Source organism: Callorhinus ursinus, unplaced genomic scaffold, assembly GCF_003265705.2.
Source record: "Callorhinus ursinus isolate GAN/ISIS: 27379988/994484 unplaced genomic scaffold, GSC_fseal_2.0 scaffold29, whole genome shotgun sequence".
In the NCBI taxonomy this organism is placed as follows: domain Eukaryota; kingdom Metazoa; phylum Chordata; class Mammalia; order Carnivora; family Otariidae; genus Callorhinus; species Callorhinus ursinus.
The window spans coordinates 14,978,197-15,043,526 of record NW_027397091.1 but is presented as its reverse complement, the minus strand read 5'-3'; the positions used below and the strand labels follow the sequence as shown (position 1 = coordinate 15,043,526).

At 42.9% G+C, this 65,330-nt stretch overlaps 2 protein-coding genes and 1 non-coding gene across 4 annotated transcripts; 2 read left to right on the top strand and 1 right to left on the bottom strand.

Moving 5' to 3' along the window:
• Positions 1–6,090: 6,090 nt before the first annotated feature.
• On the bottom strand, positions 6,091–24,297 carry MGME1 (mitochondrial genome maintenance exonuclease 1). The gene is made up of 5 exons (XM_025876935.2): positions 24,161–24,297; positions 22,934–23,513; positions 19,053–19,269; positions 7,648–7,780; positions 6,091–7,260 (listed from the first exon to the last, which is right to left on the bottom strand). Exons 2-5 carry the CDS (start codon positions 23,445–23,447, stop codon positions 7,099–7,101), a joined length of 1,026 nt encoding a protein of 341 aa, XP_025732720.1. The 5' UTR covers positions 23,448–23,513; positions 24,161–24,297; the 3' UTR covers positions 6,091–7,098.
• Positions 24,298–24,417: 120 nt separating this feature from the next.
• Positions 24,418–51,139, top strand: SNX5 (sorting nexin 5). Of its 2 annotated transcripts, XM_073878432.1 has the most exons (15): positions 24,521–24,571; positions 24,811–24,893; positions 33,925–34,030; positions 35,306–35,410; positions 37,146–37,256; positions 38,075–38,196; positions 39,337–39,460; positions 41,069–41,164; positions 42,318–42,423; positions 42,509–42,584; positions 43,550–43,589; positions 43,678–43,764; positions 45,421–45,580; positions 49,148–49,233; positions 50,362–51,139. In XM_073878432.1, the coding sequence occupies exons 3-15, from the start codon at positions 34,019–34,021 to the stop codon at positions 50,410–50,412; spliced, it is 1,176 nt and encodes a 391-aa protein (XP_073734533.1). In that variant the 5' UTR covers positions 24,521–24,571; positions 24,811–24,893; positions 33,925–34,018; the 3' UTR covers positions 50,413–51,139. The 2 variants fall into 2 exon arrangements, with proteins under 2 accessions (XP_025732589.1, XP_073734533.1); XM_025876804.2 differs by lacking the exon at positions 33,925–34,030 and having other exon boundaries at positions 24,418–24,571.
• LOC112828103 (small nucleolar RNA SNORD17) lies at positions 30,586–30,822 on the top strand. Its single transcript, XR_003209409.1, has one exon. It is a non-coding gene; the product is annotated as a small nucleolar RNA SNORD17 (small nucleolar RNA).
• Positions 51,140–65,330: the final 14,191 nt, after the last annotated feature.

Genomic DNA, 65,330 nt, shown 5'->3' with positions numbered 1-65,330 from the left:
AGCAAGAGAACTGAGTTTGGGTTAATAGCACTGCTTTGTTTTTATTGTATTTATTTTATAGTTGCCTTCTATTTATGGCAAGCCGTGGCCTATTTTTATTGTGGTAGTGAGATAGTTTGCTTTTGAAATAAAATTCTTTTTTTTATTTTATTTATTTATTTATTTTTTAAAGATTTTATTTATTTATTTGAGAGAGAGAGAATGAGAGATAGCATGAGAGGGAAGAGGGTCAGAGGGAGGAGCAGACTCCCTGCCGAGCAGGGAGCCTGATGTGGGACTCGATCCCGGGACTCCGGGATCATGACCTGAGCCGAAGGCAGTCGCTTAACCAACTGAGCCACCCAGGCACCCTAAAATTCTTTTTTTTTAAACATTTTATTTATTTATTCGAGTGAGAGAGAATGAGCGGGGGCGGGGCGGGGAGAGGGAGAAGCAGACTCCCCGCTGAGCAGAGAGCCTTTTGGGACTCAATCCCAGGACCCTGAGATCATGACCTGAGCCAAAGGCAGATGCTTAACCCACTGCACCACCCAGGCGCCCCTAAAATTCTTTAAATAAAAAGAGTGAACCTGTTTAAAGAAAAATAGTGTGTAAATAAGAGTCTAAGTGGTCCTCAAAAATGGCAAAAATCCTGGTGGTGGCGGGGAGGGACTGACGTTTAGGAAATGCTAGTTAGTACCCGATAGAGATTAAACTTGATCATTGTTCATTATCACAATAAAACAGCTACTATTGGGTATCTGTTCTATGCCAGGGACTTTAAATCTGCTATTTCTAATCCCTATAAACATTCTACGAAGTTGTTGTGTTGCCCATTTACAGATGAGAAAACCGAAGCTCAAAAGACGTTGGGTAACTTGCCTGAGTCACGCCGTCAGCATGGTACATTGTAAAAATGCCCCCAGGTCTTCCCTTCCCTGGATCCACCCCCACCCTCCCTTGCAAGGTGTCTTTTTGGCTTCTCTCACCAAAAGGGGTAAATGGAAATTAACAGTTCCCCTGCCCACCCCCCCACCCCCTCCGAAATCTTGTGCTTTGGGCATTGGGGCATCAGCGAACATGCCCCGGACAGGCTTGAAAAACACAGTGCACTGGGACTTGTTCTTTTGCGGCCTGGGAACCCTTCCACCACTGCCTTCTGAGCGAGCCAGGCTAGCCTGCTGGAGGACAGCAGATGCAGGGCCAGGCCGCTCCGTGGCCCCAGCTGGTGCTGAGCTAACCATGGGCCATCCTAGATCGTCCTGCCCCAGCTGAGTCCCTACACCAGAGCCTGTCCTCAGGCTCATGAGAAATAAGTTTGAAGCCACTAACGTCGGGGTGATCCGTAACACAGCAGAGCTAGCTGATGGCACTGACAATGGGGGAAGCGCTAGGATTTCACCTGGTTTGTTCTCACTCTTGTCTTTCCCATTCCAGCAAGTAACACTCACCTGCTCAAGCCCCAAACCAAGGAGTCACCTCTTCTTCAACCTTACTCATCCAAACGGCCAGGCAAGCCTCCCAAAGTATATCTCAGATCTGGCTCTTGTCCAGCATCTCCTGCCACCTCTCTTGCCCATGTCACCATCAGCTCCCATCCAGACCAGGAGCCGGCCAACTTCTTCTCTACAGGTCCAGATAGCAAAAATTTTAGGCTTTGCGGGTCATACAGCCTTTGTTGGACATACTTAACTCTGTAGCCGTAGACAATAGACACTTGTTAAACAAGTGGGTGTCGCTGTGTTCCAAGAACACTTTATTTTTAGACACTGAAATTAGAATTTTTGTAATTTTCTTGTGTCACTAAATTGTCTTTTGATTTTTTTCAACTGTTTCAAAATGTGAAAACAATTGTTAGCTCACAGACAGTACAGAAACAGGCAGCAGGCCGGATTCAGTGTCTGCCCGATTCTGAGGCTCGTGCCTTCTACGCTACACCATGCCCTTCCCTGTTAGCGTTGGTAAGACTTGAGGGCGGATTGGGGTTTAGGCCCAAGCACTTGGAAAACGACGATCTGGCTGAACAGAGGAAGGGAAGTTATTTTAGGCAAAGGCATCCACACAAAAAACAGCTTAGATACGGGTAGGAGCCTGGTGCTGAGGGATGGTCTAGATCCGCCTGACTGGGTGTTTCTAACCACAGCTGACCTTTGCTTGTTGTTGTTGAGACTGTTTTGTTTAACTTTTAATATCCCATTATTTTAGTAACGGTACTTAATTCAATGCATGTTGTATAAGCTTTTCAGCAACACTGCTTTATTTATACCTTTATCTTTCATGGAACATTTTTGTACAGATCTTTACAAATGTACTTATGTGGGGCACCTGGGTGGCTCAGTCGGTTAAGCCGGCTCAGGTCATGGTCCCAGGGTCCTGGGATCAAGCACCGCGACGGGCTCCCTGCTCAGCAGGAAGCCTGCTTCTCCCTCTGCCTGCTGCCCCTCCCCCACTCGTGCTCACTCCATCTCTCTAATAAATAAAATCTCAAAAAAAATGTACCTATGTCTTTGATGATTAATATCTAACATTGTCAGGCACTTTTAAATCTTTGTAGACGATGATTTGAAAAGTCTTCACAACAGACAGTCCAAGTCCCGGATTTGGAAGCACGGTAATTGGGACCCTGCTCAGCCCTCTGTGGCGGTTTGAGGGAATGAAGCTGATGCAGGCACTTGACCACCTCTCCACTGGGGAGTTGGGATCGCTCAAGGAAAGCCTGCTCTGCTGGGAGCCACAGTCTCCTGCCAGTTTGTAAATAGCCTCGTTCCTAATTTATCTCACTCCTCTTTTCTGAGCCAGTGACCCAGATTCGTTGGGCTGTGAGGCTGCACGCACAGGGTGGTGCAGACGGGTCTCCATGTTGCCGTGCTGGGAAAAATGAGGAGAAAATCACGAGCTGCTTAAAAATGGGGGGAGAATAATAGAAGAACCCTCACACAGTGGAATTAAAGCAACCAGACCCGTGGTAGTGACTCGAATGCCCAAAGTACCCCAAGCTACATGTAGGTCCACCCAGATTTGGCTTGTGCCGTGGAAGTGCAGTCTACTTTTCCCACCACTAGATGGCAATCCCGTTTTAAAGCAAATTTTATTCAAGCAATAATGCTGCTAAAGATAAAAAGTAGCTGTTTTCACCCCATGATGTTGGCAAAAAAAAAAAAAAAGTCTTAAAACTCTTGTGTTAGTGAATATGTGGGAAAGCAGGGAATTTCAGAAAGCACTGGTGGAAGCGTAAGTGCATAGCACTATCTTAGAGGGATTTGAGAGTCACGTTCACGCGGCGCATACCATGTGACCCAGCCCCGACACGTCTGGATTTGATCATTTAAGAAGGATGATGACGGTTCACGATTATTTTGTCCCGACTCTGTGCCAGAACCTGCCCTAAGTGCTTACCTCATCCAGTCCTCCCAACTCCATGCAGGCAGGTAGGAGTAGTTCCCTCCCAATTTGCAAAGGAGGAATCCAGGCACACAAAGGTCAGGACTAGTAAGTGGCAGAGCTCCGATACTCACCCTGCTTCTAGTACACTGCACGTGCCTCGTGTACACCAGGAACACACACACACACACACACACACACACGAGGGTGTTCACTGCAGCAGTGCGTTAGCCTAACTGCGTCAGTGAGACAAGAAAGCCTGAGGGAATACTGCAGAGCGTTAAAGCCATGCAACTAGATCTAGAAGTGGTCAACCCGGCAAAAACTAATGTTCAGATAAAACGAGCAAATATCAAAAAGACAGGAAGCAAAACTGCCTATTATTCACGGAGACCAGCGTGGAGAGTAAAACTGTAAAAGGATACACTGCAAAGATACATACCAAATTTATGATGATGTGTCAGGGGTGAGGGAAATAGGACTCGGGAAACAAAAGACAAGGGCTTTTAAATTATCTGTAATGTGCTATTATTTTCTTTCTACCTACCTGTCTCTTGAGCCAAGAGGCAAAAGCTCAAACCCTACTCTAAACCAGAATATCATTTTATGATTGGATCCTCTCCAATAACTCCATTCCTCAAACCTGACAACTGTTATAGTCAAGCAACCATACAAACCTTTTGCTCCATCAGGGCCATCTCCCCAGAGAGCTTTTCTCAAGTTCCCTTCTATAGTGTAAATCACTTGAGGTTCCACACCTTAGACTTCCTGCAGCAGCACAAGCCTGTAGGCCTCTGAGGTTGGAAAGAAGGGAGGGCGAATGGGGACAGGGAGCCTTCTGCCTGTACTTAGCGACTCATTTAAGACAGTGGTTCTCTTTAGGGCCCCAGCTTCAAACTGAAGTGTTTCAAGTAAAGTTCCAACTATTCCTTGCTTCACTTTTGGGAGGGGGGAGGGGAAGGCAGGTTATAATCAAATGTTTAATTGCTCAGGTGGAAAGACACAGTGATTCAAACAAATTACCCCTTTCTAACTCCATTTAAAGCCGGTAGGCAAATTGGTTACCTAGAAACACAATGATTTACAACTAACCATCTTCCTTTATTTACCAGCGTCAACACATAGGAAACCACAGGTCATATAGTGACAGGTTTTCCTAGAACTATAATAGGTTTATAGAGGTCAATGCTCTCCGATTAATAGGGGATAATGGCTCTGAGCAAGAGGTCAGATCTGGGGGGTGAGGATGGGAAGGGGGGGAAGGCGTAACTTTTTTGTATAAAATTGAAAATTGGGTTTTAGTGCCAGCCAGCATGGAGCTTTTGTCAGCTGATGAATGCACTGAGAATGTGCAGAAATGCAGAGGAAAAGGATAGCATCGAACCTAATGGATTGTCTCAAAGCCCAAAAGCCTGTAACACTATGTCCTATACTATGAGGGAGACTCCTCATAAGAGCAATTTCTACCTCCTTTGAAAAAAATTTAGGGGCATCTGGGTGCCTCAGTCAGTTAAGCATCTACCTTGGGCTCAGGTCTCGATCCTGGAGTCCTGGGATCGAGCCCCACACTGGGCTCCCTCTCCCTCTGCCCCCCCCGTACTCTCTCTCTCAAATAAATGGTTTTAAATGTTTAAATAAAACATTTAAAAAATTTTAAAGGTTTTTATTTATTTGCCAGAGAGAGAGAGAGAGAGAGAGAGCACATAGTAGAGAGTGGCAAGCAGAAGCAGGCTCCCACTGAGCAAGGCGCCCGATGCAGGACTCAATCCCAGGACCCGGGGATCATGACCTGAGCCAAAGGCAGATGCTTAACTGACTGAGCCACCCAGTCATCCCTCAAATAAATAAAAATGTAAAAAAAATATTTTCATTATCCTCATTTAGAGAATCCCTCATCACAAATCTTGTTTCATTTCATTGGAGTTTAACATGCCATATCACTTAGAGGAACAGGTGGTACCCACAATTTAGTAACATACATGCTAATTCTTGAAAAGTTGTCTCATTTAAAAACTCAGACTTGGCTTTCTTCTTCTATGCCTTAGCAGGGAAAAAACTTTTCATTGACATTTCCCTCTCAAGACAATTGAGACTTCTTTAATTGGTGAGATCTGAGGAATATCAGGATTGTAGTGAGAAACCGGTGTGTTCTTGTCTTTCTGGGAAGCCTGCCCAGGCATTAACTTTGGTTGTTCTCATACAAGGTATGCCTGGTCAGACTCTGAGGGTCTTGCATGCCATTAGCTTGGGCAAGTCGGTGCAAGACAAGTCCAAGGTACATTTCTATGAACCCTAGAGAACTGTATTAAAATGCAGTCTTGCTGGGCCTAGTCTCCTAAATTCTGGAGGGAGGCTTATTAAAGCAGTGTGGAAAAATCTGCTGTTACAACTTTGAATGATCTCACTTGATTTTTGAGTTTGGAAATGACAGGCTACATGAATATCTGCTGCTTGAAGAGAACAGAGTGTTCTCTGTTCAGTATCAGTGAAAGGTCCCCTGCAATCCTGCTTCTTCCTACCTGAAGCTTACTTTCCTTGCCAGGTGACCATGGCAAAGGATGCCTCCTTCTTGTTCGCACTTACGTAGAACTCACACCAAAGCTACTGGGCCAGTGGCAATACTGTGAATTCTGAACTTCTAAATACAAAATCTAAACAATTTCCAGGTTTACGAAATTAACTCTATAAACACATAAATCTAAATAAAAAGAAACAGAACCAACAGTCTCATTACTTTACTCACATGTTATATTTTATTTCTTATAATTAATGGCTAAGTAAAGAAAAAAACTAATTGTAGCACCTTACTATTTTAAGACCACAACTGTAACTTAAATGCTATCCCATTCCATAAAACAAGGAGCCTTCCCCCAAAGCTATAGTGGGCATTTATTTAAGTTTCCCGATCCCAGTGACAACTAGTACTTTTTATTACTTATCAAACACACAAAAATTACTGTTCCCCCTAGCTTAAGAATCTCACACATGATACTTTTTCTTTATGTACATGGTTCATTGACTCAAACCAGAACAGAGCTACTAAAATATCCATGATTATGAATCTCAGACTGGGGTCTGGCTACTCCTGGGGATTATTTACTGGTATGCTAAGGGGGATTATGAACCATGTGAAAAAGCTCCATCTTTCCAGAGAGCAATGTTTACTTGAGGCTAAGGAATCACATTAAATATGAAAAAAATAAATTTTTTGAAATGTTAAATGGAAGTTTTTTTCCCCCAAGTGAAACATATAGAAAACCTCAACATATTAAAACCAGTTTTAGGAAACCATGTTGGCAGTAGGAGTTGGCCGATGCGATTTCTCCCACCACACACACCGTGGGGGCGTGTGACCCCTTCCCTCCTGGGGTACCCTGGGGAACTTCTTGCACACCAAGCCTCATGCCCTCCAATCTTAATTCAAGGACTGGGCGTCCTGCTTGGGATACAGAAAGTTCTACAGGGGAGTCCAAGAGCCACCAATGCTGTGTGAATCCTGCTTCCCTTTTCCAGGTAAATGATAGACCATCCTTACTTGTGCTTCTTTTATGTGCTCAAGTCCAACCCTTAAAATCTAAACTTTTGACTTTTTGATCTTTTTAGTTGTAATACATTTCAACAAATACTTCCACTTGGGTTATGTAGCTCTCAGATCCTGTGGCATCTCTACCGTAAACATCAATAGATCTTCCCAAACTGTGAGGAACTAGTGAATGTTCCCAGATATCATTCTGTCCCCTAATCTGGTTTCTGAATATTCTGGTTCTTTTCCTTCTTTGTATATTCTTCTAGTCGAAGAAGCCACTTGGCCCAGTACTGGGAACAGAGCTCAGTGTCCATGAAATGTGGGTGGGCAGGGGATCCATCTTTGTAGGCCACCACAATTAGGCCACACTGAACCTAGGAAGAAACACAGGGCAGTTCCGGTATTTGTACAATATAGGACCAGAGCTGAGGTTCATTTCCTTCTTGCTCTATGGCAAACTCAGAACAAAACAATCTATAGTAATAGCTCCTAACTGTTTCTAAGAGGGGTTGATAAAAGATTGCACCAGGATACATAAGAACACAAAGATGACAAGACATTGAAGAACAGACTGTAAACACTCGAGCACTATTAGCGATAATGGAAAGCTCAGAACAGCGGGAAGTGCTTTTTAAGGTGGTAGAAGGACAAGGAACAGAGTGAGCAGTGGGACACAAACAGAGTAAGAATCACAAGGAGTTGAGTAGCCATAAGTAAGCACGAAGCAAGGCGTTATGTAAGTTGAGGCTCAGTGTCCTGACCTGAAAGCTATAGTTGACATCATTATTTATGGCACCAACATAGGCCACAACCTGCAGCGGGTTGTCAAATGTATTTCGAATGTAAGGTTTCGGTCTCTCTGATGTCTTCCAATCAATCACACACAGCTTGCCCCTAAAGAGAAACCAAAGGAAGTCTTCGTAGGTAATGGTTCAAACTGAGAAACTGTAAGAGGTTAAACCTCTTCTTAGGTATGGTTTACTACTTATCACTCAATGACTGTTGCTTCTATTCTCCACTTTCCAAAAAGACAGCTCCTCTGAGCTTTACTTCTGGGAATCAGAGAAGTGTGATGTTCTCTTTCCTTTGAGTTCTACGTTCAGGTCAGTAATAGGCCTGTCAGGGGCATGATGGGAAATGCTTCCGGAAGCACACTGGCTAGAGTTACAGGTGTGGACCCATGCAGAAGTGCTGGGGAACTTTCCCACAGTTCCAGTTTCTAAACTTTCTCCAAAGTCCTTTGGACCTCCATGGCCTTATTTAACAGTTGACATGGGAATTGAAACTATGTCTATCATTATCTTAGTTGATCTTATTTCAAATATCTATCAGGATGAACCACAACAGACCAAAAGCAAAGTCCCCATCATAAACGACAAAAGCATCATGCTGCTCCGGAAATTCTCTTGCTCAGAAACCAAAGCTGGGGTTCAGATCTATCAGCATTTAATAGGCACCAATGCAAAATACAAATGCAAAAATACAAATAAGAAGACTTGGTCCCTACCCTGAAAGTCTACACACAGGGTTGGTGTCTTACTATTAGGGATATTGAAAAAAATAAAAAAATTCCTGCCACTTTAAAAAAGTCAAATAACCAGTACATTCCTTCCTATCACCCCTCTCCTGGTGGGATTTTATACTTGCCAAGTGCAGATATCAGAAGGATCACAGGGTGAGCAGACTGATAACTGGTGACCATCTGTTCATTCTGTCTTTCATGAACTTCAATTTCAAAACCAGCAGTTTAGAGGGAGATTCTGTACAAAGTATGCATGTTACCTACCTGTCGCCATAGCTCTAGAGTTACAACTTATGCAAGGTACTCATAAAGTCAACCTAGAGTAGCACTAAAAGAAATAAAATGCAAGCTATATATGTTATTTCAAATTTTCTAGTAACCACATCAAAAAAGAAAATATAGGTGAAATTTTAATATTTTATTTAACCCAAACATACCCAAAATATTATTTCATTATGTAATATAAAAATGTTATTAATGAGATACTTTACATTCTTTTTTGTACTAAGTCACTGAAACCTACTTTGTAGTATATTTACAGCATACCTCACTTTAGATTGGCCACACTCAAGTATTTAATGGTCGTATGTGGCTAGTGGGTACTCTCTTGGACAGTGCAGGTCAGAGGTAGTTTTACTATCTGTCAAACTTTGCAATATTACAAAACAATTATAATCTATGCAAATGAAGAGAGGGCCCCAGTATCACCAGGGGGCTTCACAGTTCTCAACCTGGAATAAATCAAAATACCCTAAAATAAAGATTTCCGACCTGGACCACTGTTTCTTGCAACATACTATAACTTGCAGAACTTAATAATGTGGAAAAGACATTTTTAGTAGCAGGTGACCGCCCAAGAGGGAACAGAAAGCTCAATGTGGTCCCTCTGGCTCCTTCTCTAAGTGTTACCCCATACCTCCAAAACGTGAATGAGTTTACTATCCACAGAAAAGTCTTTCTGGATTCAATATCATAGAGCCAGAAACAGAAAGCCCCGAGTTACCCCAGCATTCTGGAAGGAGTTCTAAACAAAGTCAGAAAAAGACATTAATGGGGCACCTAGGTGGCTCAGTCATTATGCATCTGCCTTCGGCTCAGGTCGTGATCCCAGGGTCCTGGGATCGAGCCCCACATCGGGCTCCTTGCTCTGCGGGGAGCCTGCTTCTCCCTCTCCCTCTGCCGCTCCCCCTGCCTGTTCTCTCCTGCTATCAAATAAATAAATAAAATCTTAAAAAAAAATTAAATTAAAACCGCACTAAGACAGTTCAGAACAAATGAAAAGATGCAGCCTAACTTAAGTGAAATGCAGACTGAAACCATGAGAGACAATGTTAATCAATTGTGTCTAATACTGTGTCATTAAAGGTGTGCACAAATAAGCACACTCACACCTGGGACAACTGAAAATGCCTGTACCCTTTAAGCCAGCAATTTCCCTTTTCGGTATGCACTGGAGAGCAATGGTTTGATACCCTGGGTGTGAATGAAAAGTGCCTGGAAAATCTACATATTCAGATCAGGCCTACTTCAGACCAACTGAATTTATCCAAACTATATATATGATCCACAAAAACAAACCAACAAGTGAACCTCACAGCCATATACAAGGAGACATGTACACTGCTGCAATCTGTAATTATGAAAAACTAGAAATAACCTGAATGTTCCCAAAAGGGAAATGGTTCATTAATACAAAGGAATACCAGGGGTGCCTGGGTGGCTCAGTCATTAAGCGTCTGCCTTTGGCTCAGGTCATGATTCCAGGGTCCTGGTATCGAGCCCTACATCGGGCTCCCTGCTCCGCGGGAAGCCTGCTTCTCCCTCTCCCACTCCCCCTGCTTGTTTTCCCTCTCTGGCTGTGTCTCTCTGTCAAATAAGTAAATAAAATCTTTAAAAAAAAATACAAAGGAATACTAAACAACAGTTAAAAAGAGAGAACAAGATCAAAATCATCATGCTAACATTTGAGTAGTTTGCATTTTAAGTACTATACAGAGAATGTCTCATTTAACTCTATAACAACTCTATAAGGTAAGTCCTTTTGTCTTATTTTACAGATGAACAAACAGAAGTACAGAGAGGCTAACTAGCCTAAGGTTAAGATGAAAAGCCAGAAACCAAACCCAGCCAGCCTGGCTCCAGAGCCTAATATCTTACCAGCTTTGTGATACTAGGTACATAGAAATTTCTATATATTGTGACTCTCACAGACATGGAGGTAACAATACATGGTATTCTGTGTATGTGTACTATACACAGTGTTGTGTATGTATGTAGAAAGCACACTGGCAATGTGTTGTATATGCACTATCCGGTATGGTGGGCGTGTTAAGTAGTATAGGAAGTAGCCTAGGACACAGCAGCAAACTTCTCACAGTGATTATCTTTGGCCAGGGGACTGAGAGGAGGGAAGATGTGGTTACAGGTGATGTGAGTTTAATTTATGGTATATTTAAAAAAAAATCAGAAGCAGATGTGACTAAGTTTTATAACTGTTAATTGAGTGGTGGAGAATTATTAAAAGAGGAAAGGATGTTGCAGATCTACATAAACTAATAAGGGAAGATCTCTAAAATATTTTCAGAATGAAAAAAACGCAGGGATTGGCACTTTGTGTTAGTAAGTGGGGGTGGAGACAAATGATTATAAATACAGTCATAAAATATCTCAGGACCACAAGAACTTTATCTTTAGAGAGGGAGGGAAAGAGAGAGGAAGGGAGGGAGGGAGGCAGGAATGGGGGGGTGAGGAGAGAGAGGGAGAGAGAGAGGAAATCTAAAACAGGCTCCATGCTGGAGCCCCATGCTTGATCTCACGACCCTGATATTGAGACCTGAGCCAAAATCAAGAGCCAGATGCTTAACCGACTGAGCTACCCAGGCACCCCAGGGTCACCAAGAACTTAAAACCAGAGTGGGGGTGGAGGATTCTGGGAAAATGGAAGAGTAGGAAGCACCAGAAATCTGTAGGCCCACCTAGACAACAACTGCAATGGCAGAATCTGTCTAATTATTGGAAATCTAGAGCCTGTTGAAAGCTTAGATGGTAAACTCTGGTTAATTTTGGTCAATTTCGGCTCTTAACAGCTACCCATTCCCCCGCTCCTTCTCATGGGGCAGGCAGCTGTACACATGATCTTGGAACAGCACGGTACACAGCTTGTGGGAATCAGTGGACAAAAAGGGCCCCATTCTCCAAATGTCAGGGATCTGTGCTCTCATCACTGATCACTGGTCACAGAGGTGAAGACAAGAGCAGGGTGGCCATTGTTACTGCACCTCCCCCTACTGCCATAAGCCCCTCACCCTCCAACTGAATGACTGCCAGAGGACTTAAAGGGCCGATGCCCATTTTTTCCAACTCTTCATTTTTCTCTTTTTCCCCTTTTGGGAATTAGATACTAAAGACTACAACATCCAAAAGCAACTGCATCTACAGGGAAAATTAGAAAGTGACTGTGCATGTCCAGGGAAGGACACAGGCTCAGAAAAGCCTTGAGAAGACCTTAAGTTTATACTTCAGGCTGATCCTTAGCATAGACGTAGCCTACAAGAACAATAACAAAACCCCAAACAAAAACAATGAACAGGGGCGCCTGGGTGGCTCAGTCAGTTAAGTGTCTGCCTTCCGCTCAGGTCATGATCTCAGGGTTCTGGGATCCAGCCCCACATTGGGCTTCCTGCTTTGCAGGGAGTCTGCTTCTTCCTCTGCCTGCCACTCCCCCTGCTTGTTCTCTCTGCACCCCCCTGTCAAATAAATAAATAAAATCTTAAAAAAAAAAAGAAAATTAAAAAAACCCCACAAAAAAACAAAACAAAACAAATCCCACAATAAACAAAGTCCAGCAAACCCTGTGGCAGAGGGAGAACCTGATTTCCAGAATTACATTAATATTAGATTCAAATATCCAGTTTTCAACAACAACAAAAATCACAAGGCATACAAAGAAACAGGAGAGTATGGCCCATTCAAAGGAAAAAAATAAATCAACAGAAACTGTCCCTGAAAAAGATGTGATGGCAGTTCTACTAGACAAAGACCTTTTTAGTCTTAAAGATGCCTAAAGACCTCAATAAAGGTAAATACATGGGCAATTATAAAAGCAAACATTCTTGTAACAATGATTTGTAACTCCACTTTTTGTCTTCTACAGTTTTTTTTTGTAAACTTGAAACAAACAGAAGAAATTATTGCTTTTAGGTTGGTTGATCATACAAATCTTGATCAATGTTTAATGAAACATCAGATAGCACTGGTTCATCATGTTCTTCCACTCTGCTCAAGTTAGCTGCCCCATACAGAGCACTAATTTCAACTAGTGTCTTGCCTGAGTCTGCTGCTATATCCTCTGAATGGGAAACATCTTTACTCTTATTTCTTATACTCATTCTCATCTCCCCCCCTTTTTTTTTTAAGATTTTATTTGAGACAGAGAGTGTTGTGAGCAAGAGTGTGGCGGGCGGGGGGTGTGTGTGTGGGAAGGGTAGAGGGAGAGGGAGAAGCAGGCTCCCTTGAGGAGCAGGGAGCCAGATGCTGGCACGATCCTAGAACCCTAAGATCATGACCTAAGTGGAAGGTAGACGCTTAACTGGCTGAGCCACCCAGCTGCCCCACTCATCTCCTTCTCTGATTGTTCTTGAGCTCTCTGCAGTTCTCCTAACCTTTGTCTTGCATTTCCAACTCTAGCTGGAATATTAGCTATTGCTGCTGAAACAGGAGCTCCTCTGACTTTGGTCTCTCCATCATTTCCTGCCCCATCAGAGCTAGTTCTCAATCATGCTCCAAGTTGGCCATTTCCTTTTGTCTCAGTTGCTCTGCAGTCACATTTCCTTATATTTGTAAATCCACAATATTACACATTCTATTGGATCCACCAAGCAATCTTGCCACTTCTGCAAGACTTTTAAAGATATACTGACTCCCTTTCTAACTCTTAGCCTTAACCTGCCAGCAGCATCCTGCTGCTGGCAATGAGCCATGCACCTCAGGTGCCAGAGACCGCATGCCGCAAAGAGGGAGGGGCCCATGGATGGGTGAGTGGGTTGTTTTCTACATAATTTAAGAGATTAATAAATCTAAGCCTAAAAAAAATATTAGTTTATGTTTTGAGGCACTGATATATAAAGACAATTTTGTGACATCAACAACTGAAATGGACAGGGATAGAGTTGTGAAGGAGCAGTCTTCGTATGTCATTGTAGTTAAGTCGGTACAAATTCAAATTAGAGTGTTAATAACTGGGATGTTAAATGTAATCCCTCTGGTAATCACAAGGAAAATAGCTATAGAATATACACAAAAGGGAATGAGAAATTGAAATGTTTCACTACAAAAAAGGAAAACAAAACACAAAAAAGACAGTAACATATAGGAAATGAGACAAAAAAGCTATAATGCCTATAGAAAATAAATAAAATGACATCTCCCCTTATCAGTAACTAATTTAAATTTAAATGGATTAAACTGTCCAATCAAAAGACAGAGACTGGCAGAATGGATAAAACACATGATTCAACTATATGCTGTCTACAAGAGACTCATTGTATACTCAAAGACACAAATAGGCTGAATGTGAAAAGATAGAAAAAGATATTCCATGCAAATAATAACCAAAAGAAAGCAAAGGTGGCTCTAATAGCAGACAAAATAGTCTTTAAATAGAAAAAGACGAGACAAAAAAAGACATTATATATTAATAAAAGGTTCGATACATCAAGAAGATATAACAATTTTTTTTTTTTTTAAGATTTTATCCATTTATTTGACAGAGAGACACAGTGAGAGCAGGAACAGGAGCAGGGGGAGTGGGAGAGGGAGAAGCAGGCCCCCCGCTGAGCAGGGAGTCCGATGCGGGGCTTGATCCCAGGACCCTGGGATCGTGACCCGAGCCGAAGGCAGATGCTCGACGACTGAGTCACCCAGGTGCCCGAAGATATAACAATTATAGACATTTGTGCACCTAGTAACAGACTAGCAAAATATATGAAGCAAAAACTGACAAAATTGAAGGGAGAAATACAGTTGTTGTTTTTTAACTTTTATTTAAGTATTCTCTATATCCAACATGGGGCTCTGACCCTGAGATCAACAGTCACATGCTCTTCCAAATGAGCCAGCCAGGTCCTCCAGAAATACAGTTCTATAATAGTTGGAGACCTCAATACCTATTTTCAATAATGGATAGAACCAGACAGAAGGAAGTGAGGAAATAAAGGACTTAAAACAACACAATAAACCAACTAGATCTAATGGACATATAGTACTCTCTACCCAACAACAGAATACACATCTTTTCAAGCACACACAGGACACTTTCCAGGACAAACCATTTATTAGGCCATAAATTAAGTCTCAATATATTTAAAAAGACAGACATCACACAAAGTATCTTCTCCAATCACAAGATGAAGTTAGAAATCAATAAAAGAAGTAAAATTGGAAAAAAATCACTAATGTGTGGAAATTAACATAATCAACCAAAGAAGAAATCACAGGGGAAATTAGAAGATACTTAGAGGTGAATAAAAATGAAAACACAGCATACCAAAACTTACAGGACACAGTGAAAACAGTATTAAGGAAGCTATACAACAATAAATACTTCTATTAAAAAACAAGTAAGAATCAAATCAACATCCTAATCTTACAACTTAAGGAACCAAAAAAAAAAAAAAACAACCCCAAAGTAAACCTTTATAGGAGATAAAAGAGATTAAAGATAAATGAAATTCAGAATAGAAAACCAATAGGAAAAAAAAAATCAATGAAAATAAACATTGGTTTTTTGAAAGGATCAACAAAATTGACAAACCTTTAGCTAGATGGACTTAGAAAAAAAGAAAGACAACTCAAATTACATAAATCAGCAATGAAACTGGGACATTACTACTAATTCTACAGAATAAAAAGGATGAGAGCACTATGAAAAATCATATGCCAACAAGTTGGATAACCTAGATGAAATAAACAAATTCCTAACAACACAAAACCTACCAGGACTAAATCATGAAGAAATAGAGTATCTGAACAGCTCTATAATTAAAAAGGAGATTTCATCAGTAATCAAAAATCTCCTGGCAACTAAAAGCTCTAGATCCAATAACTTCATGGGCGAATGCCACCAAATATTTACATAACTAATACCAATAATAAAAACGTTTCCAAAGAAATTGAAAAGTAGGGAACTCTTCTTAACTCATTCTATGAATCTAGCATTACCCTGATACCAAAGTTAGACAAAGACACTACAAGAAAACTACAGAATAATAATCCTTATGTATACAGATGCAAAACTCCTCAACAAAATAGTAGCAAATCAAATTCAGCAACATATTAAAAGAATTATACACCATCACAAAGTGGGCTTTATTACTGGAATGCAAGGGCGGTTTAACACAAAAATCAACCAATGTGATATACCTTATTAACAGAATGAAGGAAACCACTTAAAATCATCTTAATTGATGAAGAAAAAGCATTTGACAAAATGAAATACCCTTTATGAAAAAAATACTCAACAAGCTAGGGATAGGAAAAAAAACTACCTCAAAATAATAAAAGCCATATATGAAAAGCCCACAGCAAACATCATACTCAATGTTGAAAGACTGGAAGGTTTTCCTCTAAGATCAGGAACAAGGCAAGGCTGTCTGCTTTCACCACTTCTATTCAACAGATCTGGATGTTCTAGCCAGAGCAATTAGGCAAGACAAACAAATAAAAAAGCATCCAAACTAGAAAGGAAGAAGTAAAATTATCTCTGTTCACAGATGAATGATCTTTTATGTTAAAAACTCTAAAGAATCCACACAAAAACTAGTAGGACTATATAAATAAATTCAGCAAAGTATCACGATACAAAGTCAACACACAATTCAAGAGCATTTCTACACATAAACAATGAACAATATGGAAAGGAAATTACAAAAACAATTCCATATAATAACATCAAAATGAATAAAATACTTGGGAATTAACCAAGGAGACTAAAGACTTGCACAATGAAAACTGCAAATCATTACTGAAAGAAATTGAAGACCGAAATGGAAATATGCCCCATGTTCACGGATTGGAAGATTTAATATTGTTAAGATGTTCATATTACCCAAAGTGATCTACAAATTTAATACAATCTATAAAAATCTCAATGACGGTTTTTGGACAAATTGAAAACCCATCCTAAAATCCACATGGAATCTCAAGGGACTCTGAAAAGCCAAAACAAACTTGAAAAAGAACAAAACTGTGGAGGACTCATACTTGCTAATTTCAAAACTTACTACAAAGCTCTAATAATTAAAATAGTATGGTACTTGTTTAAAGACAGACACAAAGACCGATGGAAATGAATAGACAGCCTAGAAATAAACCCTCACATACACATGATTTTTGACAAAGGTGCCGAGTCTGTTCAATGAGGAAAGGACAGTCTTTTCAACACATGGTACTGGGGAAACTGGACATCCACATGCAAAAGAATGAAGTTGGATTCTTACCCAACACCATATACAGAAATTAACTCAAAATGGATCCATGACCTAAAGGTAAGATTTAAAGCTACATAAAACTCTTAGAAGAAAACATAGGGTCCAAGCTTAATGACACTGGATTTGGTGGTGATTTACTGGATGTGACACCAAAGGCACAGGCAACAACAACAAAATAAACAAATTGGCTTACAGGAAAAACTTGGAAAAAAAGTGTGTAAAGTGCAAGGATAAAGATAAGTCAGTCACAAAAAGACAAATATTTTGATTCTACCCACATGAGGTATGAAAGAATAAATTCATAGAGACTAAAAGTAGAATATGGTTGCCAGGGGCTGGAAGTAGGGGAGAGTACAGTGATTACTGTTTAATGGGCACAGAATTTCAGTTTTATAAGATGACATGTCCTGGAGATGGATGGTGTTGACGGCTGTACAACATTATGAATGTATTTAATGATACTCAATTGTATACTTAAAAATGGTGAAGTTTATGGTAAATTTTATGTTACGTATATTTTACCACATTAAAAACCTTTTTTAAAGAAAAAGTGGAGATGGGAGACTTATTTTAGTAGCTTAGGTTAACCAAACACATATATTACCTATTAAAAAAGTTTTTAAAATTTCTGAAACCTTAATTTTCAAAAATATTCAACGCACATATTCTCAATGTTGATGCTTTCCACCTAAAGAGCAGAAAACAAACATCAGTACTGTGGACATCACTGTGAAGTGTTCAGTGTCAGGAACTTTTTTTTTTTTTTTTTAAGATTTTACTTATTCATTTGAGAAAGAGAGAGAAAGCACGAGAGAGGGGAGGGTTAGAGGGAAAAGCAGACTCTCTGCTCAGGATTCTAACTAGGGACTCTGGGATCATTACGTGAGCCGAAGGTAGATGCCCAACTGACTGAGGCCCCCAGGTACCCATGGTGTCAGGAACTTCTGGAAGGCCTTGGGTAGAATTGATTGTATGGCTACCTCGGTTAACTAAAGGGCAGCTAAAAATAGCCTATTAAATTTCTAGGCACACAGGGCTCTTCTCAGATATGAGGCAATTATGGCACAGAACTGCTGGGTGGCCTGAACAGTTTCCAGACTAATGAATATTGTCAATTTTTTTTAAATTTAAATTTTGACTAGAGTTCCAGGTTTTGTTTTTTTTTTTTTAAGATTTTATTTATTTGAGAGAGAGAATGAGATAGAGAGAGCATGAGAGGGGGGAGGGTAAGAAGGAGAAGCAGACTCCTTGCTGAGCAGGGAGCCCGATGCGGGACTCATCCCAGGACTCCAGGATCATTACCAGAGCCAAAGGCAGTCGCTTAACCAACTGAGCCACCCAGGCGCCCCAAGAGTTACAGGTTTTTACCTATCCTGTGGGTCGCCCACATCTTTTTCGAATAGGGGTATCTGCAGGTTAGATCTCCCCTTGGAATCTGGAGTAAATGGGGAAAACAGTAACAGAGCAGCAATTTAAAAACCACAGCAAGCTTTAGTAAGCTCAGGGTTCCTATCCATGTCAAACACAGCCTGGAAGTCAGAAAAAGAAATGATTTTCAGGGCAAACAGGTCAAGGTGCTATTTTTAGGGAAATGGGAAAGAAAATGCAGGAATCAAAGTGGATCTTTTTTTTTTTTTTTTTAAGAGTTATTTTTTGTAGAGAGAGAGGGAAAAAGCATGCATGGGAGTTGGGGGGGGGGGGGAAGGACAGAGGGAGAGGGAGAGAGTCTTAAGCTGACTCCACACTCAGCACACAGCCTGACCCAGTGCTCGATCTCATGACCCTGAGATCAGGACCTGAGCCAAAAACAAGAGTTGGACGCTTAACCGACTGAGCCACTTGGGTGCCCCATCAAACTGGATCTAGTGGTTAGTAGCTTGCTTGGGGGTAGGGAAGAAGGAACATGCTGGATATTGAAACTATACCTTTTCTCCACCAAACACTTTGATTCTGGAACACAGATTTACAAGAATTATGAGGCTCTTCCTCCTGTATCTGTCCTTACCTCCTGCCCCATACCCAACTCTTTTATGTATCGTAGAGGTTTTGACTTCACAGGGCTGCACCCTGAAGCAGTTCAGAGGAAAAAACAGTTTGACAGACCTGCATTACTTTATCTCCACACTTTGATAGAAAAAAAAAAAAATCTAATACTTACTGATATTCAGCCACACAGTCCAGTAGACCTACATACTTTAAGGTCTCATGCTGAACAGCGCTTTCAAGAGCTCGCACTCCACTGACATCTTTCAGGATATGCTGGACACTTTCGATATATCCAGATTCGAGATTCTCATCTCTCTCTTTCAAGTCCCCTTGGGGTGCAAGTATGCTTTCCAAGGCTTTATGGAACCGTTTCCCTTGTAAAAATATATCTGAAAAGAAAATCAGGGGGAAAAGAAAAACAAACAAGAACAAAGCTAGTACTAAAAAACAAATACTTAAAAACCTCTGAACAATAAAATTAGAAATAATATTGTTACCTTTAAGTGACAACTGCTAAGATACCACATTTTATTTAGCCTCTTGTGAAATCTAAGAATGCACTTTGAAAAGCAAAGGAACTAAAATAGTTTGAACAATAAAATGAATTAAAATAAAGAATTTCTAGTAGAATTAGGCCAAAGTTACAGTTGAAGATCTGGGGGCAATAGCACCACACCTAGTGTACCATACTGTGATTTTAAGTATCTATTTTAGTAACTTCTGTTCAGTTTTCAGTTTTTACAACCAACACTGAATTAATGAATATAGGTGGGAGAATCCCTTTACTAACAGGCTTAATGAATGGCAAGGTATGAAAATCAAGGCATATCAAAAACAAATTGGATGTTTTGGGCTTGGGGGCAAGAGGAAATATGTAACACTCTTCTGCACTTTTTGGAGGGGCTAGAACAGCTTAAGACAGTTGCTCTGTCCTGAAAGTTTTCCTCATATGCTTAAGAAAAATTTGATGTATAACTGAGATTGTATTCATTTCAGATATACAACATAACAATTTGATATCTGTATATCCTCACACACTTTTAAGTTAAGAAAACACAAACAAATCCAAGAAATTGGACAAATTCACTTCCTCCTTGATAAGGGAAGGAAACAAAGAGGAGGCATTGTGCTAAGCAGTGGCCTTGGCGCTTTCAAAATATTTAACTTTCCAAACACAACAACCCAGCAAGATAAGAATCATTACCCCCACTTTAACGAATGAGGCCTACACAATGCTGTTAATTTGCCCCAAGGCAAAAAAGGTAGACTAGCAGCCTGGCACCAGAGTCCATGTTCAATTCCAGTCCATCATAGAACAGAGTAAGACAAAATTAGGGACCATCATTTAGATATACACAGAAGCAGAGTAGGAAATATACATGCATAGAGATAGACCCATAGAAAATGAGGAAAATTTGATCTAATAAGGTAATTTTAAAATGTAAAATTTTACATTTGTCAAATACTATTTTACCAGGATTTTGAAAGGTCAATTCTACCACTGTCAAAAAATGGAATCACTTCTGGGAAATTACCTGGAGAGTTAAATGAAATTCACCTGAAGAACTGAGCTATTACACTCCAAATTTACTCGGTTCAATTGGACTTATTAGCATATGAAAGGCCTACAAGATTTTTAAGACAGATGGAATTAAAATCTAGGTAAAAGTACAGCATTCATCTATAGACAAGCTTAATGAAGCTTGGTCAAAACAGGAAGAAAACAAACTGCTTTATCAATTGCCAAGCAAATAAACAATTCATTTTCCACTGCAGACTTAACCCTTGGCTGGGTTCTTCACATAAAAGAGGCAGCAAACAAAAAAATTTAAAAAATTAAAAAAATAAAAAAGAGGCAGCAAACATGGGAATCTAGATTATAGGATCCCCTAGATTGTAAGGCTCAGAACATTAAATATGATTGAATTTGTCTAAGTAAATTTTATTATTATTTTTTAAAGATTTTATTTATTTGAGAGAGCAAGCATGAGCAGGAGGAAGGGGCAGAGGGAGAGGGAGAAGCACACTCCCCACTGAGGAGGGGGCCTGATACAGGACTTGATCCCAGGATTCTGGGATCATGACCTGAGCCAAAGGTAGACCTTTAACTGACTGAGCCACCCAGGCACCCCATCTAAGTAAATTTTAAAAAGCACAAGATTTATTGCAGATAGCATCAAGTCAGAATATTCATTCAGTAAATTAAATTGACCAATGAAAATGAAATGTTTTCAAGTCCCAGTATGTAAAGTGCATTTAAAAAAAAAAAATCCATGAGTCTCCAAGATTCTGACTGATAAACTGGCAGAATGGATAATATTTTAAGATTAAAAAGTCACTACAGCAATAAACTGGAAAAAATAAACCCCATCCCTTCCCACTATGATCAACACTTAAATATAAATCCAAGTCAGACTTTCTTATCCTTGGCAATCTTCAGAAGGTAAACCGATGCTTGAGAAATTGACCAAATGTGGAGAACGCCAGCTCTGGGCACATCTCTGTGCTCTAGCCTTTGGAAGAGCAGGCAGAAAGGAATTTATCAGTACAGTATTTTAAAAAACTGCCTCTCCTGACCCATTAATCAATTTAGTGGGCAATGACATGCTTTTTCATTCTTTTCTTCCCTTCTTTTTTGTTGGTAGGGGGGAGCATGACACTAATCCTGTGATTGCCTCTTATGAGAAAAAAGTGATTCTGCTTGTTTCTTAAAATTGATCCTGAATTAACTGAGAAACACATCAGAGTAATAATCTAGATCAACAAAGCTGATTATATGGAAAACAACCATAGTTTTATCTCTGCTTGGGATAGTGAAGCACCTTCACATTCCCAACGAAATTCCTTTATCAAGGAGGCCTCCAAGAGTACTTTTTTACTTTGTGCCAAGGGCTACAAGTCCTAGGTTCCCACACTCCTAGCAGGTTTCTGCCTTTACTTTTCTTATCAGTGATTTCAGGATCCCCATAAACTATGACATTCTAGGTTTAAGGAAAATAAAAAACAACTTCCCCTGAGGAAACAATGTCTATTCTAAATTCTAGTGGTACAAATAAAAAACATAAAGACGTCACTAAAAAACTTCATTTTATGTTGCTTATTTAGAAAGCAAAGAATAGCTTAGTATTGTTACTTATTACCTAAAGGCAGTTAATTCCCGCATATATTCCTCCCCCCACACAGCTGAGGAATGTTCTAAAGGATGAGGACCTTGACCTTTTTTTGCCATATCCAGGTGCTGTCTATATACTTAATATATGTGACACGTTTAATGTGTTACCCACACACAGTTTTTTCTAAGATGCCACAAAATAAGTGCATTACTCTTAAAATTAAAAGTGCTCTCTACCAACCACTAGGGAAGCACGGGCTAAGGAATGATCAACAAAAAAACCTAGCTTTAATAAAAGGCAACTATATGATCCTGATGGGGACCAGCTAATTCACCGGTGCCAATGGTCCTTCACCTTGCTTCTGAATGGAGCCTGTTTTAAGGAAGCTATTCTTCTTACCTAAGAAGTTAGTAAATTAGGAGTTGAAAGCTAAAGTTTATTTATTCTCAGTTACTAATTAAGAGCATCAGATTATCTCAATTTACTAAAATCTAAATACAAATCATGTGTTCCAGTTTACTCCAAGTCTTAAATTTACATGTCAATAAGGATAAGCAGAGCAAGGGGTATTTACTACATTCTGAATAGAATGCCTAGCAAACAAACAGAATTCCATTATCAGGTGACTGATTCTTTTCCTTAAAGAAAACAGGCAACTTTAATACTTAAGTTTGTAGCTTATGAAAATTTCCCACATCATTTAGCCAAACTACTTGCTCTTTGTGCTTCAGTTTCATCTGTGAAATGAGAATAATAGTATATATGCTGCATAGGGTTGTTATGATGATTGAGTTAATACACATAAACTGCTATTTGATGCTAATTATCACTAGAAAGCAGTGCCTCACTAGTTCAGGTCAAAAACACCCTCACTCTTTTGACACTGCTCTATATTCTAGAAAACACAGTAACCATACAGAACCAGGATTGAGAAAATTACTTGAAGAATATTCGGCAAAGCCATCCTCTCCCAGTTCCAGAATCATCCGCTGTTTCCACCTCTCCAAGTAGAAAATCTGTTCTGATGTCATGGTCTGCTGAAGGATCTTGGTCACACTTGGTATGGTATTTCTTTGCAAAGGGATTCTCAAAGGAATTGTAGGAGTGCTTGTTGCATTTGGTTTTACGCTTCTCTCTGGAATTAAGAGAGGACACCAGTTTCGTGGAGCTTTTGCTTCCTCATCTTGCTTTTGGGGCTTACACTTACTCACAGGTCCATAGAGTAAATTATCTTCCTCAAACAATGATTCTGGAGTCTGAGCAAGGCCTCTGGATGACAAGACAGATTGTACTAAATCAGAGTACTTTTCCTGGTCTACTTCTTTATAAGGGTTCACTTTTTTCTTCCGGCTACAAAAGTAAGAGGAAGTGGAAAAATCCACATGGGCGGTTGGTTCTAGAGAAAACCCCTTCGAACTTCTGAGCTGTCTGCAGATGGTCTGAAAAGCCTTCATTTTTAGATGCTTTCTCACTTCCCTCTAGGCTACTTGCAATGTTGAGGGGCTTTTATTTTTGCACTCCTAGTAAAGAGAAAAGTGGAGTTAGATACCAATGTATTAAATATTTGAACGGCTAAAATGTAAGCTGCATCGGTACGAAAAGGCGCATTAACCTGCATTCCATTAAGCTTTTTCAACATGTTTGGACAAAGCTATTTCCAAAGAAAGACTCTCTTCAATAGCCAGAACGACCAGCACTTGTTAAATGTGAAATAGTACAGCTTGGGGCAAGACGTCCCCAATATTCAATCAGAAGAATTGGGAAGCCTAGGAGGGGAGGCATGATTGAGACAGAAAAACAGAACGCTACAACCCGTCCTATACCGGCCACGACGGTCACGGTGAACCACTGATTCCTAGATACCAGGCTCCCTGCTAAGTATTCCAGGAGAAGACTTCTCACTTAACTCTCACACCCTTTAAGGTGGTTACTTCTGTGACACCGTTTTACAGACGTGGAAATTGAGCTTCTGAAGGGTCCCACCAGGAAAGAGCGGGTAAGCAGTGGTCAGCGGGGCCCATCATCGTGATCCCCAGAAGGGGGCCTCCCGCTCCGCCATACGTGGGGAAACACGGTGGGGACAGGACGGCTGGGGCCCCTGGTGTGGGAGTCAGGATTAGGAAGAGATGGCTTAAACAGAAGCCCAGCTCACGGCCCGGATGGATACCTCAGGAGCCACCAGACTTCACTCAACTGCCAGAGCGCCGTCAACCTCTCGGGACCCGTACTTTCCTCGCTCCCGCGCTCTGATCTCGAGTTAGGCTCCGCCTAAGGAGCGGTGGTCCCGGCATGCATTGCGGCGCCGCTACCTCTCCTTCACTGCTACTGACACTCCCGAGATCCTTGGGGAGTCCCTCCCCTCGGGCGTTAGCGCGGGCTCCTCCAAATCGCGCCCTTACGCTCTCACGATATCTTGTTTACGTCACAGCCTGTCGCCATCTTGGACTCTGGCTGAGTAATAAATTGCCCCGCACGAGAGCGCGGGATTTCTTGAGACGGGCGTTGCTGAGAGTACTCGTTGCTCCGAGTCCTTGTTGCGGCCCTGGGATCGGCCGTTTCCGCGTGGCCCGGAGCGAGGGTAGGCCACGCGTAGCTTTTTTGCCCGGCTCCAAGATGGACGGCAGCGGGGACGGGGGAGGCCGTTCTGGGGGAGCACGTGGCGCGCTGCTGGCCTTTCCCGGGGCTGCTGGGATGGTGGCGGAGTCCGGAGGCCTCCCGCCGCCGTCGGGCAGGGAGGCTGGCGGAGGCGGGGCCGCGGCCGCCCCTAAGAGGCGCCCCGGAGGCGGCGGCGGCCCAGCTTCTTCTTTCCTCGCACAGCCAGAAGGCCGCCGCTCGAGGCCCGCGTCGCCATGGCCGCGGTTCCCGAGTTGCTGCAGCAGCAGGAGGAGGACCGCAGCAAGGTGAGGCCCTCCTCGCCCTCATGCCCCAGGACGGGAGGCCCCGCCGACCTCCCGGAGCCCCACATTCCTTCCCGTATTCCTCAGGGGCCACTTCTGCAGTTCTCTTTCCCCGCGAAATCCACCCCCCCCCCCCCGCCACGCGGAGACACCCGCTGGACCCCTTGTGCCCTTTGCTTCCTCCTTTTTGAGGGCTGCGGACCCAAGACGAGAGCAAGCGTCGCGGGGCCGGTCCTGGTAGCACGCGTCGGCGTGTCCGGTACCGAGGGCGCGCGGCGAGTCTCTGGAGCTTTTCTCTGGAGACTCGAGAAAGTACTCTCACGTAAAAAGTTGTGAGAACTCTGGCTTTGTAAAGATTTGACGGTGAACGTGAAATCCACTTGACATGGAGTAAATGGTGTATTTTGGTTTTGTTGCCTTCGAACTGTACCCCCCCCCCTTTTGGCCCATATACTGAGGAAATTCCATCAAGTCAAATCTGAAGCATGTTCTTTAGAACTTTATAAACGCCAAATGCGTCACTGCGGGAATTGTCATTTTTAGTAGGTACTCAAATACTTGTTAAACTTAAGTTTTGCCCTCCAAAAACTTGCGTGTTTATGTAAGCTAGCCCTAGGCTTCATAAATCTTGAGGTCTAGAAACTAACGCAGTAAGTTCAGGTTATCTTTCATTGGTCGTTTACACTTGTTTCGCAATTCATAGAGGTGGGTTCGAGCCACAAGGTTAAGTGCCGAATCATCACCGTGAAAGTTTTTCTGACAGAAAATAAAATTTAAGAATACAAAGCTCTCTCAAGTGTAAGTAACCTGGAGGGCATCTTACAGAATTCCGTCTACTTAGAAGTCAAAGGCAGCCTTTGATCCACACAGCACGTGTGGAGAGCCTTTTTTTCATCTAGGAAGTACCGAAGTTAACACACAGCTAGCTGGATTCTTCCAACAAGGGTGTCATTGCTGCGTTAGTTATTGAAATGCAACTTTGTGAGGTAGGGTTCTTGATTTTTTATTTTTTGAGAGTTGAAGTGTTTTTTTTTTTTTAACTAAAAGTGGGAGCTTGATCATGATTCTTCTTAGAATACTATAGACATAGTTTTCTCTATAGAAGTTTAGATGCTGAATAGGAATTTTGACAGCAATTTGACGAGCCCCCCCATCTGGTACCTCATCTCTTGATCCAGAATCTGTTTTATACAGCTATTTAAAAGGACTTAACTCCTTCAACTGACCTTCTCATGTTACTGCACTATATTGTAGCGGGCTTTTAAAGTAATTTTCCCACCACTCTGAACTCCATGGAGGATTATAAAGGCTATTCCCTGCCAGTTTTAGCGGATACAGGAAAGGATTATACAGCATTATTAAGTTACAGAAATCAGGAAATAAAAAAACTTAATAAAATACTACTCTAACTCATGGCTTTGTTTTACCCTTTTTTTTTTTTTTAAAGATTTTATTTATTTGAGAAAGCCACAGGCAGGGGGAGGGGCAGAGGTAGAAGGTGAACAGACTCCCTGCTGAGCAGGGAGCCCGATGTGGGATTCACCGGGACCCTGGGATCATGACCTGAGCCGAAGGCAGACGCTTAACCGGCTGAGCCACCCAGGCACCCTCATTTTGCTTTCTTATGTCTGTGATGCTAGCCCTGTGCTATGGATTGAGTCTAGGTGGTTTTCACTGTTAAGCAAAAGGGAGTTTGGGACAAATGTGAAATAACAGGAAGTCAAATCTTGGGCAAACTATTTTCTTGCCATAATATAGCTTTTAGTCAAGTGAAGTATTTTACATTTTTACAGAAAATGTTTTAAGTGTAAACCTCCCACTTAGGGATTTACATGAGGATAAGGGTTCGTGGGGTTTAGGTCCACTAGTAAAGTAGGGAACGTAATTGACTCTTGAGGATTTTTTTTTTTTCAAGATTTTATTTATTTATTTGACAGAGACATAGCGAGAGGGGGAACACAAGCAGGGAGAGTGGGAGAGGGAGAAGCAGGCTCCACCGAGCAGGGAGGCTCATGCGGGGCTCGATCCCAGCACTCTGAGATCATGACCCGAGTCGAAGGCAGACGCTTAACCATCTGAGCCACCCAGGCGCCCCAAGACTCTTGAGGATTTTGAATGCTCATGCAGCAAGTACTTTCTTCAGCTTGTTCAGCAAAACTAAAAGGAGTATTGGTTTGTATCTGGTAGCCTGATATTTCCGTTTAGTTACATCCGTTAGTTGAGGGTGTTGGGATTTGTCTCCTTTCCCAGAAAACAGCTGAGGAAAAGAGATACATGATTAATTTTGTTGTTTTTAACTCCACCTTTAGTGATAAGAAAGATTGTATTTTGATCTTTAGAAAGGTAAGGTTTTACCCAGTCTAGCTCCTGAAAGGGTTAAAATATTAACACCATTTTAGGCCTTATTGTCATGATAAACTAGTACTGAGATTCCCCATTCCTCCAGAGTTCTCTGGTGTCTTGGAGTTTTTCATGGATAGGCGAAAATAATTGGAGATTATGCAGCACCTTGTTCTTACAAATTAGTTACCCTGGCCTTCAGTCATTTTGTGCTTTTCTAGGCTTTCTGGGCCTTCCCTTTGCCAAAAATTCATTAAAATAGGTGGGCAGCATGTTTTTGAGTTTCTACTTAGAGTGTCATTTTGTATCTTTCTAAGTTGATGAGTCTCATTCCTGTTAGTCTAGCAAACCTATGGTAAATTGAATTGTGGGTCCTGATTGCCTCTTGGACTTTTTTTTTAATGACAAATTGCTACTAGAGTGTAGTTAAGTTTAACACACAAAAGCTGTGGTGATAACTCCTCCCCATCTACTGCCATTACAGCTTGGCCCCTTAACTAGTTGGTTATGTGGAATTTAGTTGAATGGGGTCTCCTCAGCCAGTCATTAATGTTTATGGTGCTGCTCTGGTTTACAACTAGTTGTTTTTATTTTATTTATTTAAGGATTTTTATTTTGGAGACAGCATGAGTGGGAGGGACAGACGGGGAGGGAGAGATAGAACCTTAAGCAGGCTCCACGCAGTGTGGAACCTGAGTGGAGCCTGACTGGGGGGTGCAATCCCAGGACCCTGAGATCATGACCTGAGCTGAAACCAAGAGTCAGATGCTTAAGAGACTACTACCCAGGCACCCTGTGTTTTTTGGTTGTTTTTTAAAGATTTTATTTATTTGTGGAAGTTTGCAGGGACACTGTCCTCTTTCAGCTTGAATGAAGAGTGACCTACAATTTGTTACAGGAACAGTCTTGAACTTTTAATAATATTACAAGTCCAAATTTACTAATTCTTCCGGACTGAAGTTTATACTAGATGGTTGACTTCATTTTTTTCCTTGTTTTCTACACCCCAGAAGTGTGACTTAATCAGAGCTGCCCAAACCTTAGTTCTGGATCAGTAACTTGTACACTGTGTCTTAGGATCCTTATTTGTGAATACTACTTTGGCAGGTCATAATCTCACTTTTTTTTTTTTTTTTTTGGCTGTGAGGAAAAAATGGCTAGAGGAGAATTTTCTACACTTTGAGATTCTCATTTGGTGAGACCTAACCATCTAATACAGAGCTTTACTTTAAAGCAGGATTTCTCAACCTAAATACTGTGGACATTTTTTGCTTGATAATTTTTTGTTGTGGTGTACTGTCCTGTGCATTGTAGGGTGTTCATCAGTATTCCTGGCCTCTATTAGGTGATCGCTCCCTTCCCTCCAGTAGTGAGAGTAAAATTATGCATTGTCAAAGGTCCCTTGAGAATCACTTGGTAACTTTTCTCCCTAAAATGTGTAGTATGTGTGGGTCAGGTTGTATTACAGAGGTTAATATTTAGTAAGCCCATTTCAAATTTTGTCAGGTCTAGGATTGATAAATCCTGAGGAAATAATATGCTGTATAAAAACATAAGCATTATTGATCATCTTTGGAATTAGCTTTCTTACCAGTATTGAGGAACCATATCAAAAGATGGTAAAAAAGGTGGTTTTCTTCAGCAGGTTCTGGGCAGTTGAAGGTTACAGGGGCAGCTCTGTTTACCATGGTGGAGTTCAATGCCACTTCGGAAACCTGAGGCTGCTGAGGCTCTGACACAGCACTTGCAGAGCGTTGTGGGCCGAGATGCAAGCTCACTGAGAAGTGTGCTGTGGGTAGAACTGTTGTAAAATCCTGCTTTTTGAACATCTTGCTTTGTCAGGGCCCGAGTGCTTGAGGAAATTAGGCAAGAGTAGTTCTTTAGGTTAGTACTCCGAATGCTTCAAATAGCCAGTGGTGAAAGGCTCATGCAGTGAAGTTAGGCAGTATTTAAGGAAACGACCTAACTTATAATGAACCGGGTTCTTTTGAGGAAAGTATTTCAGAGCTTTGTAAAATTCTGCCTTTACTTTTTGAAACGGCAGGAAGACAGCTGCAGGACATCTTGTCTCACATGAATGTGGCAAACTTTCACAAGTATAAATTGAAGTTTGCATGATCTAGCTTTCCAAAAAGCTATTTCTTTACCTCTTTACACCTATTTATAATTGGCCAATGAGTTAACTCTTAAAAAGAGATCTTCCCCCAAAAGAGGAATGTGGAAATCATCAGCTGTTTCACACCCCAAATGCAAACCATAAATACCACAGGGGGGAGTGTGTAAGTTGTAGTTGGAGGAGCAGAGAAATGACTGAACTTCACTTTAGAAATTGTGTCCTTGGCTTGATTCCCTCCTGCTTTTCCTTTCACAAATTTGGTGTAATTTTTTAAAGTACTACTATGGTCTGGAGAGAAAGGGTAATTTTCTCAAGATAATTGCTTATGTTAACCTGCGCTGTGCGTTTTCTGCCCGAAGAGTTTACGGTTTACTTGTTTTGGTGGGGCAGACTCAAAAGTTTTCATCTAGTCCATGTAAATCGTGAAGAGTACAAATGCAGATGTCACCAACTTCAAGGCTTTCACTTGACCTTTCACGGAGAGCACTACAAAGCTTGAACATTGTGTTGATGGATACAGAGAGCTGGTAAATGATAAAATTTTTTAAAGCTGGTATTGCATTTTTTGCATCTGAATGATCTGGGAAATGTGCCTTACCTCTGACTCAAAGCAGAAGAAACACCACCACAAAGCAGGCTGCTTTCTCTTTGTATGCTACCATTTGTGTCTCAAATTTAGATGACACAAGCTTAACTTCAGACAGTTCTCTGTCCATGTTGCTCTACCCCTTCATTGGTTGTAAAGGTCAATTTTATTCTCAAACCTGTGTCTATTTCATCTTGGGTTGATCATAAAGTAAGTTCATGAGGATCAGGTAGTGAATGTTTCTAGTATATGTGCTGCCTAAGCAAGCATGGTAGTTAATGTTTCTAAACACCCTGTCAACATAACTAGTGTGTAAAATGTCAGGTTTGTTTCAGGAGGGCCCTGGACTTGATAGACCGGGAAACTGCTGGGAGCAGCCTTGGTGGGGAGGCAAAGGACTTGAGCTCTGAATGGATTTGTTGGAGCTACTTCCTCTGTAGTGTTGGTTTATTGCTTCCTAGTAAAAGTTCTGTGCTACAAGATCATTACAGATCATATAGTTCAACCTATTTGTTTTGTGAGCTCATTTGAAAATACTTCAGGTATCTGGCATATAGACGGATTTCTTGAAATTAATGTATTTAAGCCAGTAATTCAACTTAATCTTTCTGGTTCCTTGTTGGAATTTGACTAGTTCATAGGCTTGCAGCTTTGTGAAGTGATGATTCAGTTTATCCATTCGCTGAGTGCGCTGCACTGACCTTCTTCCAAGCCTCGGTTCCTGTTCTAGGAACTTGGGGCTACGTAGCCTCCAAATGCCCTGCAGTCTGCGGTGTTCTACCGTGGGCAGCTTGTGTGTTGGTAGACTACCGGTTAGAATGGTTGGTGTCAGCAGGGATGGGTCCCTCTGGGTCCCATCTCACCAAGATGAGTGGTGGAAATCTGATCACTTGCTGCATCCCTTTATTTAGTTTTAAAAGCATATGACTTCCATAGCTATTACTGTGTTTGTAGACTGAAATTTTCCAGAAGTCTGTGGTTCTGTTATCTTTGAGGACTAAGATGATATTGGCAGGCCTGAATTATAGGAAGGGGAGATCCAGTTGGTGTGGGGGGAGGGAGGCAGGAGATGAGGACAAATATCTGTAAAAGTAGAGCTCATACATTGCTTATAGTTGATTGAATTGTTTTTCATGCACCAATGCTATGATGAAAAGCTGGAAATGAATGCAGATAATAAATAGCTTGTGGTTACCTTTCAGGATGGAGGAAAACGTAACAAAGACTTGGAGTAGCAATACTTGAACCATAAAGAGGGGTTTGGAGGAGGATATATTAGAATTTCTAATAGAGCACGTCTTACAAATTGAAATGGCAAAGTGTTTCATAAGTAGGATCATGTGAGTCTTATTTTCAGAACTAATACAAATTTAGAGTAAGTCTGCAGCTGAGCATTTTTTTTTTATTTCCTCAATAATGAATATTGGGCTGAGCAAGGTATACATACTTTTCTATCTGAAATCCCTCATTTCTTGGTTCTTGTGATCAAAATGAAAATCTGTTTTACAAGGCAGGCTTCTTGCCTGTTTTGGCTCATGTTAACAGACCATTCATGGATGACATGTCATATTGCCCCTCTCCCTGAAAGGGGTCTTAGTTCCTAGGCAGTAGGAAGGATAACAAGGCAAAATCCTTAGGAGATAGAAACAGTTTAAAGGGAAGACTCACTAGTGTCACATGTGCTAGCATATCCAACTTCTTCCTGTGTGCAAAACTGGTTTTACTTTTTATTTTCAAATTTTATTTAAATTGTAGTTAACATACAGTGTAACATTGGTTTCAAGAGCAGAATCTAGTGATTCATCACTTAATATAATACGCAGTGCTCATCGAAAGTGCCCTCCTTAATACCCATCAATTTATTTAGCCCATCCCCTGCCCTAAAAGTTTGATGTAAATGCCTATTCAGCTAGCCCCCATTATAGCAGAACAGAGTTACTGTGAGATAAATTTCTTCCCATTGTGTTGTGTTTTGTCATTTTGGTTGTATGGTGGTAGTGTAAACTGGAGTCTGTAGTCACCATAACATATACCTTATGTAAGTATTTCTCTGTTCCTCTTGTTGATTCTGAATTTCAGAATCTAGCCTTCTGTGTTGTCCAGTCACAGAGGTAGGTACCCTTTGCCATCTGTAAGCCATTAAGCCATTTGAAGAGAGAGCTTTGCAGTGGTATTGTCTTGTACCAGGGTGAGTCATAAGTAAGATTTGGACCAAAAGTGGTCCTTAGCAGCTCAGAGCTCTGCAAGCAGTATCAGATGTCTCAGCTGTAAAGGTGATAAACAGGTGAGGAAATGCACAGGAATTCTGTATCAAGTTTTTCTCCTTTTCAGGTTCTCTTACAAGCATTCAGATTTTTTTTTTTTTTAAGATTTTATTTATTTGAGAGAGAGAGGGCAAAGCAGGTTCCCAGGACTCTGATCCCAGGACTCGAGGACCGTGACCCGAGCCGAAGGCAGAAGCCTAACTACTGAGCCACTCAGGCGCCCCAGAAGAAAGTTTTAAAACTTTGTTGTTTGAGAGTAGATAACGTTTTGAATTCGATTCTCAGGAGGTACCTAAGGGAACTGGGAAACAAAAATTAATATGCCTAAGGTCAGATAGTTCTGAAGTCCGTTTCCTTGCTGATTTAAACAGCCATTCTAGGCATTTTGGCCTCTGTGGCCCAAGTTAGACTGACAGTGTTGGTCTGCAGTGCTAAGCAGTACTCTGAGTACTTATTTAGGATAAGGGATGGAGGTGCATGAGTGGGAAAAATATATGGAGGGGTGTTATCCTTATACCCTCCATCCTGGTGTTTTATTTAGCAAGTACTGTGGCATGGGGCTGTCTGGTGGTGTTTTTGTTGACTAAGCAGAAGGAATGCTGACCTTTTATTCATTCACACTTGTGCTTCTCGAGTCAGGATACGGTGCTGACTTAGAAGCTTTGAACATTTCAGTGTTTTACTCCTTGATGATGTATCTGCTTCATTATCTGGAGGGTTATATGCTTCAGTACAAGAAAGTTCATTTAACTTGTGAATGAGAACTCTTTGAGTTGATGATGGCTTGAATGCTTAGAATTCTGCTAGTATCTTTTTTTCAGATGACAATTCTTTAAGGCTCAAATGCAGACTTACTGTGTTATCTGGGGTTTTTTGGTGGTTAAGACTATCATGTCAGGTGGTTGGATTTTTGTTTGAATCCCTTGTCTCTGCAAAAAATGATGACGTGCTGAAGAAGCTTGGATGCTTGGTATCCTATGATGGAAAGTCTTTTGAAACCTCCAGTGGTTTTTGCTATTTATTTATGTCCTCGTTGCAAAAAACAAAAACCAAAACCCGTTATTTCTGTGCTGACAAAAAAGGAAGGTGGTAATAATAGTAAATAGTCTGGGGTTTTTACCTCTCTATGATTGAAAGTATGGGAAGAGAGGAAACGAGAATAATTTGTTGAGTGGAACAAAAAGCAGTTGGGAAAGTCCATTGTAGCTTTGACTGAGGTGCTTAAATGAACCCATTTACTAGATTATGTTCCCCTTGGGTCCTTCAATCTTAATTCAAAATGTAGTCCATGTGGAGTTTGTAGACTCATGGAGTTTGCTTCACTTGCAGTGGGCCAAAATGGAATTGTCAGTGTTCAGAAATTGAGAGCTGGCTAGAAACCAGGATTTGTGACTTGGGAGTTGGAATCTTAGGAAAGAGCAGTTGTTTAAATGCACCTTAGACCTGTCCCATGGGCTACCCTATCTTCCTAGCAGTATCTCTTGTCTCTTTTGTACCTGGCCTACTTTATATTTCCTGGACTACCAGATAAAAACACAAGATAGTTGGGATGGCCAGTATTCTCTGCAATCAAATTTTGTGTGTATTTTGAGGTCCTTTCCAACACTGTATTTGCCCAGTGGTAAATGAACAGAAGGAAGGAAGCTTTTATCAGAAATGTCAGAGCTGGAGTCCCAGTTGTGATAAAATGAAGTATCCCTGACCTTGAAACTTTATCTCTGTTTGCAGAGATCTCATAAATGGACATGTGGAAATTGAGCCAAACAAGCAAATATTTCCTAGGAGTCATCAAGAATCCATTTGGAAGAAGTATGGGGTTGAGATGTCAGGGGCTGTTAAGTATACTGTATTTTATTAATACCTGAAGCTTTTCTTTGTATAATAACTTTATTATTCGAAGCTTCTTTCTTAGAGGAAAGCCATTGTTCTAGGGCTGACTGGTTTTTACAGTTTAAAATTTTTAGTTGCAGTGCTCACTGGGAAAGGAGAGTAACGATCGCTTCTAAGATAGGGGAGAGAAATAATCCATTTTTTGTATGTGAATATATTTAAACTTTATAGAACTGATTGAACCAGACTTTCTAGTTTCAGAAGTTAAACCTTGGTGTTGAACTTCAAATTTTGAAGCAAAGAATCCAAAAGGAAATTCAGAGGGAATTTGCTCTGTCATCCCCTTAATGCCAGTCTTCACTTGGCATTCACCGGGTTCATTAATCAGTGTTGTGATGCTTCAGCACTAGATTACTAGTTGGGTGAGAGGGGGATGAGCTGCTTATTCCACACACGCTGTCATGCTGTGTTTGTGTCAGATCTTCAGATTGACCATCATTGTCTGCTTTCAGAATTAGGAAATTTATTATGTTTTAAATTTAATAGGAAAGCCATTTTAACCACATACTCCCAACGGTCTAGTTCTTCCAAAATTCTTCTTAAACTGGGAAAAGGAAATTGAGTATTCTTTTCCTCTGAATTTCCAGATCACAAAATCTGTTACTTTTGCTTCCAGGGCAGTGTTCACACTTTTGTCCTTATGTGTCACCACAGTGGGATTCTCCTAATTGAGACCTTTGTTTTTATAATAAATCACATCTTGTGTCTAGATTTCTCATCTCTTTGAAACAATCCCTGACTATAAATTGTTTACTCGAGCTGATTTTTCTTATCCTTCTTTCTTATCCTTCTACTTAGGAACCCTATACCGCATGCCTGTTCTCTTGTATCTTCTCTTTTTCTTAGTTTCTAACTTCTTTCAGTTCTGTGTACTATCTGGTAATGCTTCTTTGTAGTTGGGGCATTTATGTGAGAAGTTCAAGATCTCATTCTGTCTGCTTCTAAGCCGCTTTAGTTGAAATATTTGGTTAAGTGTATTTTTCGTGTAGACCTAAAATCATGTGGTTGCTTTGTTCAGAAATACAGGAATATTTTGGACCTACCCATTCATTTAAAGAGGTTTCCCCACGATTTCAAATAAACTTCAGAGATATCTAAACTGACTTTGTTATAAATGATCTTATGTAGAATGCTTTTTAATTCCTAGCTTCCATTTTTGGAAGGATACTTTTTAACACTACAGTGAAATTGAGACTAATAGCCAAAAAATGTATTTCAGCTGAGATCTGTATCTGTGGACCTGAATGTTGATCCCTCGCTTCAGATTGACATACCCGATGCACTGAGTGAGAGAGATAAGGTCAAATTTACAGTGCACACCAAGGTAAGTGACAGAATGACTTCAGTAATCAAAGCAGTGCTATGTTGTAGCTTTGTGATTCACAGTGGGCAAGAAGAGATGTCCTGAACCGAAATGGTTGCTGTTTGTTTGCAGTGTAGCACTACTGCTGAGAACATCCCTCATCTTGGTTGTAGTGAGCATCAGATAAGTGCTCTTTTGCTTCAGCATTTTCCACTGTGGTGGAGCCTTAGGGTGTGGGTATTGCTGATGTTTGTGTGGCTTATATACTCTGCTCTATGAGGAAGCAAACCAGGCATAGTGATGTGTGGAGCCACTACCTACACAGCTCAGATCTTCCACCTTTGTTTTTATTTGCATGAGTGTGAAGTGCTTGCTTTTTCCCATATTTAGTAAGTTATTGGCCTTAGCCCCTCCTGTTTCTTGTAATCAAAACACTTTTTTCCTTATACAAGTTTTTTAAAAGATTTAATTAATTTTAAAGATTTTATTTATTTATTTGACAGACAGAGATAGAGCAGGAACACAAGCAGCGGGAGTGGGAGAGGGAGAAACAGGCTTTCCCCCAAGGAGGGAGCCTGACGTGGGACTCGATCCCAGGACCCTGGGATCATGACCTGAGCCGAAGGCAGACGCTTAATGACTGAGCCACCCAGGTGCCCTAAAAGATTTTATTTTAGAGATTTTAGAGAAAGAGCATGAGCAGGGAGAGGAGCAGAGAGAGAGAGGGAGAGAGAATCTTCAGCATACTCCCCACTGAGCCTGGAGCCTGATGTAGGGCTCCATCTTCAACCCTGAGAACATGATCTGAGCCAAAAATCGAGTCATTCTGACCCACCCAGATGCCTCATGTACAAGTTTTTTTTTTTTTTTTTAAGATTTTATTTATTTATTTGAGAGAGAGAATGAGATAGAGCATGAAAGGGGGGGAGGGTCCGAGGGAGAAGCAGACTCACTGCTGAGCAGGAAGCCTGATGCAGGACTTGAACCCGGGACTCTAACCCGGGACTCCAGGATCATGCCCTGAGCCGAAGGCAGTCGCCCAACCAGTTGAGTCACCCAGGCGCCCACATGTACAAATTTTTAACTTGACAAAGGCACTAATGCCAATCTGAAAAATGTGGAGAGTAAATGTAATGTTTCAGAATCCATCCTTTCAGGAACATTTTCAGTATCCTTTCTCCTTCCATACTAGTTAAAATGTATTGAATGCTTGTCTTACACCAGGCATTGTAAAGAGTTTACGTAGATTTAATTTTCTCTTAATAATCTTATGATAGTATCGTATTATCCCCTTATATGGGTGAGGAAACCGAGCCACAGGTTTAAGTAAAATAAATGGCTGAGGCACAATTTGAATTGAGCAGTTTGATTCTGTACAAAGCTTTTGGGTTACATGCCATCTCCCGCATATAGACACGCTGTCTGTACAGTCCTCCCCCATGTGGTTTTCTTTTAATACCTTGGTGGCTTGATTAGCGTACCTCGCTCAGGAGACAGTGTGACGACTATGTGATTATATCTGCCTGAGTTGACCTGAGAGGTGGAGTTTTGTGAAAAGAATTCCTTAAAGAACATGTTGAATCTTCAGCAATGACTTTTATAGTGAGGAGATCAGGTGTTGCTGCTTTTGTTCTTGACTGGGTCTCACTGAGCTGTTTTGTTACACAGAATTTTCCCATAGCACAGCCCAGGAAACCCAAACCGCTATATCAGAAAGTGGTGGTTACCAGTTAACTTTTTACTCTGTTCTTCACAGACCACGCTGCCCACGTTTCAGAGCCCAGAGTTTTCTGTTACAAGGCAACATGAAGACTTTGTGTGGCTACATGACACACTTATTGAAACTGCAGACTATGCTGGGCTTATCGTAAGTGCATTTTGGAAAATCAAATAATCACTGAAGCCAGTTTCTTCTATCTTCTTACTCATTTTGTTTGAGACTTTTACCCATTTTTTATAATGGATTGTGAAAACTGTCTGATTTCATCTACCAACTAGACGATGTACTATTGGTAAGGCTGAACTACATGAGAATCGTATTGTAGCTGTGAGGTGAAGCGTACATACATTCTTAAGACCTGTATGATAGACTAAATGGTTTCATGGTTTGAATCTTCTCTACCTTTGGGTTTGGTATTTCTCTGGTACTTCCAGGCATCAAGTAGAATTGATTTCTAGGAAAACCTCAGAATGGTAATGGTGTACAATAAATTTCTCAAAAGTGTCCTCCGCTCAAGGAGTAGAGGAAGCAGTTGTCTTTGTGCTAATAAAAGTAGTGTTGAAGCTTGTGTTTGAGAATATTCTGTTCACTCAAAATTAGAATCTTCTCATCCTGTGGAATTAAAAATTGCCTTTGATGTCTAGAGACTAATTTTGATGGTGCTTCATAGACTTCATTTTAGCACTGATTGTCATATATACATTTTAAACTGACATTGAGCAGGTTAAACACTATTATCCCCTACAGATCATCCGTAATGGATAACCTGAACAAATGATTACAGTCTGAGTGCCCAGTTGTGGGGAGGAGACTTCTTTTATATGGCCAAAAGGAATAAGGTTAAGAGAAAAACAGTGCTTGACCTGTTAGCCCCACTGGGGTGGCTGCCTCCTTGTGCATAGGCACTTAGTAGAACATTGCTGCCGGGACAAGGATGCTTGCGAGTTAACCTGCCTCTCCTACAGATTCCGCCCGCTCCTACAAAGCCTGACTTTGATGGCCCTCGAGAAAAGATGCAGAAATTGGGAGAGGGTGAAGGGTCTATGACCAAAGAAGAATTTGCTAAGATGAAGCAAGAGCTGGAAGCGTAAGTGGGTTTTCTTGATGGGGCTGTATCTTTTGAGAAGAACCAAAGTGGTGATGTGTACAGAAATCAGGAGAAGCTGGCGGTTTTCTAAAAGTTTGGCAGCTAATTAGTTGCCTAGTGCGCTGTCCTGTAGAACTGTTGATTCCCTTGGGCGGGGGGCGGGGGTGGGGGACACTGGATAGATTGATTGTTTTCCCCCATGTGGACTACTTGTTCTAGAATGCTGGTCTGGCATAGTGAAGAAGTAAGCCTTTGTGTCTTTGTAGATAAAGAACTCTTCAGGCTGCTGATAGTGTACTAAGTCTTATTCCCTGAAGTTCGCTGACTAAAGTATAGCTGAAACTAGACTGTACTGATGCGGTTGCGGAGAAGCACTCTGAATAGTAATCACATTGATGGTTTGAAAGAAGTCCTAGGTTCACAGGAAGCATGTTTTAATTTGGTTGTAATTATTTCAAACAAAACTGTATCACAGTTGGGGATTTGCATTAAAATTACTAAATTACCCTTACACCTCTAACTTGGCTCCCTCCCCCCCTTCCATCATCAGTGTGGTGCCCATCTCAGCAGTTGTCCTCTGCTCTGCCCCATGGCCGTATTCTCAAGGGCCAGTGTTCACACACCTCCAGGTACTAAGTCATTCCGCACATGCTAGAGTACCTGTCATGGCCTGTTCTGAGAATAAGATACAGCACAACAGACTGAAGTCCTACCATGGAGAAGTTTAGAGTGATCTGTAATACCTAGGTTGAGATAAAGTCACTTTATAATGTGTGATAATTCCAAGCATTCAGTGCTATGTATGTGGGTGCAGGACTAAGGCCTTTTCTTCATTGTTTGACAGAAACCAGTGTTCTGTGGCTGCTAAATACTAGCAGTAATTGCATGTAGGTTTGGGCTTTGTAGACGTGCTCTCTCAACTCCGGTTATAATATTACTTTGCCCTTTCTTTGGTTTATTCCACGGGTTCCCAAATGGCAAATGCCTTATTACTAATTAGATAAAAGGTTATACCAAAATGTTTTGGTCCAGTTCAGGTGTTTTCCCTTAGTAGCATGAGCAGAACAATGGTGATAACCAGGACCAATACTGGTTTAGTCGAGCGGTGCCAGCTGAATGCCTTGTGTGCTTCTCTTCCAGTGAGTATCTTGCGGTCTTTAAGAAGACCGTGTCCTCCCATGAAGTCTTTCTACAGCGGCTCTCTTCTCACCCTGTTCTCAGTAAAGATCGCAACTTCCATGTGTTCCTGGAATATGATCAGGATGTAAGGCATTTTTGTTCCATTTCCATGATCCAGTGAAAATGCACATGACGGTGTTTTTTTCTATCCCTCCCCACTTAGGGAAGGGGGTCGGGGGAGGGGCAGGGGGAGAGCGAGAGAATCCGGAACAGGCTCCATGCCTAGCACAGAGCCTGATGCGGGGCTCAATCCCACAACCCTGAGATCATGACCTGAGCTGAAATCAAGAGTTAGGTATGGATGCTTAACTGTCTGAGCCACCCAGGAGCCCCCACGTGTGACTATTTAAAAAAAAAAAAAAATACGCTTGAGGGGCACCATGCTGGCTCGTCAGAAAAGCATGCAGCTGTTGATCTTGGGGTCATGAGTTTGAGCCCCATGTTGGGTGTAGAGATTGCTTTAAAAAAAATAAATATACTTGATGGCCTGATACATTTTCTGAAAAATTGACTTTTAAAGTACTGAATTTTTTAATGGCACAATGGAATCCTTTTTTTAGATACTGTTTCCACCTCTCCCATAGATCCATTTCAAGACATTTTTATAAAATGCGTAGATTACTTTTCTCCCCTTTTAATAAAGGACCAGTTTTTGCCTTCACTTATTTTTGGGATTGTTTTGTTTTGAAAGGTTTTATCTGAGAGAGAGAGAACAAGAGGGTGTGGGGGGAGAGGGAGAAACAGACTCTCCACTGAGCGGGGAGCCTGATGTGCAGGGATCATGACCTGAGCTAAAGTCAGACACCCAACTGACTGAGCCACTCAGGCACCCCAATTTTGGGATTAAGAGGAATTTCAATTAACATTTGTTTCTGGTTACCTGTTTGTTGGAAGGAGTTGTATATTTTGCCTTATTTTTAAGATTTTGTTAGAGAGTGCGTGCGCACACAAGCTAGGGAAGGAGGGATGGGGAGAAGCAGCCTTCCTGCTGAGCTAGGAGCCCAACATGGGGCTCCATCCCAGGACCTGGAGATAGTGACTTGAGCTGAATGCAGACGCTTAACCATCTCTGCCACTACTTAATATGTGTGAGGCAAGCCCTGACTTAAGTTACTCAGTATCGTCTAACCAGTGAAGTTCAGTGAACAACATGGAACAGTATAGTAATTCAGCCAAGGATTTAAAGGCCACTAACACATGCCTGGCTAGCTCAGTTGGAAGCGCATGCAACTCTTGATCTTGGGTCCGTGAGTTTAGGCCCCATGTTGAGTGTAGAGCCTACTTAAAAATAAAGTATAAAATAAAAGCCACTGAGACTTAGTGCCAGGTATTATTTCCAAAATATCTTTAGGTCACGCTTTTGTTTTATTTAAGATTTTATTTATTTGACAGACCGTGAGAGAGGGAACACAAGCAGGGGGAGTGGGAGAGGGAGAAGCAGGCTTTCCAAGGAGCAGGCAGATGCTTAACGACTGAGCTACCCAGGCGCCCCTAGGTCACGCTTTTAGAATTATGACCTATGTTTAGGTTTTGCTGTTTATTCCTATTTAGATTTGGTGGCTAAGATGGAATTAAAAGGTATCTTATGTGTGTTCCTATGCTAGTACACAGTATCACTTGGAGGAGCTTAAAGTACTTAGAGAAATATGTATACCATAAACTATTTTTTCCTAATTTTCTTTTTTTTTTCCAGCTAAGTGTTAGGCGGAAAAATACCAAAGAGATGTTTGGTGGCTTTTTCAAAAGTGTGGTGAAAAGTGCTGATGAGGTCCTTTTTTCTGGAGTTAAGGTAAGGGCTTTTAGCTGTTTGTAGAAAACTCTTCATGTGACATTTTATTTCTGCTGCTGCATTTATTTCTTCACAAGAGATTTGTAAAACAAATGGTATTAGTATTAACCTCACAGAAATGTAAATAATTTTTTTAAATTTTGGTTATTTTTATCTACTCAATGAATTTTTGCTTATATTCCTAAAATATCCTGTTCTCTTAAGTGAGGGTTTAAGAACAGTCTCACACTTAGTTCTTCATTTTCTCCTTTTCTGTACAGAGAGCGGTTACTCAGTTTATTTTTTAAGAAGAAAATAAGCTACAAGATTAGTATTTCGTGCCATTCTCCAGGACTACTGTCCATTTTGGTAGTCCCAGCCACACCAGATTTTTAATTTTATTTGTATGTCCAGATTTCAAGGATCTGATGTGAAGAAAAGAATGTAAAATATTAAAAGTAGTTTCATCTGTGTTTTGTTTTTGTTTTATAATGTGGCTACTAGAAAATTTTTAAATAGCACATGTGGTTCATATATTTCTGTTGGACAGAGCTGTTTTAAAAGACTAACAAACAGGTCTCTCATTACCCTCAGGGTGATATTTATCTCTCACGTCTCAGCCCCTTCCATTTTTTAACTGAGTTACCATCTTGTGTTTAGCTTTGCCACTTGTTGAGGACTTGAGCAAGGGGCCCAGACTATAGGTGCTGAGTAGTGGGCATCGTCAGGAATTTGGAAACTCTAGGAATTTCTCTTTGGTGCATTTTAAGGTGTATGGGGCTGTCCTGTACCCACATATCACGGGATGTTTGGCATCTCTGACTGGTGCCCACCAAATATACCCCCGCATACAAACATGTGGGTATCCACTACTGAGTTGCAACCTGCCAGCCAGAACCACTTCTCTGCCAGCATTGCTGGATGTTAGGATACCAGAGTTTTCCTGGGCATTGTTGAATGGCTCTTTAATTGTTTTCTCTGTTGACATTTCCTGCCAGCGCTTGAGGTTTGCTAATCTTGGGTATGAAATGCTGTCTTGTCACTTTGGCTTTCCTTGTCCATAGAAGTTAAAGTTTTTAATGCATGAGCTTATTTCCTTAATGTTTCTTTTAATGCATAATACATTTGTATTTTTAAGAGTTTTGCTTCTTAAGTTTCTTTTTTCCCCTTTTAGGAGGTAGATGACTTCTTTGAGCAAGAGAAGAATTTCCTCATTAACTATTACAATAGGATCAAGGATTCATGTGCAAAAGCTGACAAAATGACCCGATCTCATAAAAGTAAATACCATTCGCCCACTAGCCACGTAGCTTTGCTAACGTGCTAGCTCTGTTCATATAAAAAGGGCTGTCTTTTTTTCTGCAGATGTTGCAGATGACTATATCCACACTGCAGCCTGTCTGCATAGCCTGGCTTTAGAAGAGCCCACGGTCATCAAAAAGTAAGTTTTTGTTGGAAAAGCATTTTCCCTGCTCCCCTAATTGAAAAGTTCTGAGTGGTATAATGAGGAATGACTGTATAGTTTCACTTCTGCTTTTGAGTACCAGCTCATCAAGAGTAGAGGATAGTATAGTTTCTAGCACTCAAATCTTTATATACCATCTGAACATAGACACAGTTTAAGATGTTTGTAGGGTACTCAGAGGGCACTTCTATACCAAACATGGTAGCTATTGTCAAAGAACTTATTTTTGTCAAACTGTCTCCTTTTTTTTGATTCAATTCTGGAGTTGTCTCTGAATGTTTGCCTTCTATGTTCTCTGGCAAGTGGTGTTTCACCTGGTAAAGCCCTGGACTTAAGAAGTTTGTTTTGGTTAAGGTGGTCTTAAGGGTAATGCAATGACCCCAGTCTGGTTTGAGCTTTTTTATATGAATTCACAGTTCCTCCATCCTGGGTATTTCTGGTGTGAGACTGCACTCTACTTAACACTTAAGGCTTGGTATAACAGGTGGTGGTGGTATTTCTGATTTGAAGATGGACGTCAGGCTAATGTCAAAATGAAACAGTAGCTTTTTAAAAATTTTATTTTTATTTTTTTTATTTAAATAGCATATTTATGGTTTTGGAACACCCATGGTGGCAGCTCATTAGAACCTGCCCTTAGTTAACACAGCGTTGACGTTGGTTAAAGACTATCTAGGGACACAGTATCGGCATGGCAAGGTGGCTGAGGGGCACTGAGAGAGGTTGATAGCCACGAGTGTGGCACTGTAGATGTGCTCAGTTCTGTAACCATCTTCTCTACTAGGTTGGGCCAGTTGGTGATGAAAGTACTACTTTGATAAATTAATTCTAAAGCACCAAATGCTCAGATTCCTGCGTTTACTCATTCATGTCTTACTGAGAAGGTCCTGTTTCATACATGATTTTAAGACCTTAAGCCAAAATCATGTGTATCTTTTCAGGTACCTATTGAAGGTTGCTGAGCTATTTGAAAAACTTAGGGTAAGGATTTTTATGTTGGTCTTCATTATATATTTTAAAATCTGTAGATTTTTGCTTAGATGATGGTGACCTTTACTTTTTTTAATAGAAAGTAGAAAGTCGAGTCTCCTCAGATGAAGACTTAAAGCTGACAGAGCTTCTCCGATACTACATGCTCAACATAGAGGCTGCTAAGGTAAGGCAGCAGGTGTTTAACTCATCAGAACAATACAAGACCACCTTGCCATGACCCAGAAGAGGTCTCCTGTTAGAGATGTATTATTTTGTTGTTGTTGTTGTTGTTTGTGTTGAAAATGAAAGAAAGGTTAGGAATTTGTCAGGATTGTTTGTGTAAGTAGTACTAAATAAAGAGGTAAACCAAGACAGGTTGGACCAGAAATTGAGTTGATTTGGGAATAGCAGAAGAATTGCAGTTCAGGAAACACACGCTGTAGCAAGCTACAGGCAAGTGCATTAAGGGTTTGGGCTGGGCTTGTATTTAGTAGGAGTGTGAAGAGAGGGACATCCAAGCAGTTAAATTCATTGGCTTGAGGATGTTTGTGCCAAGAAGTGAGTTGATCAGACAGGAGATAAGTATCTTCTGGGTCTTCTATAAATTGGGCATTTGCAATCAGTACCTTAGTTCTTAGGTTTCATTCATTTGAGGGCATGTGTGTGAGATTCTCTATTTCATAGCCTCTGGTTCCATTTTAGATTGAAATCTTTTTACAAGTAACATACCTTTTTCTGGCATTGTGTCCTTAGTTCGTATCAGGAGCAGTAGGAGTGGTGCTGAGTGGACAGATAGTAATTTGGGGGATTATAGGTTATTGGATGCGGGTATAACCGAACACATTCCAAAAGGTCTCTGAGGGAGAAGAGGTTTTTGGGTTTTGTGAGTTTTTTATTGAATTGCAGTTTTTGAGTCTATAAACCATTACTCAACCAAAACCAAGACTAAGTGGTAAGCAGAATGACCTTTGGGAATGAAACATGCTTTCACTGGCCGTAACACTGCCCTGAAATGTCATTAGGAAGTAGAAATTCATGATTTTCCTCATAGTTTCATTTTTAGTTAACTTGTCTTTTGGCATGTTTCCTTAGTCTTATATTTGGATATATTTTATATACTTCAGACTATTTCTTATTTAGTATTTTAAGGGACTTGAGAGCTGATTATAAACCCAGGTTTTTTGAGTGCACACAAAATCATGTATGTTGAGCCTCCCGTATCTATTCTGTTTTAAATATGGAGGTAAGTTGTACATTGCTGGAGATTGCAAATAATCTTTATTTCGGATGTGAGAGCCTCTGTCGGACTTGAGGCAGAGCTTGTGGTGGGGTGAGGTTAGAAGAATGTTCTTCCTGCTGCCTCACTTGTGTTCTAGTAGCATCACTTGACACACCCAGCAGTGCCTGCTGTTTTGGTAGAAGGTGGTTAATTTTCTGAAACTGCTTCCCATGAGTGAATTATGGAAATTCGATCCTTTAGTTTTCACTGTTGGGTGTTTTTTTTTTGTTTGTTTTTGTTTTGTTTTTTTTGGGGTTTTTTGGATTTTTTTTTTGATCCATATAAATTTCAAAAAGCTCTCAACAGTGCTGCAAGAATTGCTGTTCCTAGGATAATCTTGAAATAAAAAACATAGTGGAAGAGGGGGAGGTAGAAGTGGACTAGATTGTTGCCTTCTGACATTTCAGAGAGTGCATTGGCACCGTGATACTTGGGCCTTTTTTTTTTTTTTTAAATTTTAGAAATTTTAGAGTAGTTTAGATAATTACTCCTCCTGTTTTGTTCTCTAGCCATTTTTCAGGATAACTTTACTATTTCCTATTTGTTAATTTTTTTTCTCAGGATCTCTTATACAGACGCACCAAAGCCCTCACTGACTATGAGAACTCAAACAAAGCCTTGGATAAGGCCCGCTTGAAAAGCAAAGATGTTAAGTTGGCTGAGGCAAACCAGCAGGAATGCTGCCAGAAATTTGAACAGCTTTCTGAATCTGCAAAAGAAGGTTGAGCAGGGCTATTCTTTACTTTTTGCTTTTTATTTGGAAATAATTTCAAGCTTATAGAAAAAAAAGTTGCACAGATAATGCAGTTCTAGAACACCTGTGCATTGTTTACTTGGAGTCCCCTAGCTGTCCAGTTTGCCTCTTCTGCTTTGTCACTTGCACACACATGTAGTGGCATGTGTATGTTTATAAATGCACACAGGGTGGAATTTTCTTTTCCTTTTTCAACCATTTGAGATTAAGTTGTATCTACTGTCCTTTTATCCCTAAAAAAAACTTGGTTGTGTATTTCTCTTACATCCCTATAGGATTTTTACTGACTTTGGTAAACTTTGATGCAATACATTCCAACCTGTTGTCTATATTCTCATTTTGTTTGTCCCAATAACGTCCTCCTCTCTAGGGTTGCCATTAGGTTACCATAGCTCTTATGTCTCCTTTAATTTGGAAGGAACCCTTCTCAGGGACCCCTGCCCCTGCCTTTTTTTTTTAAATGACATTTGCAGGGATGCCTCGGTGGCTCAAGTCAGTTAAGCGTCTGCCTTCGGCTCAGGTCATGATCCCAGGGTCCTGGGATCAAGTCCCGCATCAGGCTCCTTGCTCAGGGGGGAGCCTGCTTCTCTCTCTGCCTGCCATTCTCCCTGCTTGTGCTCTCCCTCTCTCTCTGAAAAGTTAGTAAATAAATTCTTTAAAAAATACATATATATTAAAATAACATGGCATTTGCCTTTTTGGGGACCACAGTCTCTACAAATAGTGTTCTTCATTTTTGGAATGTCTATTCCCTTATGAATAGGTTCTGGTTATGCATTTCCAGCAGAATACTATCTGAGTAATGTCTTTCAGGTGTCGCATCTGAGGGCACCTATGTCCCATTTTCCCCTCATTTGTGGTGTTAATTTTGATTACCCAATCAAGGTGTTGCCCAATTTCTCCACTGTATAGTTAATCCCGCCCCCCAGCCACTAATCAGCAGTGTGTGGGGAGACAGTTTTAGACCTTGCAGATAGCCTGCTCTTCATCATACTTTCTCCCTAAATTTAGTCTATGTTGATTCTTGTCTGGGCCAGCCTTTACGGTGATGGTGGCAGAAAAGGCAATTCCCCTCCCCCAGTTCTAGCATTCTCTTTCCAAGCCTTTGGCATCATCATCCTTTAAACACAAGCCTTCCCTTCTTTACCACATTTCCTTCCTTGTCATTATTAGAGTCATGGGTTTTTGTTTCTGTTTAAGATCTTATTTGACGGAGAGTGTGTGAGTGAGCACAAGCAGGGGGAGCAATAGAGGGAGAGGGAGAAGGAGGCTCCCCACTGAGCAGGAAGGATCATGACCTGAGCCGAAGGCAGACACTTAACCAACTGAGCCACCCAGGCGCCCCTGGGTTTCTATTTACAGAATTGTGACAAGATTTGGGTACTAAATGCTCATTCCTCCTGGGGTATGTTTGCTTCTAGGCCCTTCAGGAGACAGAGCCAGGAAATGGAGGGGTGTGTAACTCTCTTTTCAGAAATCATGAGTCCATGGTGGTGATTCAGTTCCAATCTATAGCCTTGGGGTTCTTTCTTGCCTACCCAATTCCAGAGTAGGGGGGAATATGGCTTACCTTAATTCAGGATAGAGTTCCATTTCCACAGAATAGGAGTGTAAATTGTAGTCTTCGCCTTAGGGGGGGTCTCACTACCTGGCAGTTCTCAGGGGACATGGAACACGCTAAAAAGTAAAGAATGTATTTTCCTGAATGTGAATGTAATTATACTGATAGTCTGTACCGAATTCACCCCCAAACTTGAGTTTCTGTGAGAAATCCCTATGTTGTTTTAAGACTTTGTTTTCTCAGAACTTTTTCCTCCTCCCCTATGGTTCCGGAATCTAAGCATTATTTGAAAACGTTCTGATAATAGCAGTGAGCCTTTGTGTTGGCGCATTGTTTTCAGTACTATAATTCCTTAGCTGTAAGAGACAGAGCTTCTCTGTACAAAAATCTTGAAAGGGGCATGCACATATCCTCGCTTGGCTGCCTTTTGGATTCTTTCAAAGGAATCTCCTTGCTGCCACGGTAAAATAAATTTTTGCGCTTTAATTAGCTAATTTAAATTTATGAGGAAAAGAACAAACTTCAAAACTCCTGAGTTGAAATCTTAGGTTATTACATAGGCCAGACTTTACTAGCCCTGACAACTTCTGAGGGAATTAAAGAAAAACCACAAAGCTTTAAAATGGTGCCAATTTAGGCCTGTCCTTACCTAAGGTTTGTTCCTGTGTTAGATTTTTATCCTTTTTATTCAAAATAAGCCTGGTTATGCTATATTTAAAAGTACTGCGTTGTGTAGAATACTGCATTGAATGGGAGCATAGTACAAAAGGTGGGGGTGTGGACAGGCATCACGGGAGATGAGACAGGTTAGCGTTGGGTCCTGGTCCTGGGTGCAGGCCTAGAGGAAAGACGAGTTTATCCTGACCTCTGGGAAAGACCTATTTAGTATATCAAAGGTAATGTCATTAACCCTCATGATAAGATTTGTAAGTTTTCACTTTTTAATGTTGGCTGCTTCATCTTTCTTTTGGTCGGTACTGTATAGACTTGGTACAGGAGGGTAAGTTTGCTCCTGAGGACTAGAGTGCCAGCTTGAGCTGGGGAGGGTTTTGACCAACAGAATGATGACCAGAACTACACATTTATGAAAGGAATCCAAGGGAGGAAGTACTTATTTTTGGTTTACCCTAATTTCTAATGGGGCATTAATCCTGAATAGTGTTTGGTGATAGGAAATAATAGATGTAAAGGTGGCATGTTGTATAGATCATATCTACAGAAAAGCAGTCTGAACATAAGCAGTAGTTTCACCACAAATTTAAAAATAATCATTAAAGAAATAGCCATTGGTGTGGGTATGTATATGTGGCTCACTACCTCCCCAGCCTTCTTTCTACAAGTACTGGTAGCTAGAAGTTCAGGGCAAGACTGCTCATTTCATTGATTATCCAAGGAGTCCATCGCATTCTCTGAATTTTGATGCCCAATAATTGGGTGCAGTGCTAGTGCTCATTTTAAAGGCAATGGCAGGGGCGCCTGGCTGGCTCAGTAGGTCAGGCATGGGACTCTTGATCTCAGGGTTGCTAAGTTCAAGCCCCATGTTGGGTGTAGAGATTACTTAAAAATAAAATCTTAAAAAACAGGTGGGCACCTGGGTAGCTCAGTTGGTTAAGTGTCTGCCTTCGGCTCAGGTCTTGATCCCAGGTTCCGGGGATGTAGCCCTGCATCAGGCTCTCTGCTCAGCGGAGGAGTCTCTCTGCTTCTCCCTCTCTCACTCCCTCCCCATTCATGTTCTCTCTCTCTCTCTCTCTCTCTCTCTGAAATAAATAAAATCTTTAAATAAATAAAGGCAATGGCAGGCATATCACTACATTGTCCATAAAATGTCAGGTATATGTCCCAATTGCAGAAATAGTAAGAATATGAGAAAATGTATGTATCAAAGCTTTAGAGATTATATTATATGTAAGGATGATATTTAGAAGTTAAAGATGGAAATTGTTCAGCTTTTGTTGGTATACATTCTTTTATAGAACTAATCAATTTCAAACGAAAGAGAGTGGCAGCATTTAGAAAGAATCTAATTGAAATGTCTGAACTGGAAATAAAGCATGCCAGGGTAAGTGTTTTCCTTCAAATTAAGCCAGAAGCTTTTTAGGGTTCCCCCCCTCAGGTTATTTCCCAGTTCACTCTCTCTCTATCATTGGGCAGATGAGCTTTGCTTTGTGGTATTAATCTCCTGTGCGATTAATCTCCTGTGATGTAGGTGGGAGTCACTTCTTGGATTTTTTCTGCTGCAAACCAAAATTCTACAACATCATGATGAAATACTGCTTTGGAGAAGAGCATATTAGTGTCTTAATATTAATTTCTTTTTTTGTTTAGAAAGGAAGAACTTCCTTGTGTATTTAATGTCTGTAGCTTAATTTGGTACAGAAAAGATGGAGAAAAATGGTTCTCAATTTTGGGTATACATTAGAATCTCCTTAAGGAGCTTTTAAAGACTTTTTGGTGCCCAGAGCAATTGGCTCAGTTTCTAGGCATGGCTCTTCCAGTGGTTCCTAGGTACATCTGCATGTGATTCCCAGAAGTGCTGTCTGGCCCATCAGCATTGGTTAAGCAGGAAGACTTTGAACATATGTGTGTATTTTGAATTTCTTTATTTTGACTACAACATTTATTTACTTTTTGATTAAGTCCAGGTCCTGCTGTGTATGACCTTTTAAATTGGGGTTTTAGAGTGGCCTGTATATGTAAATCATACCCGTAATGTTCTGGGTGTTCTGAGTTTTCTCAGTTCCTCTTTGTAAAGCAGTTTGTGCTAAGTTCTTTACGAATATTTATCATTTGTAATCTCAATTAATTTTTAGCACTTTTTTAATCCGGTCTTTCCAAGGCCTTCAGTTTTAAAGAACAACTCTTCTATAGCATTTAGGTTACGTCACAGTAAGCAAAATGGGCAGGATTGCATTGAGAGCAGATCTGTGGTGGAGCTGTGAGCCTCTCCAGGTGGCAGTCGCAGACCCTCAGAGGGAGAGGAACTCACTAACATGAAATTGGGGTGCAGGTTGTAGGATGAGGTTCAGTTGAGATTTAGTGAAGAAAAGGACCCAACCCAGTTTGGCTGGCTTTAAATCTCTTGTGAAAAGTTTTAAGTTCTGGGTTTGAGTTGAATTCTTACAGATATGTAGGTCTGGACTCTATAGAGAGATTCATTGGTCTGCCTCGACTTTTGTCTTTCTTCCAGAACAATGTCTCCCTTCTGCAGAGCTGCATTGACTTGTTCAAGAACAACTGATCTGCCTTTTCTCTGAATGAAGGACACGAATGTGAAAGAAAGCCAGCATCACTTGCACTTAAATCATCACAAGATTTATTACCTTTTACTTTAGTTTAAAATTATGTGAATAAATATTTTGATTTCTAAAAATCTTAACACTTAACCATGTTGGTTTAAAAATATTTCTATTGCATGCTAATTGGACATAACGAATCTTTTCCTTATGCATTTAATACCTCAAAGTGGGCAGAATCTACATGCTGAGTTCTCCTGTAATTTGTCTTTAGTTATAAAGAGTGCAGGAAACATGTGCCTTCTGGAACCAACTACAAGCAATGGCTTGGCACATGTTGTCTCATGGTTTCATGTGCCCATGTCCCTCCAAACCGGTAATTTAGAGTAGGTGCCACTGACAACAAATAAGTCAGCTGCTTGTTGCAGGTAACATATACATTCCATTCCTTAATGTGATCCCCCCCCCCTTATACTCATGGTTCTTTAGTCACCTTAAGTGACTACTATAACAAGAGCGAGAAAATCTCATTTATATACCCTTTGCAGCTCCATTTTTTGTAGTTGGGATATAAATATTTGAGGGGAGAGAAATATCTTAGGGTATAAAAACAAATAATATGGCCTACTTTAGAAGATGGCCAGTCTAAGATGTGAGCCCCCTTCCTGACCATAGGGGGAGGTGTGTGTGTGTGTGTGTGTACTTTGTATAATAAAATAATAAATCATGTTACCATATGGAGTGTTTTTGTGGAAAACAAGGCCCAGGTATTCCCCAAGACTGCGGTTGGTACTAACCCTCTGATGCTGAGGGCTTCAAGGTCTCTCTTCCCACAGTCCTAGCCTCTGTTCTAATCCTAACGTCTTTTGAGACTACTGATACGGCCATTTTTTTTTTTGGAAGGTCCCCAGATCGGGTTTGTCTGGCTTGCTCATGGGTTCAATTTGGGTTTGCATTTTTGACAGGCTTAGCATAAGTGATGCTATGTCCTCAGAAAGGCTGCATCAATCCTGTTGGTGATAACTAAGCTGGTGATGACTAGTACCTGCCAGGCATTCCCCTGTGAAGTTTTACATCTTAACCCTTTGTAGGTAACTATTGGGAAGATCCTTTGAGAATTGGTTTTGTGGGCTTTTCTTTCTCTTACAGTCGTAAGAGATGTTTACCCACCACTTTCATCCTGTTCTTGGATTAGCTGTAGCTGGTAAAAGAGTTGCAAAATATTGATGTCTGAACACCACAGGGAGCAGTTTTTCTTCTATTAAACTGTCATTGAAGTCTAGCTTCCCCACCCAGCCAGTTAATAAAAGGAGCCAGATACCTAAATTTACTAAACGGGCCAGACACAGCAGCTTGCTTCTCCATGTTACATATTTAGGAAGCATGGTGCTGCACAAAATGAATTTAAACAGCTGAAACTCCAGTCTGGGTTCCTGACCCTATTTATCTCCTGCTTACCTGACAGCCCCATACTATACTGTTCATGGTAGCACAAGTGTTAGGTGTGTTTGGGGTGGGTCACAACTGGTCTAAGGTGCTCCAGCGGCTGGCCCCCCATGCTTCAACGCTCAACCGGGGCCTTGTTGCACTTTGGACTAGGTCTGGCGGGGTGTCAGATAAGCAGCCAGGATGCTGGGGTCCTAAGCCCTGGCCCTGCATGCTGAGAGAAGCAATTCTTTAGGTACTCCCCAATTTTCTACCAGTGACTTCCAAGTATCTTGGGCACATTTCCAGGTGTGCACCTTCTGCACTATCTTGGTCTCAAGAATAATTTAGTCACAACTGGGCCTGAGTCATTTCCATGAAACCATGGGTTCTGAGTGGGTGAGGGGTGTTACCAGTCCTTTCCCACTGGTGTCTGTCAACAGAATCATCCCTGCTTTTGTGCTGTCCCGTGCTCAGTATTCCTGAGGCACCAGGCGGACCTGCAGAGAGGTAGCCAACATCCTGGGACCTGAAGGCGTGGCAGTGTCTCAGGCGCCGGTGTGTCTCCCACGTGGTGCAGAGCAAAGAATGTTTGCGTGGGCCTCTGCAGGGGGAAAGTCAGTGGCAAACTAGCTGCTGAGGAGCCTTCTGAGTGTGAAAGGGGCCACTGGGTGACCTGGGGTCGCTTCAGAATGCTGTGTGGGGGTGTCAGTAAAGCTTCAGTGAGATTGCCTGCTGGCCATCCTAGGGGTGTTGCAGGGCGTAGCCTGCACAGGCAAGGGAAGACCACTCTGGTCACCTAGCACAAGCTGTGGGACAGCTACCTCCCCACATGACCCACCCCATTTTTTTGGGTGTCAGTATTTGCCTTGCCCACCTTTTGGGGTTGCAAGTTTCATTTGAGAGAAGGCCTAGACCCAGCCCTGTAAGGATTTTCTCTTGGAAGCCCTTCCCTGCCGACGGGGAAGTAAGCGCCTTGCACCATCAGCCTTCTACCTGTAGGCGGCAGAGGCTCCCAGGGCGGCCACACGCCCTCTTGTGGGGCCTCTTCTCTGGGTGCAACTGGGGGAGGAAAGCCTGGTGGTTCTGCACAGTTGCTCAAAGGATCATTTTTTTAAATTAATCTTTTAAAAAGATTTTATTTATTTGAGAGAGCACGGGCAGGGAGAGAGCGAGAAGCAGGCTCCCACTGAGCTGGGAGCCCGATGGGGTTTGATCCCAGGACCCTGGGACCATGACCTGAGCCGAAGGCAAACGCTCAACCGAGTGAGCCACCCAGGAGCCCTTTAATTTTTTTTTTTTTAAGATTTTATTTACTTATTTGACAAAACAAGCAGGGGGAGTGGCAGGGAGAGGGAGAGGCAGACTCCCCGCTGAGCAGACGCTTAACCGACTGAGTCCCCCCAGGCGCCCCTCAAAGGATCATCTTGAGGCAGGAAGAGAAATGTCTCACGGGGACGGGGTGGGGGGGGCGGGACGCCTGGGTGGCTCAGATGGTTAAGCGTCTGCCTTTGGCTCAGGTTATGATCCCAGGGTCCTGGGATCGAGCCCCGCATCGGGCTTCCTGCTAGGCGGGGAGCCTGCTTCTCTCTCTGCCTCTGCCTCTCTCTCTCTGACTCTCATGAATAAATAAATAAAACATATAAAAAATGTTTCGGGACCCGAGATTTCCAGTGACTCCAGATGGTGTGTTCCCAGACCGGCATTCCTTTCCAGGATTCACGTGGGCCCCTGATCCCTTGTGACCCACGACACAACATCTTGCTGAGGCTGCTCCTTCTGGAGATTCGCCTCTGGGACTGGTGTCAAACAGCCATGAGGTAATGTGACCTCGCTGGAAGGAAGGCCAGGAGAACCGTTCCCCATCCTGTCGCCTGAACACATGGCTCCCCTTGCCTGGGTGGGCAGAGCAGATTCCTTATCAGAGATTTGTTTGGTCGCCATCCAAAGGCATTTACTTTTTGATTTTAATCTGTTTCTGACTATAAAAGCAATACATACTTCGAAGCAACCCAAACAATACAAATAGGTATAAACTAGAAAGTAAAAGTCCTCTAGTTTACGAATCCCATAAAAGTCCATTATTAGGGGCGCCTGGCTGGCTCAGTTGGAAGAGTGTGCTACTCGGGGTTGTGAGTTTAAGGCTCACGTTGGGTATAGAGGTTACTAAAAACTAAAAACTTTTTTAAAAAGTCAGTTATTAAATAGGTTTCTGATTTTTTTCCCCCTAGCCATATATGTAGTGTGGTTTACGGAAAGCAATTTAGGGATGCCAGGGTTGGGGTGGTTTTTGGAGGTTCCTAGCTGTTGAGTATCTCTCTGGAATGGTCTCCATGGCCCTGAACATCTCTTTGGCATCTTGTCTTTACTGCCCATCCCCCTGCCCCCAGCCCTCTGTCAGCAGACATCCCCCCTTCTGCAAAGGCTTCATTACTGAGACTGTGAATGAAGTCTGTGGTCATTTTAGGAGGGTTTTAATTTTAATTGGGTCTTATTTTTATGCTTTACAAAACTTTAAAGCTTGTTAAACTGTGGGACCTGTAATATTCAAAACTCAGGAAAAAGAGACCCATAGTCCCAGCCCACAGCCATTTTTGTTTCTGACAGTTGCCTTCCAGCCCTTGCATTAATTCATGGGGTGTGCCCTCAGCCACGGGGGTGGAGGTGGGGGTGGGGGGAATTTTTAGCCTCCCTCAGAGGGGAGGGATCTGGGCGCTGGGGGCGTGGTGGTGGGAGGCTGGTGGACTGCTTGTGTTTCAGGAAATGTCTGTGACTGGTCTTGTTTTTTTAGCTGCCACGTGGATCTCTCCAGTCACTTTAGAGTTGTTTGCAGATGGAATGGAGATGGCTTGTCCTTTCTTTGCCATGTCCCCTCCACACCACAAAGCCACAGAAGGAACTTTTCGTGCCCTGGATGATGAACCCAAGACAAGGCAAGATTCCAGAATAGCAAATAGGGCTGCCGGTGAGTCCTGATTCCGGTCCGATACACATGGTCATTCTGACAAAGCTGGTGGAAGCTGCGACTCCCCATTGCCCCGTCCTGCCAGCGCAAGGGAGGTTTCTGCAAAGGGGTTTGCTCAGTGTGGAAGCTTCCAGCCAGAGGCAGCCTTCGGGATTGCAGCTGGCTCCCTCGGAGCGGCTGCTGGTATCACACGAGCCCCTGATTTGGTCTTGCTGGGAGGCAGGTGGCTGAGCCCGTGTTCAGGGGCAGAAAAAGGGGCAGCAGGAGGAGGAAGAATACAGGGAAAGGATCCTCAGGGGGGCAGAGGAGAAGGAGCCAGGGAGCGTGTGCAGATGGGCGATGGATAAAGCCCCATTCCTTCCTTCCTTCGGTGAAGCTGATCTTGGCCTGCTCAGCGAATGCCCCAGAAAACAGGAAATCCCGTCTGAGCGGTCTCGAGGGAAACGCTGGAAACGCCTGCTGGGTCCCTACGGGGTTTGCAGTGTTTTTCCAAGGTCTGGTTTGTGTCTGCAGCTCTTGCACCGTCTGTTAAAGCGCTCATCCCACTAGGAGGGGCAGGGGACACGGAGCTGGCCAGATGTGACTTGCCTCAGAGTTGGGGACAGGAGATGGAGATGCTCTGTGGTGGGCTGCAAGGGTCCTTGCGGGGAAGGGAGAGGGGTGCAGGGGTGCAGGTCTGGGACGGTCCTGCAGTGCCTGCATCTCGGGTCCTGGCATGGCAGCCTAGCTCCATTTCAGATAAGTCCCCGTACCTACCTTCACCCCTTACCCTGTATTTTAAACCTAAGTCCGATTATGGCCCCTCCACCTTCCATGACTCTCCATTTGATGCAATAGAAAAGCCGAAGTCCTTCCAATGACAAGGCCCTGCCTGAATCCCTGCCCCTGCCCTGCAGAGGTGTTTTCCAAAGCCGTCTAAGACGTTATTTCCAATCCCATGTGTTCTGTAATGGGACCTTGCTGCTTCCCTGTCACAGGAAGTGAATCTCCTCTCCCTGCCCTCTTGAATCTGAGCTGGCTTTAGTGACACGTGTAAGGCACAGAATGGGACAGAAGTGACGTGGGGAGGTACCTTTCCAATATAGACCAGAGGAAGCCTCGCTTTCTGGATGACCCTTGTTCCCCCGGGGCCTCTCTCTGTCTCAATCCAGCTGCTATGCTAGGAGAAGCCAAGCCTCATTTGGGAGAGGCCATGTGTCCCAGCTAAGGCCAGCCTTCCAGTCATCCCAGCCCAGGAACCAGACAAGTCTCTAGAAGTCTCTGTTTTGTTTTTGTTTTTTTAAATTTTTTATTGTTACGTTAATCACCATACATTACATCATTAGTTTTTTTTTTTTTAAGATTTTATTTATTTGAGAGAGAATGAGAGAGAGCATGAGAGGGAAGAGGGTCAGAGGGAGAAGCAGACTCCCTGCTGAGCAGGGAGCCCGATGTGGGACTCGATCCCGGGACTCCAGGATCATGACCTGAGCCGAAGGCAGTCGCTTAACCAACTGAGCCACTCAGGCGCCCACATCATTAGTTTTTGATGCAGTGTTCCATGATTCATTGTTTGTGCATAACACCCAGTGCTCCACGCAGAACATGCCCTCTTTAATACCCATCACCAGGCTAACCCATCCCCCCACCCCCTCCCCTCTAGAACCCTCAGTTTGTTTTTCAGAGTCCATCGTCTCTCATGGTTCCTCTCCCCCTCCGACTTACTCCCCTTCATTCTTCCCCTCCTGCTATCTTCTTTTTCTTTTTTCTTAACATATGTTGCATTATTTGTTTCAGAAGTACAGATCTGTGATTCAACAGTCTTGCACAATTCACAGTGCTCACCATAGCACATACCCTCCCCAACGTCTATCACCCAGCCACCCCATCCCTCCCACCCTCCACCACTCCAGCAACCCTCAGTTTGTTTCCTGAGATTAAGAATTCCTCATATCAGTGAGGTCATATGATACATGTCTTTCTCTGATTGACTTATTTCACTCAGCATAACACCCTCTAGTTCCATCCACATTGTTGCAAAAGGCAAGATCTCATTCCTTTTGATGGCTGCATAATATTCCATTGTGTATATATACCACTTCTTCTTTATCCATTCATCTGTCGATGGACATCTTGGCTCTTTCCACAGTTTGGCTATTGTGGACAATGCTGCTATAAACATCGGGGTGCACGCACCCCTTCGGATCCCTACATTTGTATCTTTGTGGTAAATACCCAGTAGTGCAATTGCTGGATCGTATGGTAGCTCTATTTTCAACTGTTTGAGGCACCTCCATACTGTTTTCCAGAGTGTTTGCACCAGCTTGCATTCCCACCAACAGTGAAGGAGGGTTCCCCTTTTTCCACATCCCCGCCAACATCTGTCATTTCCTGACTTGTTAATTTTAGCCATTCTGACTGGTGTGAGGTGGTATCGCATTGAGGTTTTGATTTGGGTTTCCCTGATGCCGGGCGATGTTGAGCACTTTTTCATGTGTCTGTTGGCCATTTGGATGTCTTCTTTGGAAAAATGTCTGTGCATGTCTTCTGCCCATTTCTTGATTGGATTCTTTGTTCTTTGGGTGTTGAGTTTGATAAGTTCTTTATAGAGTTTGGATACTAGCCCTTTATCTGATATGTCATTTGCAAATACCTTCTCCCATTCTGTCGGTTGTCTTTTGGTTTTGTGGACTGTTTCTTTTGCTATGCAAAAGCTTTTTATCTTGATGAAATCCCAATAGTTCATTTTTGCCCTTGCTTCCCTTGCCTTTGGCGATGTTTCTAGGAAGAAGTTTTTGCGGCTGAGGTCGAAGAGGTTGCTACCTGTGTTCTCCTTTAGGATTTTGATGGACTCCTGTCTCACGTTTAGGTCTTTCAGCCATTTGGAGTCTATTTTTGTGTATGGTGTAAGGAAATGGTCCAGTTTCATTCTTCTGCATGTGGCTGTCCAATTTTCCCAACACCATTTGTTGAAGAGACTGTCTTTTTGCCATTGGACATTCTTTCCTGCTTTGTCAAAGATTAGTTGACCATAGAGCTGAGGGTTCATTTCTGGGCTCTCTATTCTGTTCCACTGATCTATGTGTCTGTTTTTGTGCCAGTACCATACTGTCTTGATGATGACAGCTTTGTAATAGAGCTGGAAGTCCGTAATTGTGATGCCGCCAGCTTTGCTTTTCTTTTTCAATATTCCTCTGGCTATTCGGGGTCTCTTCTGGTTCCATACAAATTTGAGGATTATTTGTTCCATTTCTTTGAAAAAAGTGGATGGTATTTTGGTAGGGATTGCATTGAATGTGTAGATTGCTCTAGGTAGCATTGACATCTTCACAATGTTTGTTCTTCCAATCCATGAGCATGGAACATTTTTCCATTTCTTTGTGTCTTCTTCAGTTTCTTTCATGAGTATTTTCTAGTTTTCTGAGTACAGATCCTTTGCCTCTTTGGTTAAATTTATTCCTAGGTATCTTATGGTTTTGGGTGCAATTGTAAATGGGATCGACTCCTTGATTTCTCTCTCTTCTGTCTTGGTGGTGTATAGGAATGCCATTGATTTCTGTGCGTTGATTTTCTATCCTGCTACTTGACTGAATTTCTGTATGAGTTCTAGCAGTTTTGGGTGGAGTCTTTTGGGTTTTCCACATACAGTATCATATCATCCGCAAAGAGTGAGAGTTTGACTTCCTCCTTGCCGATTTGGATGCCTTTGATTTCTTTTTGTTGTCTGATTGCTGTGGCTAGGACTTCTAATACTATGTTGAATAGCAGTGGTGAGAGTGGACATCCCTGCTGCGTTCCTGACCTTAGGGGAAAAGCTCTCAGCTTTTCCCCATTGAGAATGATATTCGCTGTAGGTTTTTCATAGATGGCTTTTATGATATTGAGGTATGTACCCTCTATCCCTACACTGTGAAGAGTTTTGATCAAGAAACGATGCTGTACTTTGTCAAATGCTTTTTCTGCATCTATTGAGAGGATCATATGATTCTTGTTCTTTCTTTTGTTAATGTATTGTATCATGTTGATTGATTTGCGGATGTTGAACCAACCTTGCAGCCCAGGGATAAATCCCACTTGGTCATGGTGAATAATCCTTTTAATGTACTGTTGGATCCTATTGGCTAGTATTTTGGTAAGAATTTTTGCATCCATGTTCATCAAGGATATAGGTCTGTAATTCTTTTTGATGGGGTCTTTGTCTGGTTTTGGGATCAAGGTAATGCTGGCCTCATAAAATGAGTTTGGGAGTTTTCCTTCCATTTCTGTTTTTTGGAACAGTTTCAGGAGAATAGGTATTAATTCTTCTTTAAATGTCTGATAGAATTCCCCTGGGAAGCCATCTGGCCCTGGGCTTTTGTTTGTTGGGAGATTTTTGATGACTGCTTCAATTTCCTTAGCGGTTATAGGTCTGTTCAGGTTTTCTATTTCTTCCTGGTTCAATTTTGGTAGTTGATACATCTCTAGGAATGCACCCATTTTAGAAGTCTCTGGATCAGCGGTGTCCCATAGACCTTCGTGTATGATGGAAATGTTCTATATCTGTGCTGTCCAACACAGTGGCCATTAGCCGCATGTTAGCTAAGGTGTAGAGAGAACACAGAACACCCTGTTCAGTTTGAATTTGAGTTAAACAGTAAATACTTCTGTAGTAAAAGTATGTCCCATGCACTATTTGGAATATACTTACATTAAAAACAATTATTCATTGTGTATCTGAAATCCAAATTACCTGGGCATCCTGCATGGTTATTGGCTAAGTCTGGCACCTGGAATGTGACTAGTGCCCCTGAGAAAGCGACTTTACATTTTGTTTAATTTAAATTTTTTAAAAATATATTTTTTAAATTTTTATTTATTTGACAGAGAGAAGAGAGATAGTGAAAGCAGGAACACAAGCAGGGGGAGTGGGAGAGGGAGAAGCAGGCTTCCCGCCGAGCAGGGAACCCAATGTAGGACTGGATCCCAGGACCCTGGGATCATGACCTAAACCAAAGGCAGACGCTTAACGACTGAGCCACCAAGGTGCCCCTTAAATTTTTATTTGATTTGCCACATGTGCCTGGTGGCTACTGCATTGGATAGAGCACTCTAGAGAATTCCAGATCCAGTCACTCCTGTCACCCCAAGACAATCACATCTCCCTAGCTGAAGCCTCAGACTTTGTGTAACCACTAAACCCTGTCTTGAAGCATGACAGTGGTGGTTTCAAGCAATGACATCGTGGTGGTTTGCTCTCAGCAATAGCGGCAGAACTCCCCTGTCCTCTCCACAACCTTTTCTCCTTAGACCCCTCCCTCATTCTACTCTAGGGAACTCCAGGCACACTTCTGCCTCAGGCCCTTTGCTTCATCCCCTCCCTGTGCAGGAATGTTCTCCCTTATATTGGCTCATTCCCTCACCTGCTTCCAATCTTTGCTCAAAGCTTACTTTTCAGTAAGGCCTTCCCTGACCACCCTATTTAATTCCTGATTCACTTTACCTTACTCTATATAAAAAATGTTCACAAACCTCTCCATCCTGACTCTATACATACAGCTTATTTTCCATCTATTTCTGTTCAACCATAAGATCAAGGAGGGTAGGCAGGACTCTCCACCTTTCCTGTTTTCTGGTGTGCCCCAGATGCTGAGAAGAGTGCCCTTCACACAGTGGGTACTCAGTAGATATTTGTGGAATGAGTGAACGAATGTTGTGGATGAGGGGGTGACATCTTCCCAGATACCCCTCAGGTATGGCTGTGCTGTTCATTGTCCCTAGATTCCCTGTTAAGAGTATTCATTCAACAAACACTCCATGCCAGGTACTGTCCCAGGACCTGGGGATACAGAGGTGCCCATGACAGGGGATGGCCCTGACCTCAAGTAGTCTCTCCTCTAAGAGGGTGAGGTTCCCAGAGGGTGAATCGCGGTTTAACTTGGTGTTGGTGACATGAACGCAGCACCTTAGCCACTTTCCTAGGCATGGTCTTGTCCCAGCCTGTCACCATGGAAGATTTTTTTAAAAAAGCTGGTGCCTGGGCCCACCTCCATAGTTTCCGATTTCGATGGTACAGGGTACAGCCCAAATGTTGGCAGTTTACAAAATTTACCTGGTTCCGACGTTCAGGCAGGATTAGAAGAACCACTTGTTTAGGGGCGCCTGGGTGGCTCAGTCGGTTAAGAATCCGATTCTTGATCTCAGGGTCGTGAGTTCAAGCCCAGCGTGGAGGTGGAGCCTACTAAAAATAAATAAATAAATAATAAATAAAACCACTTGTTTACATGAATCCTGGTTATTGCTGTGAGCTAGCCCCATTCTACAGATGAGGACAATGGGGCTCAGAGGCTCTGCCGCGTACCCGGAGGCCAACGGTGAGAAATGGTGCATCTGGGAGTCTCTTGGTCCCCCCGCTGCAGTGACGGGACAGAGTCTGACCAGAAGGCAGAGGCCTGGGGTTAGGGGCCCGAGCTCTTTGGAAGAGCCCTCTATTCCCCACAGGAGGCCGATAACCTCCTCCCCCAGGGCCGGCCCTCCCTTCCATCCGGGCCCTCAACCGTAGCTAATCAGGCTAATGAGAGGCTCTCTGGCCCCGCCCACTCCCCCCCTCTGTAATTTGCTCTCCGCCCTTCCCTCTAATTTTATTGCCTCCTCAGCAGTTTCCCAGGACCTGGGGGCTCCGTTTCCAGCGGGAGGCCCCTCCCTGACTTAATGAAAGGGGCTGCTTTCCTGCAGCTGGCTGCCTGTCCTGGGGGTGGGGGGAGGGGGGGAAGGGGAGGGGGGGCAGCAGCTCTAAAGCCCTACGGGGGGTGTGGCAAAATCCGGGGGCAAATGTTTCAGAGTAGAAAGCCACAACCCCTTCCGTCCACCAAGTGCCACTCGGGAGTAAGTCTTTCAGCCACCTTTTTAGAAACTTCCCAGAATATGTAAAGAGAGCAGCCCCCCCCCCCCTCCCACACCAGGGGAGAAGCGGCTAGGACACCTGGGCGCTCACCGTCCCCGTGTGAAGGCTCTGTGTTGGGGTTTAACTTCTCTTGTGCGCTCTCCTCTGGGTCTTGTTTTCCCCACCGACCCGTGGCTCCCGCGGGAAAGGATTCTGTGGCGTTCTGGAATCATCCAGGCCTTGCAGGAGTGGGTTGCTGTCTCCCTTCCCGGCAGCGGTGCCCAGGGTCACACTCCTTTCAGCATCCGTAACGTGGGGGAACTGTGAGCACGGGCAGAGGGTCTCTGGTGACGTTTTTGGCCCCCTCGCCGGCACCTAAGAGGCATTTGCAATATCGGTTCCCTCTGTGATGAATAATTCAGACGAGTCTGAGGGGCTGTGAGATCAAAAGTCGGGGGAGTCCACGCAAAGCCTTCTTTTTTTTTTAAGGCTTTTTTATTTTTATTTTTTTTAAGATTTTATTTATTTATTTGACAGAGACAGAGATAGCAAGAGCAAAAACATAAGCAGCGGGAGTGGGAGAGCAAGCTTCCCTCAGAGGAGGGAGCCCGATGTGGGACTCGACCCCAGGACCCTGGGATCATGACCTGAGGTGAAGGCAGACGCTTAACGACTGAGCCACTCAGGGGCCCAACGCAAAGCCTTCTAAGCACAGCACTCGGCATACAGTTCTTAATAAATGGGACTGTTGTCTTACGATCGGTCCCTGCCCTCTCCTGGCTGTGGGCGGTGCAGGCTGTGCTCAGGCGGACTCTCCCTCAGTGCTGTCTCATACCCTTGGTTTGGAGCCATTTACCTGGGGGCTAATTCTAGAAATTCCAGTTCTGCCCAAGAAGTTTCCAGAATATAACCGGAGGCAACAGGTCATGACTTCCTATGGCTGGGCAGGCAGCTCCTGCAGCAGCCGGGACCCCGTAGGTGCCTCTGTGGGCCGGCGGGCTTGGACAATGCACTACTTCCCAGCCTGAGGGTGCAGTCACCTGCCCCAGTCCTCCAGGGCCAAGCCTTGGCCTTCTCTGCAGAAAGACCCCCTAGGGAGCCATTCTTTGATACATCCGCGGGGTTTTCAGTCCCCCCCCTCACCCCAGCCCTGGGCCTTGGCCACCTCGGCCACCTCAGCTGTCCCTGCACACGCAGCCTGGCCCTACGACAGGTCCTGGCTCTCAGTCCTAGGGCACGCCTGCCTGCAGCGCCCAGGAGTGACCCCACCTGGCTGGAGGCGGGAGACTCCACCAGGGTCCTCGCCCCGCCCCTCGGTGGGATGACTGGACCGTGGATTCTCCACGGTCCCTCCACCCTGCCAGGACTTCCTGGGTCTACCTCCCAAGCAAAGTGTCCGCTCTGGAAAGAGCCTAGACTAAGGCAAACGTTACCAGCAAACTCCAGACACTTGCTCTCTGTGGCTTCCCTCCCAAATTCCCAGCATTCTCCCTGAGGCGCCCACGAGGGAGTGAGGGAGGTTGAGATGCAGGTGGGAGCCGCCTGAGGCTGCAGGGGAGCCCCCTCCTTTCCCCTCTCTCTTAGTCCGTCAAGCTCTGAGTGGAGGGGCCCACAGCCAAAACCTGGTAGCCCCCTGTTGCCTTTTCCTTTGATCGCTTCGCATTAAACAAAATGAAAGTCCATTTAATCAGGGGCTGGGGTTGTCAGCGGCTTCTTACTGGGGCGAGGGGGGGGAGGGGGAGGGGGAGGGCGGGCTTTCGTCTGCACTGGAGGGCCAGGCCAGGCCCCCCGCACAGGCTGGGAGGAGGAGAGAGGCTCAGAGCGAGGTCTCCTAACTGGGAGTCTTGGTTGGGGGGGGCCCGGGTGGTAGCAGGAGGTACCTCTGTCTGGTGATCTGAGGGAGCTCCAGGCAAGATGGGCCTCAGAATATTCCTTATGCAAGCCGCTCAGCCTCTGGTTTCTCATCTGAGAAGTAGGAGTGAGAGTGTCCCCCACTGGCGGACTGAAGGAAAGGGGGAACCAAACAGAGAAGTGCGGAGGGCCCTTTTACACGCTAACAGGATTATCTAAATGCAAGGACCACTGTGATTCAGGGAAGCTGAGGGCCCAGAGCAAGGCGGGCAGGTGCAGGGATGCCCAGAATGGTGGTCCATGCCCAGAGGGTTGGAATCACCAGGGTGTGAGACGAACTCCTTCGTTCATTCCACAACAGCTGAGCCCCTACTATGTGCTGGGCACCAGGGCTAGCATGGAGAAAATAGTATCTTTCCTCTCATGGAGCTTAATCTCTACTGTGAGCGTTGGGGCAGGAGAGACAGTAAACAATAGGCCAATATAAGAGGTGAAGTAATGCGGGCTATCAACGAGGTATCTATTAGAAAGAGTGAGTGGGGGTGGTTTATATGGACCTGCCAGGATGACCTCACTGAGCCGAGACCTTGGAGCAATGCCATAGACCAACATTTCCAGTGTGCTCTCAGTTAGCTGTTGCTACATAACAAACTATCCTAGTGCTTAAAATAGCACTGTGTATTTTGAATGGATGGGCCCAGCTGGGCAGTTCTGGTAGCTGGGGTCCCTTGGTTGTCTGAGGTCACCTGCCAGGTGGGTTGGGGCTGGTGGTTTAGAATGGCCCCACCTGGGATGGCTCACCTGGGCTCCATGTGATCCCCTTCCCCCCCAGAGGGCTAGAGCAGGCTTTTGCTCTCAGCAGACAGGCAAGCTCCCAGGACCTTCTACTTGCTGTCTTGGGAGCTTGCCCAAGAAAAGAGTGCCCACGAGTGGGTCCAGTCTCCAGGAGGGTCAGAGAATTTGGAGATATTTACCTTTTTCATTATAAATAATCAGAACAGGTTTATGGGATGACTAACTGCCAGTTCTATTTGGGGGGCCAGGTTTAGATGGATTTTAGAGTGAAGGTTGGGATGGCAGGGAATGGGGTACTGTTGAGGGTTGGAGCAGGGGGAGTGGTCTGTGTGTGATGAACAGCAAGTGTCCAGGGTTGGGCAGGCAGCTGGCATGGGAAGGGTCTGGAATTTTGGGCAGAGGAAGTGGGAGTGCAGGGCCAGGGAATCACCCATGTGAGGGGAGTGCATTTGGGTGGTTGGTGGAAGACTTGAGAGCTGTCAGCAAACCCTTGAAGGGTCATCAGGCCAACAAAGGGAAAGGTTGTTCTGGGCAGCCCTAAAAAGGCAGAAGGAGGTGTAAGAGAGACAGGGAGACAGGAGTGGACTCAATCCTGAAGAGTTTTGATCACCAGCACAGCTCTCATGATGAGGCTCCCTGGTGGGGGGAGGGGAGGAGGGGAGGTGGGGCTGGATGCTGATGTGTGCTGGGCTTTGCCTACCATCTGCCATCTCTCTTTTGGGTGATGCCCCTCCTACCCCGAGTAAACGTCCTCACCCCAGCTTTTCCTGTGGGCCACTGCAGAGAGAACCCTGGTGACCTCGCCCCTGCCCCTGTGTCCACCTGCCAGGCACCATGCTGCTGTGGGGCAGCCAAGGGTCGGTGGCTTGTCACACTCCAGCGAGAGAGGGGAGCCCAGGGGTTGGGCGGGGGGCATCAGGGAAGCCTTCCTGTGGGAAGGGGCTGAGACTTTCATGGCTTGGAGTGGTTATTTGGTGGTGGTTACTGGACAATTTGGGTGGGAGGGAGGGGCAAGCATTCCCAGCCAAAGTGACAAAAGCAGGTCTGAC

Bases quoted from the DNA above. Each gene is read 5' to 3' on its own strand.
- MGME1 (XM_025876935.2), bottom strand. From the start codon at position 23,447: ATGAAGGCTTTTCAGACCATCTGCAGACAGCTCAGAAGTTCGAAGGGG. The intron at 7,781-19,052 runs GTAAGTATTAGA...GTTTCTCTTTAG, and splicing joins GACTGTGTGGCTGAATATCA to GGGCAAGCTGTGTGTGATTG. The intron at 7,261-7,647 runs GTCAGGACACTG...GTTTCTTCCTAG, and splicing joins ATGTCAACTATAGCTTTCAG to GTTCAGTGTGGCCTAATTGT.
- SNX5 (XM_025876804.2), top strand. From the start codon at position 24,843: ATGGCCGCGGTTCCCGAGTTGCTGCAGCAGCAGGAGGAGGACCGCAGC. The intron at 42,585-43,549 runs GTAAGTTTTTGT...GTATCTTTTCAG, and splicing joins GAGCCCACGGTCATCAAAAA to GTACCTATTGAAGGTTGCTG. The intron at 49,234-50,361 runs GTAAGTGTTTTC...TCTTTCTTCCAG, and splicing joins TGGAAATAAAGCATGCCAGG to AACAATGTCTCCCTTCTGCA.